This window comes from Hydra vulgaris, chromosome 01 (assembly GCF_038396675.1).
Source record: "Hydra vulgaris chromosome 01, alternate assembly HydraT2T_AEP".
In the NCBI taxonomy this organism is placed as follows: Eukaryota; Metazoa; Cnidaria; class Hydrozoa; order Anthoathecata; family Hydridae; genus Hydra; species Hydra vulgaris.
In genome coordinates this window covers 6,783,004-6,855,092 of record NC_088920.1, presented here as the reverse complement: position 1 = coordinate 6,855,092, position 72,089 = coordinate 6,783,004, and the positions used below count along the sequence as shown (strand labels likewise).

Sequence of the window (72,089 nt, the reverse complement as noted above, 5' to 3'; positions counted from 1 at the left end):
GTCAAATTCTTTCTCTAATTGACCGGGAAAACAAACTACTTCAGTCAAAAACCATTTCAATTGACATTGCCGCAAAAAAAATGAAAGGATTGAAGGCATCCATTCAGAATCTTTGAGATGTTGGGGTGGAAAACATTATCAAAGATGGCACAGAAAAAGCTAACCAGAGCGGAATTGATGGTGGTTTTCCAATCAAGAGGAAGCGCAAAGTGAAGCGGATGGCACTTTATGAAGCTGAAGATGACTCTCATCTTCTCACAGCAGAAACAAAATTAGGATCTCAGTGCAACCTTATGTTTGACGGCATTATTACACAAATTGAGTGGCGGTTTGGGGCTATGTCTGCTGTATCCTCTAATTTTGACTTCCTCAGTGGGTATTCACTCTCTAAAAGTTCAGTGTATGAACTCAAGAAAAAAGCTGCAAATTTATTTCAAATTTACAAGGCGGATTTAGATTCATCCAATATAAATAACTATATGAGGTCAACAATGGCCCTAGAAGACTTGTCTAGTTTGGCTATAATTTCAATTGAAAATGAAGTGACAAACAACATTGATTTTGATGATGTCGTTAGTGAATTTGCCTCAAGAAAAGCCTGGAAAAGTGACATTGAACTAAAGTTTGTGCAACCTTAATGACAAATTTTACTTATAACTTGATGTAATAAATTTTGTAATCATTAAATCATTTTTTTCGTTTAATTTTCTTCTTTTTTTTTGAAGGAGGGGGGCGCAATTTTCTTTTCTTGCCCGAAGCGCAAAATTGGCTTGGTACGGCCCTGCCTCCAAGCAATCAGAAAGTGTTCGTTTCTTATCACGACAAGAATCAATGGTAGTATCATCAGCAAAAAATGCCACCTTGGATGTGAGAATCTCTGGAAGATTGTTGATTTAAATTAAAAAGAGTATAGAACCAAGGATGGAACCTTGAGGAACCCCAAAAGTTACTGAATAAGGGGAAGAGTGCTGTCCATCAAGGACAACTTTTATGCTACGATTGGAAAAGAAGAATTTAATAATCTTAAGGATGTTTCCAGATACACCATAAGAAGTAAGCTTATGGAGAAGACCAGCATGATAAACCTTATTAAAAGTTTTTGGAGTGTCAAGAGCGATGGCCTTAACCTCTCCACCTTTATCTAATGCACAATAAAACTTATCAGTTATTACTGTTAGCAAATCAGCTGTAAAACAAGAAGATCGAAATCCATATTCGTGGTCAGAAAGTAAGTTATTAGATTCAAGATGAGAAATTAAGTGTTTGTTAATTAAAGATTTAAAAACCTTGTTTATGATAGGAAGAAGACTAATGGGACAATAGTTAGACGAATCAGATCACCCTCCAAAATTTTTGAAGATAGGGATAACGGATGCCGCATTCCAGCAGGCTGGAAAACAAAACTCTGATAAACACTTGTTGAATAGTTTTGAGAGTATAGATGACACCTCCGGAGAACACTTTTGCAAGACAATAACAAGTATGTTGTCCGGGCCACAAGCTGTGGAAGAGTATGGGCAGAAAATCACTTTAGATACAGTAGCTGGAGTGATACGAATGTCAAGCAATGGATCAACTTGTTTGTTGGCAATATCAGGTAGAACGCAACTAGTGGAATCAAGAGATGATATTGATGAAAATTTTTTAGCAAACAATTCAGCTTTGTCTTTAGGTAAGGTGGCAAAGCCTGAACCATACAAGAGAGGTGGAATTAAAGATTTGCCCTTATTATTGATACTATTAAAGATTCTCCAGAAGTCACGAGAGCCTAATTTTTGAGATGAGATACAAGATTTCATGACCTGAGAATAGCGGGCTTTGGCGTTAGACAAAACTTTTTTTATCTGGTTTTTAAATGGCTTTCAGCAGTAATAAACAGACGTCTGTTTTCTAGAGAATTTTTTTGCTGATAAATATGGAAGTAACGGTTTCGATTGGCAATCGAAGCAGCACAGTGTTAAGAAAACCATGGAGGAGAGTGAGGCCTGACCTGGAAATGTCGAGAGGGAACATAAAATTCCATGCCAGCCTGAATCCACAAAGTTATGTTAGATGCTCATGTACGATAATAGGGGGATTCAGGTGATGAAGAAGAATGAGATATTAGTTTTAGAGAGATCAAACTGTGATCAGAAGCACCTAAGAGTGAATGTGGAGAAACTGAGCACTGACTAGGATCAGAAACAAGACAGAAGTCGAGTAGAAAAGATAAATGATTCGGGTTGTCAAGAAAGCGATTTGGAAAGTTGACTTTTTGAGTTAGGGATTGAGAATGGCAAAAGTTGTCGACTTAAATGCCAGCAGAATCACTGACACTTGAGCCAAGCCATCCAGAGTGGTGAGCATTAAAGTTACCGGCAACAGCTATATTAGCTGATGGATAAAAAGAGAGGGCTTGATCAATATGATTAGAAATGACATCAAAAGGAGTGCAGTCTTGAGATGAAGGAGAGCGATAAAGAACAAAGAAAAAGGCAATAGAGTGAAGTGGTGCTAAACAAAAGCGCATGAAAGAATAGTCTCTGGATTCAAACCTAGTTCCACGACAAATGGGTGAATTCTTACGAATGTAAATGCACAGGCCAAGCATGTGACTTTTAGAGTCTTTACAAATTAAAAGAAGATAACCATCAACAATAAGATTGCAAGATGAGACAGTTGAAATCAAATTAGTTTCACAAAGAGTAAGTAGGTCTGGTGAACTTTGCAAGAGATAAAACTCAACAGCGGAAAAGTTACTTCGAAGACCACAAATATTAGTGAATGATAGGTTTAGAGAACTTGGTGATGATGATGGATTTTTGTGTTTTATAGTTTTTGGTACTTAATTCATTTTTAAATTTGTTGAAGAATTTGACTCAAAGCATAGATAGTACTCAGAACACTGTTTAATAGCCCAAGCAATTGCCTAATTACTACTAATAAACCCTAAGCCGTAACAAAGGGCTCCAAATGTGGCCTCTGCAATGCACACCAAAAGTACAAATAGGGACACCATCCATGCGCAACATGGCACTGTTAATACTTTGATATTTTTTAGCTGTTTATGAAATCAGCCTTTCTGAGAGCTACCACAGAGTTCGGGAAACCTGATTACCAGTTTTCCTCAGAACCATAACTGAGTTTTAGAGCAGAGCCCTCATTAGGAGATAATAGAATGAGTTGCCTATGCATTTAGTCAAGAAGATCCAGCATTCAATATCCTATATTGGAAACAATGTATTAAAAATACATCTGCGCTAGCCTAATAGATAAAGATTTTCCATTGGTCGTGCTTGAGGCACATTTGGGGGATTGGATTCTTTATCAACGAAATAGACATATTGGTCCATCCAATTTAGAGAATCTTTAGAATAATGAGAACTTGCTAAATCTGGCCAAAATAAATAGTTAAAGTCCCCATGATACTTGTGAGTAAATGTAAGAAGTCGGTTTTCTAAACATTCATTAATATAGATTGATGAATTGATCGCTACAGCTTTGGAAGTGCGAAACAATGGCTCGGACATACCACGGTCAGATATGGCTATCCACAAAAGTAATTTTTTTGAAAATTTCTCTTTTCCTATAAAACGAACACTTTCTGGGCATGTCTTTTTGTTGTTTGTGTAGTATCCAGAATTTACAGGCATGTTGTCCCTTAAAAAACAAAAGTATTTTTCGTCATCGATGACTAGAAGCGATTTTGTGTTATAGAGTTGGTTAACTAGTTTCCTGCTTCTTTTCTTTGCCTTTATTTGTTGTTCTATAGTGTATTTTGGAGTCTTTTCACGTTTTCTATATTTAATATTCATTTTTTTTAACTGACGACCAATTGTCGATTGATTTACACCGAATTTAATACCTATTTTTCTCTGACTGACCCCTTTTCGATTGTTGACAAGTCTCGTTAATTCGGCTTTCTTTTCTCTAGTCCAGGATGTCGGACGACCAGGGTGCTTTCTATCAGAAAACGATTGAACAGTTTCAAGTCTTTTTAGGTTATCATATATTGTACTTTGAGAAAATCCTTCCTTTTCAAAATGATTTACGATTTTTTTATTTTTTTATATTAGGTTTATTTACAAAAAACATTTTTAGTCGCTTTCGAAAAGATTCTCGTTCAGCTGCATTTAACCTCATTTTAAATAATTGTGTTTTAAATAATAATGTTTATATTTTATAGAACGTTTATGCCTACGCATAAAACCACAAAAACTAATTATTATGCTCAAATAACGAAATTAGGATTTGTCCGATAACTTCCGCATCACCCGTTACACAAAAGCAGTCTATTTAAACTATTAGCAGTCTATTCAAAATATTAAACTAATGATCAATAACAACTTAACTATCGATAATAAATTTTTTGCTAATTCATTTAATTATTATTTTTTAAATATATCAGTGAATATTTCCGAAAAAATTGAACCTTCATTAAATAAATTTAACGATTTTCTTAAAATCCCAAACTTTAACTAATTTTTCCTTTTACCTGTAACAAAAGAAATTGAAAGAATTATTTCCGCAATGAATGATAGGAAAAGCATCGTCCCTAATAGTTTTCCGACTTCAAGTCTTAAAATATCTTCAAAAACTATATCTGAATCAATCTCTAAAATGGTTTATAACTCATTTTAAAAAGGAATTTTTCCTGACGTTTTTAAGATTGCAAACATCATTCCAATTCATAAAAATGGGTCAAAGCTTAAACCATCTAATTACCGACCTATTTCTTTGTTATCCAACATCTGAAAAATATTTAAAAAAACTATGCACAAAGACTGTACAATTTTATTGATACCTTTAATTGCTTTAATTTTGATGTAACCATTCTACAACACTTGCACTATTATTTTTACAGAAACTTTAAGAACTATCCTTGATAAAAATAAGTTTGTTTGTGGCGTTTTCATCGAACAGCAAAAAGTATTCGACACAGTAAATCACAATGTTCTTCTTGCCAAATTACAATACTATGGTGTACGTGGAATTCCTCTTAAATGGTTTAAATCCTACTTAAATAACAGACTTCAAAACGTTACAGTTAAGGAAACATCTTCATTAATCAAAACTATAATTTCTTGAGTCCCTGAAGGGTCAATATTAGGGTCTCTGCTTTTCCTTGTATATTCCAACAAACTAAACACTTGCATTAGTGATGTTTTAACATTCCATTTCGCCGATGACACTAACCTGTTAGTTGTTGAAGATTCGTTTGAAAAAATGCAGTTAAAAACGAGACCATATTTTTTCTAATTAATTGGCTAAGAGCAAATAAAATTTCACTAAACGCTACAAAAATTAAAATAGTCTTTAAAACCAAAAACCAAAAAAACAAGGAAAAATGCAGTGTTAACATTAATGAAAAAATATTAACTTCGTCAAAAACTGTAAAGTACCTTTGGCTAAGTAAGTTTGGCTGGATGAGAGTCTTTCTTTTAAGAGCAATTGTCTGAGAAATCTAGGCAAAGTCTGGAAGTGAGATCTTCAAATTGTCCTCATTTTTCAGATATTTTGTATAAGACATTGAAAGTAGGCCACTGGTAAAATTTTTTTCGAAAATTCCTATTTATTTTGAAGATATTGGGTTCCAAATATTGGCCCATTTTGGGAAAATTTTAGGCAAGGAGTGCAATTGCTACTTTGAGGAGCAGTTTTAGCAACATGGTTATGACAGAAATATTTCTTTTTAATTTTTTTGCTAATCTGGGCAGATTTCTATAGTAAAAGTAAAAATTTAACATAGTTACATTTTTGGTTCTTTGGTCCAAAACCAATAAATTTGAAATTTTACTGATAAAAAATCCATGTGCTTGGGTGATAAAAAGCCTACAAAAGTCCTAGAAGTAACCTTATTTTGCCAATTTTTTAACTAAAAAATACCCTAGCAACGGTATAGGTATGCTTAGCAACGGCTACTTTACAGCCTTACTTATTAGTACTGCAATTTTTAAAACGCAACTGTATAAGAGTACTTGATAAAAACTAGTTTTTTAACTTTATCAATAAAAGATCCATTAAACTTCAAGATCAACGTTTTCTCTGTTTAATATTGATGGGAAATACAGTTTTCTAAGAATTACAAAAAAAAATTTAAGAAGTCTTTTAACGGCTAATCTGAATTTCCACGTTGTCAATATCGTCTTTTGAGAGTGAATAATCTTCTCTATGATTAGTTGGTGTTGGTGCATCAATCTTACAAAAAACATCAAGAGACGAATACTTGAGAATATTTCCTTTGGTTGGCTACTTGAAGCAGTTCTCTTCGGGTGCAGCAAAATATTCCATACAAAAAACATAAGTATCATCATCATTGACCTAATGGTTGATGTAAAAATAAAGTAACGTCTAATCATTGCTGCTTCCTAAATATTCCTTGATTTTAGTTAATATGGTTAACAAACCAATAATTTTGTAAAAGATCTCAATACACAAATATACAATATTTTAGTGTTGTAACTTCTTACATTTTGAATTATTGCAGGATACCATTGCATAAAGTACGGAGCAACAATCCAATCACCGATTTGAAAATCAGCAGCTAACTCTTTTGCAATCAACTGAATATTGTTGTTTAAATCATCTTCTTCGTTTTCAGGTGCATTTTTCAAATAAACAGTTTCATCAATCACATCATCAGTTAAGATAAACTCTTCACAAAAAGTGATTACCAACCTTCCTGTTTTTTTTTTATTTACTCCATCTAAAAAATTACACTTGAAGGATAAAGAAAATTGCTTAATAATTATTTCAACTCCCAAGAAAAAAAAAGTCACGTTTTTTATCATACATACTCTGGGAAAATGTAAATATACAAGTTAATTTACTTGCCTACAGAATAATGATCGAATTTGTTGAGTTGTCACATATTCACTTAGCTTTAACATTGCCCTCAGCTGCTGATGAACTTGCTCTGGATTCATTTTCTTCCTTTCCAAGGAAGTAATATTTTTATACTTCCACTTTTCGGAAATAGCAATCAGAGTTTGGGACCCATCCATGTCAGCTGCCATGACATCATCAAGACCAGCCAAAGCTTTCCTTTGAGAAGGTTTTATTCCACAAAGAATTCTCCATAAAGGGGTATCTGACATAGGAAGATAATTAGTTTCTTGACAAATTTCTTTATAAAATGTGATTTTATGGCTAAACTTCATCATTAAAATGGCATTAGCCACTTTATGTTCCTCTCCATTGTCAAACATTATTTTATTTACATCATAAGCTACATCTTGCAGCAAACCTCGACAAAACATAAATTGTTCAAACAAAAATGTTCTATTTTTTCCTGTGGCATTACTTGTTATGGTTAATAACTGAAAGCAAAAGAATTTTTCTTAAAGAATCACTTTCTTGAAACATCTTAACTGGTACAACAAGGTCTTCTGGAACCAGTTGAGTTGAACCATCTTCATCCTAATTGTGTAACACTTAAGAAATTAGTGCCTCTGATTGACCAGGTGTAATTGCTTCAGCAAATATCTTTTCAAGCTGCATTTTAAATTTTTCAAATTTCTTTTTAACTATCTGTTTGGTTCCTGGCGTAAAGTCTTCTATTCGCTTTTGCTTTATCTGAAAGGACAGTGGAATTGCTACAAATGCTTCACACAGAGCGTGCTGCTTTTTTTGATTCTTTGATAGTTTCATCTGAAATTGTTATATCTGGAACATATATGTCACCAGCAGGAAAGCAAGACTTTATTGGTGTTGGAGTTGGTTCTAACATGTCAATATTATTATATGTAGAAATACTTTTAAGGTGGCTGAAGCAAAATACGGCTCCAACAGGAAGTGGTGAATTTTTTTCATTATAAGCAGCAAGGGTGTTTATAGGAATGGATCTAATTTTTGGCGCTTTTTTACCAAGTTAAAATTCATGTTTTGGGTATTGAAAACTGTTTGGCTGCTTCCAGTCAATACCCAGAGAAAAACGAAGGTACGCATATAATGAGTCATAGCATGAAAGATAACCTTGTAATCGGCTTTCAATCAGGGTTTTTTCGTTCCACTGGTTTGTCGGTGGTAGCTATAAAACAGTAATGTTAGATTTTTCACCTATATTGTTCTAACCTGATAAATTCTATCATTATTTTAACATAATCTTTAATTGTAAACTACTTAACTTTATATATCTGTATAAAAATTTTCATGTAATAAAGAACAAAAAAAATATTTTTAGCCCTTAAAATAAATACAAATAGAAAATATTTATGTATAATTTTTATTTGTATTTATTTTTACGGGCTATATGTATTTTTTCAAGTGCTCTTGTACAGTTCCACTATAAAAAAGTATTATACTAAAATTTTTAATTAAAGTACTAATTATTAAAACTGTAAAGTAGCGGTTGCTAAGCATATCTATATCGTTGCAAGGGTATTTTTTAGTTTAAAAATTGGCAAAATAAGGTTACTTCAAGGACTTCTGTAGGCTTTTTATCACCCAAGCATATGGATTTTTTTTCAGGTATTGGAAGATGCATGTTTAAGGAAACTAAATAACTTATACTGTTTATGGCAGACCTAAGGCCACGGTTGTTATGGGTAATCTATCAATGCGCGTTGAACGCAAAAAGTGATTTTTGGCAGGTTATTTCTTCCCAGGTCCTTGTATTCACATAATTTTTGTTTCATAAAATCAGGGTATGTCTTAGTGTCTTTCAAAAGCACCTTAGAAAATTACGTGCAAGTATTGGCCTTAAGAAATATAAGAGCTCAAAGTTAGGGTAAAATTTCAAATCTACTGGTTTCGGACCATGATTTCTAAAGAACCAAAAATGTAACTATGTTAAATTTTTACTTTTACTATAGAGATCTACCCAGATTAGCAAAAATATTAAAAAGAAATGTTTCTGTCATATTCATGTTGCTAAAACTGCTCTTCAAAGTAGCAATTGCACTCCATGCGCAAAATTTTCTCAAAATGGGCCAATATTTGGGATCCAACATCTTCAAAATAAATAAGAATTTTCAAACAATGGGACAATAAAATTTGGCAGCGAATCAATTAAACATTAGTGTACCAATGCTTAGAACAATCTTCCTCATTCTTTTAAAACTGAAAACTCAATTTCTCGATATTTTTTTCTCAATAAATTAAAAAAACACTATTTGAATAGATACTAGAATAATAACATCAATAAAAGCAATATATCACTGTTAATAGTCTTATTAAAAATACTCTCTCTTGTATATTTTATTTATTTTAAACTTTTTTTTTTTTTTTAAGAATCTTTACATTTATGTACAGCTTTTTTGTCGTTCTTGTACAATGATTGAATATGTATGTGAGCATGCATGTGTAGGTATATGTATGCGTATGTGTGTAATTGTGTGTTTATATGTGTATGTATATGTGTTGTGTGGTAATATGTGTGTATGTGTATGTATATGTATGTATGTATGTATACGTGTAAATGCGGATGTGTGTATATATATATATATATATATATATATATATATATATATATATATATATATATATATATATATATATATATATATAAATATATATATATATATATATAAATACGCTTATATATATGTATATATAAGCGTATGTGTGACATATATGTACGTATTTATGTATGCATGTATGTATGTATGTATGTATGTATGTATGTATGTATGTATGTATGTATGTATGTATGTATGTATGTATGTATGTATGTATGTATGTATGTATGTATGTATGTATGTATGTATGTATGTATGTATGTATGTATGTATGTATGTATGTATGCATGTATTTATTTATGTATTTATTTATGTATGTATGTGTGAGGGTATAAGTATAGATATATTAATATATACCATTGTTATTATTATCATTGTTATTATTGTTATTACCTTTATTTTTATTAATATCATTATTATTTAATAATACCATTATTTTTAATAATACCATTATTTTTATTAATACCATTATTTTTATTATTACCATTTTTATTATTATAGTTAATATTAATGTTATGATTATTAACGTTATGATATTTAGAGTTACTAATATTTAATCCTTATGTTATTAGTCATTATTATTAGGTGTTAACGCATCATTAGTAATTATACTATTTGTAAACATCCTTGAATAGTAAAATCTTGTAATTCAGAATATATTGAAAATTGATTGATTGAGGTTGTAGAATAGGTTCATTTTTGGAAATAACATTGCTTGTTGATGTTGTAAAGTTAGGTAAAATGCTTAAGTTATTTTTGTCAGTTAATGACAAAAATTTGCTCGCAGAATCTTCATTTTGGGGAAAAACTTTTTTTTTTTTGAAGTGCTTTTTCTTTTTTTAAAAACTCTTGAGGCACCAATTTTTCTTCCACTACTCAACAATTAGCAGTTAACAGTTATTGTATAACAATTAACAAATTAGCAGTTTACAATTATTGTTAACTAGCAGTTAACAGTTCTGCGTAGTACAGGAAAAATGAACAATATTTTTGATTATAACCTTATTGATTCACAGAGAGTAAGCTAAAATTAAGAGACTTAAAAATGTTGAAGCTTTATTGATTAAAGACATTAAAACTTAAAATAAAGAAAAGCTTAAAATAAAGATAGTTTGAGGGGTCAGAATAATATCAAAAACTTTTCATGAGTGAAACCACAGATGTCGTTTTTCAACAGCCAAGAAAACAAGATTCAATCAAACGCTTATTAAAAAGTTTAGAACAAAACTAATAAAGTTCTAGAGAGCACTTTTGAATGTTATCTGAACAACAAGCCGTATATAAGTTTATTTGATTTTAGAAATGGTCTCCGGATTAATCTGGATAACTAACAATGGGCTAACCTGATTAATTGGAATAGCAAGAACAGTAAAACAATTAAATTCAAGGTTCCAATTAGTGGAAAAGTTCATTATTATTAGTTTTGCTTTGTCCTTAAGAAAAGTGACAAGTTAAGACCCATGGATTAAAGATGAAATGCTGGACTTATCTTTGTTAACAATACTGTTAAAGTTATTCCAAAGTAACAGGAGTCCAGCATTAGTGAAAAGACACAAAATTTAGTAAACTGAGACAAGTAAAGCTTTGCCTTAGGTTGTCATCATTTTAAGTTTATTTAAGAATAAATATTTTTTACTCAAAAATTTGTACTTTTTAAAACGATAAAACAAAGTAATACAACTGAACATAACAGATGCACATGTAGTATGAAGTAGGATGGACATAGCTATTAGAAGGTTAAGTAGGTGACGCATTTGTAAGTGGAGAGAGAAAAGATATCACCCCGAAGACCGTCAATTAGGGAAGTCACTAAAAGAATCAAAGTCAGCATAAGAGTAGTAGTAAGTTAAAGTGATAAAGTTAAAGTAAAAGTTAAATAAGTTATCCAAATATTATCCAAAGAATAAGTATGACAAAATGTAGTTTGCAAAATTTTAAACCTTTAAATTTGACCCTGGAAAAAATAATACAAAAAACGAAATAGAACTAGAAATGTAACTTAGTTCAACCCCATAAATGTTTTAACTAACATATGAAAATTATTTTTAAAATTGATTGATAAGCATTTCCTACCCTCTATTGACTAACATAAAATTTTTAATCGAAGTACAGTTAAAGTTAGCTACAGTTGCACAAAAATATGGAAAAAAATTGTTATTATCTCCAATTTTTGTTCAATAATGTTTAGAAAAAACAACAAAGCAAACCTGTGGGTTTAACTACTAAAACAAAAAGAGGTTTTTATGCGTTTTAAATTCAGAACAACTAGAAAAAAATTTCTCTATGTGTTTTTTGCTCCTACTTTTGTACAAACAAGGTCAAAAAAACGCACTCTTTTTGCAGACACAGTACACACAGATGTGATGTCTAACAACCATAGAATCCCATATTCACTAGTCACCTCATATTTTTACTAGATTAGTTATTTAATGTAACTTTGAATCTTTAAAAGACATAAAAACCACAAAAAACTGCTACATTTTGGCCGCTTTTTCAAAGGCGAGGTTTCTACTTTAAGAGCTATATCTTGCTCCTATTTTTTTGGCCTAAAAGATACATGCCAAGGCCTCATTCTATTAAATTTTGAAACTTCCATAGTCAATAATAAGGTTATAATAAAAACGTTAATCATCCGTTGTCTCTTTTTGAAGAGGTTTTAGTGTTATACTCTATACTTTAGGTCCCTGTACACAAACCACAAGTGTTAAAGAGCTGATTTTTTGTCAGATTATAGCCAATCACATATATGTAAAGAGTTTTTGATATTTTTTAAAAACTCCATAACCCAAAAATGAAAAAAAAAAACAAAATAGATTTACAACGGAGCTCCAAGTGCAATCAGTAGCGCAAAGAGCTATAAAACTTTAAATGTGTTTTTCTCCTTAGGCTATAAAGATTAGATTTTAATTTTTACATCTGGTGATACAAGAGACCTTGCAGATTAATGTCCAATAGGTCGTTTTTTTGGTCCTCAAAATTGAGGTTGGGACCATTTTCGGATAGGTGTGTGCTAGATAACAATAATTGTAAACTGCTAATTTGTTGATTGTTATACAATAACAGTTAACTGCTAATTGTTGAGTAGTGGCTAAACAATTTTATTGTACATTAGATGGCGGCAAAAGGTTAATGCTATTAATATATATTTCTTTATTTCTTAGAAATGAAGAAGAATGACCTCAGAGTATGACTATTATACTGCGGTTGGAAAAAAATGATTTAATAATTTAAAAATTTTTCCCAGAATCACTATATACATAAGGTCATGAAAACGACCAGCATGCGATACTTTATTAAAAACTTAAAACATATTAAGAGCATTAACCTTTGCTTCCCTGTCTCAATCTAATGCTCAATAGAACCGTCCAGCCACTTAGCCACAAATTTCAAGGAAACATCAAGGCTCTCTCTGAGGTCCTGTATTGTTTACCTACATTAATGATTTTCATGACGATCTTTTATCTAAAGTTGCTCTATTTGCTGACAACTCAATTTTATGCTCTTGTTGTTGCAAAACGGTTTTTACCTTTTTGATCACTTAGAAATATTTCAAATTCATAACCGCTTCTCTTTCTTAAAATAAATTTAACTTTTCTTTTCAGTATATAACAATTTTATTGGAATATTTACAGAATTTTTGTTGTATTTAAATAAATAAAAGATTAAATGCAAATTTTAAAAGTATTTCTGTCTTTTAAGAGAAGTCTGGATGTTAAATAAGGCCTTTGAGTTACTTATATTGTTTTATAAAAAAATTCTCTTCAAGTGAAAAAACGTGAAAACAATTAATCCGCTGTAAAATCGCCGATTTTAAACCCTCCCCTCTCCTACTACACACTTTTTGTACTTTTTAATTAACCCCTGCACCAATGCATACGTTTGAATAATAAAGCAAAAGTGAAACCTCCCCCTTAAAGCTCAAAACTTTTAAACTCAGCTAATTCATTGAATATTTTTGTATTTATTTAAAAAGGAATAATTAAAAAGGTAAAAATGAAAAAAAGGTAAATTGGTTTTTTAAAAAAATCACAAAAAAAAAGTTCCGCTTGCGCACTTTTAGACAAAGTTTAGACTAGCCCTTTCCTCCCCCTTACCCTTAATAACTTGCGAAATATGTTTTTTTTTATATATTTAAAGATCTTAACTACCGGTGTACCATTTTTAATTTACTGCCGTTAAATTTTTACTGCCAGTAAAATTACAACGTTGGAATTTTACTGCTATAGTTATTATTTTACTGACTTTTTTTATTATACAGTTTTTTGCATTTATTATTTTTTTTTATTATTTTAAAAACTTTAACATTTAAAACATTTTTTTGGTTCTACAAACAAGCTTTTGTTTCTCGTAGGTGATTGTGGTAATATATCGAAAAGAGCAACTAAACATAGTTAAAGAAGTTCATGACGGTCTAGGAACTTCAGAGAAAGCTGTTGCATTAGCCAGTCACATTGGCATTAATGCTGTTAGAAAGCAAATATCTTTAAGATTTTTTTGGCATTCAATAGTGGGGGATATCACAAAGCATATAAACCAATGTGATCGATATCAGAAAACCTCCAACAGAAATCTTAAAGTCTCTTCTTCTTTAAAATCTGTCAAAGTGTAACAAAAAGTAATGAAGCGAGTTGGTGTGCGTTTAATTCAATTACCTGAATCGAATAGATTCAAATTTGTGATTGTTCTTATTGATTATTTTTCTAAATAGACTGAAGCTAAACCTCTAAGCAATAAAACAGCACTATCAGTAGCATCCTTTCTCTATTAGATTTTATGCAGACATGGTTGTTTTAAAATACAAATCAATGACCATGGTTGGGAATTTGTAAACTCTGTATCCATTGCCTTACATGATATGTAATTTATGGCCTTCAGTTATTGGTCAACTTATTTGATATATATTCCTAAATGTAAAATCTTCTGATGCTAAGATATAGGAAAATGCATAACTTTACATAAAAAAGTGAATCAAAATCTTGCCTGGAAAGTAAACTATCATTTAATGTATGCATTAAATAATAAAAGTTTTATAGGCAGGTAAATTAAAGTGCCCTTAATTATATAAAACATGTATATTTTTACCCGCCCCTCCCACAAACTTTAACATTTCTTCTTTACTTGATGACAGTAAAAAAATAACAAGCGCAGTAAACTTTTAACGTTGTAATTTTACTGCGCAGTAAATTTTAAACGTTAAAATTTTACTGCGCAGTAAAAATACTATGTTAAATATTTACTGCGCAGTAAAATTTTAACGGAGTAAAATATCAACATGACACCGGCAGTTGTGAGGCTAATTTGTTTATTGGCAACCATATCGAATACTTGCGAAAAACGCAAAACCTTTAAAAAAAACTTTTTAATTACTTATTTAATCACTTATTTAAAAAGTAGTTTTGTTAGTATTCAATAAGGCTTTCACGAAAAATCTCATCTATGTATTTATATATCGTTTATTTTCCTAGAGTACATATAAATTTTACTCAAAAATTTTATAATTTCAATTTTTAGAAAAATTATTAATAATTTGGAATTTATATGAAATATTGATTCTATGATAAATACATCTAATAATTCAAGAAAGACATCTATTCTGTAATTATTAATAATCTGAAAAAATACCTATCCAACTATTTTGAATTTGTTATAAACATCTACTAATGCAATTGAGAGTTCTGTAATATGAAGTTGGTTTTCTTTAATATATTTAGTTAAACAAATCCGAACCTTCAAGAATGCTGGATAACTGGTTGTTGGAAAGAAATTTTGGAGATAATATTTATTAATTCAGTATCAACATTAAGTAGTTTAAAAAAACTAAGAACATTATGTTGCAAATGATATATACTATACATCAGTTAACACAGTTCTGAAAAGTGTATAAATTTAATTACATAATGTCTCGGTTAAGAATGATTATTTTCTTAAAAAAATATCTCTATGATTAAATAATAAAAACTTTAGTTATTGATTCTGCTACTAACGCCTAAACAATACATTCATTATCTAATCAAAAAGATTACAAAAAAAAAAAAAAAACAGCAACAGAAAAACAATCAGCTTCAAGCAAGAACAATTAACAATTATAATAATAGACACAAATAACATTTATGTAGTATACAATTTAAATTTAGCGACACACTAAGTGTATTGTTTTTCAATTTTATTAGGTGTTGTACTTTTACTCTGTGTGTAAAGCTAAATAATATTTTTGTTTGATAAAGAAATTCTCAATGCAATAATTAAATACTCATCACAAGAAAATATGCATGTTAGAATACAGTTTTAAGATTAATTTTTTTCAAATTTTCATGCCTGAATATTACAGAACAATGTCATTAAAAACAAACAAAATAAAAAAGTCAAGGAAAATTTAGTCATCTATGGAAAACGCTAAACTCATTTTATGATGCTGTCAAATCTATATTAGTGGCTTTTATTTTTAACAAAATGTATTTAAACTCCAAAGAGCGCTGGATACCATCATAGAATTTTTTTGGTTTTATATTATCACAAAGAAGCAAAGTAAATGCAAGAGATGTAAACCATTCAACAGAAAGTTCAATTTACCATCTTCAGTTTTTAATCTTTTATTCTTCATTAAAAATTTACAAGAGTTCAAGATATTATAGAAAAATGTAAGGAGAATAATTAGTTTAAAACAACTTTTTTTTACTAAATTCATTTATTTGTTTATTTATATATTATTTTCAAAATGCTTTTGAATTTAAATGAAAAGTGATATAATTCATCGTAGCAAACAATTTCTTTTAAAAATCATGTGATTCTAAAGTTTTTAAAGGTATAAACTTTAACTTAGGCTTCTGGTTGTATTGACTTATACAATGACCATTTAACTTGGTAAGTCAATGCTTGAATCTTGACTCATCAATTTAATAGAGTAGCTTCTGATTTTAAAATAAATAAATTTTTTTTTAATAAATCATTTTTTTTTTAAATAAAGTTGCGTTGCATTTAAAATTCAAACCAGTTGCTACTTTTTATTAACATTTTCACCTTGGTTATTTGCTTTATAACTTAATGCAAGTAATGTTTCTAATTTTTAATTTTAATCAGATTCTTCTGATTTCAATAGGATTTTGTTTATTTTAATCTGATTTTTTATAATTTTTCTCTGTTTTTTTGATTTGATTTTATTCAAATTTTATATATTTTAATCTTAATAAAATTCAAAACATAACAATTCTTTATTAGGGTTCAAAAATATTATGTATAAAAATTTAGCATTAACACTTCAAAAAATATAATAGTTTGTTACTATCTATATTCCTCCCTGACATTAAACTCATGGGACTCATATTTAAAACCAAATCTTCAATTATATAAATTCAGCAAAAGTTCTGGTCTTTTTTCAGATTTCAGATTGACATTGTGAAGTTTCAAAGACTCCTCATTACAATTTTACAGTTACTGTAACAAATTGGAAAAATTTTTGTATAAAATAACATCTATCATAATTAGTCTCATACATCATAATTAGTTATAATTAAAGACATTTTTAAGTCTTTTATGTTCACTTCCCTCACGATCAATCAATTTTCTCTTTATGTTCTTTTTCGCTTTGTTTCTGACCTTGACTTTTTGCTTATTGAGTTTTAAGAAATAAATCTTAACAAAACTCTATAAATCTTATATGTACTACTTTGAAAATACTTTTTCATTTATGTTGGTTTTCAAACACTTCTGTAGTTTAGTTAATTTTCAACAGTTTAACTAATTATATTTGTTTTTTTATTAAAGAATATAGTTCATTGGTAGTAAGTAATCAAATATAAATCTAATATGAGCTACTTTGAAAATACTTCCCACAACTGTTTCAACTCCAGAGTTCTTTATTCTTTAAGTTTTGGGTTAAATAACAAAAATAATAATAAACAATGATTATTGAATAGCAAATATAAATCTAATATGTGCTACTTAAAAAAAAAAAAAAAAAATCAAGATTTATTAAAAAAATAAAACAGAATAACCATGGTTTTGTGTAAATTCTAATTTTTTAAAAGAAGCTGTGTTTAGTTATCCCTTTCAATAAAAAATAAGCATTCCTTATTTAACTTGAGTTAAACCTTCTCTAACCTTAACAAAACACTTTACAGTGTCAAACTTTTTCAACACCTATCTTCTTTCTTAACTTTAAAGGAACGAGTCGACAAGTTCTTTTGATTCCTGTACTACATGAGATTTCTTCAATTCCTGCACAAGAACAAATTTTCTGATTCCTGCACAAGGTGTTGGTACATTTAACAATCCTTCAATGTCTGTTGCAATGTTACAATCCAAAGATTTAAACTAAAATATTGTTGGTAACAAATTTTTGAATTCTTTATCTGCAAAATTCACTGCAGCTTTATTTTCATTTTTAAACAAATAAGATTTGAATTATCTAAGATATAGTCTGTTTGTAAGAAGATAAGTGTTTCTGACAGTCTGAAAATATCTTGTTTTTTTTTTTAATCTTATATAAAATACAAATATTGTTTATAAAGTGTCACTTATTTTTGTTTATATCTTTTAGCAACTTATCTAAAATTACTGCAATTGGTTGTATTATTTTCAATAACTCTTCTGTTTTCCATTTTATCTGTATCGCCCTTACTTTCAAAAATTGTGGGATCTAAGTCTCTATTTTTATATTTGTAAATACAATACTGAGTTCCTGTTTTTACACTTTTATAAATTTAAATCAAGATTTTTCAAAATGGTTTACACTATGGTTTAAATAACCTTTCAATCAATGTATGTAAAAAAATTTGCTTGCATTTAATTTATAACATTTATTAACTGAATTGTTTGAGAATAAGCACAGTAAGTGAATATATGTCGACTTTTTAATTAACCCATATTATATCATTTATTAGAAATTGGGGGTAAACAAACTAAAAAATCAGTTGTGGTTTGTTGAATTAATTTTTTTTTAAAATGCTCAAAAGTTTTTCTGGTGTTGGTTAAGGCCAAAGTTTGACACAATAGCTGTGTCAAACTTTGGCGGAACAATGATTTTTTGATACATAAGACAGCTTATGGGCATGTGTAAAACTTTGTATATTCATACTAGTGTCAGTTAAGGGTCTCAATGATTTTAAAAAGAATTTTGGGTAATTAAATTTTGCTAACGAAAATACCCCAAATTTAAAGATTTTATGAAGACCCATATTATACTTTCGTGAAGGATCTTTAAGGTCAATTCAGATTAGAATTGACCAGGTTCAGATTTTTTTTTTTTCAGATTGATTTCAGATTCAGGTTAAGGGCTATCCACAAAGTAAGTCACCATTATTTAGGCAATATTTTGACTTCTTCCCCTCCATTGTCACCGGTTGCCCTATTTTCTATCCCCCATTAAAAAGGATGATACGAATTGCACAATTGAAAAATTATATTATGTTAGTCTATATATTAAATGTGAACATGGAAACTTGCTTCACTCTTCGTCCATCCAAGAATTTTTGAAATGATTGTTAATTAATATGATTAAAATAGAGCAGTCTGAATTGTCTTAAATGGTCACATCATTTGGAATATGGAGGCTCTCTGTTTTGATTTTGTCCTCATTGAGCTATTCAGCAAAGGCTGCATTCTCTTCTGCCACATTTGTAGCCATCAATCTTTGTTCTTGGAGACAATGTAAACAGGTCTGACTTTGCGAAGAGATAACAGCTATTTGGTTAAAAACATTGGAATAAGTAGAGCTGACACACTTTTTAAGAATGACTTGAGAAGTAAAAAACAAGTTGCAATGCTTACAGATCTGAGACAAACCTAATTGTACAGAGGGGCAAAATAGATCATAAAGAGGGACTTTGAATGATTTTAATGATCAAGGAATGGTGCACTGAATATTAGAAATGATAAGGGAAATGATTTTTTCCTGCAATGTCTGAAACGGCTACAGCTTTTAAGCCATCTTCTGACAGGCAAATTAGAATGGGTGAAGAAAAAAAGTGACCAGGAATAACATGGAAATAAGAGCTCCTTGTCGAAGAGCTACATTCGGGATATTCGCATTTTACGATCTGCATGAAATATGACTGGTGTGAACACGAGAGGCAAATCAGTCTTATTCTATTGTATAGATATGATGCGAATCAAGCTCTGTCATGTTGCCAGGATTGATATACTCAGCCACCATTAGGAACTGATCAATCATTGAACTTGAAAAAATCAGCAAATTCAAAATACTGTTTCTTTAACAAAGATAGACTGCTCTGCCTTAAATATGAGTCAAGAATTTCTTGAAAAAAGATTTTTTTCAAGAAGTTCTTGAATTCTTGATTTCTCTATTTCTTAAACCTTTAACGTTGTCAAGTCCTAATATAGTAGCTTGCAAAGAAATAGGCTTTATATATGTATAAATAATATTTTTTTGTTAACAAAAAATATGTTAATAATTAGCTGCAGGACTATTTCTATTTTTTTATTTCTTTAAAAAGTTTATCAAGAATTTTGTGGCGAGACTGTAGCGATAACTTATTAAATTATAGTAAATCTTGATTTGAAAAAAATTTAAATCAAAAGAACAATAATGTAACAATAACTTCATAAAATCACACGTTCACATGTGTTTTTATGAAGCTCGTTATGAAAAGCATGTTCAAGGTTATTAAGATTAACATAGAAAATAAAAAAAATCTTTTAGGTGACTTCCTTTTCTGATAAACTCTTCCCTCTCTCTTGCTCTTTTTTGTCCTTTTGTCTCGACCCCCTACTCCCTTTAACCATGATTTCCTTTATAGATGGCCCCTTAATTGCTAATTTCACAGAGTGTAAAGAAGGAGTTTGTGTCAAACTAATGGATTGGCAGGTTGGAGTACATTTTTTTTAGTTTTATATATTTTTTCATTTGGTGGTGCCAAAAGAGGTTGAATAGAGATTTTTTTAAAAAAATATTTTTTTATTTATTGTGATAAAAAATATTTATTAGTGATTTGTTAAAAAAAAAATTCATAGTGATTTCCTTTTTCTATCAGCAAGTTCTTTCTCAATATAACTGGGTGAAACCATTATATGAATTTCACATGGTGTGAAGGAAGAGTTTGAGTCAAAACGATTGATTAGCAGGTAGGACTACATTTAGTTAATTTTGTTGTTAATTTTTTATTTTTATGATGCCAAAAAATATTGAATAGTTTTTTTTTAAAAAAATTTAATAGTGATTTTCTTTTTCAATCAGAAATTCTCTCTTAAAATGGCTGGAGAGAACCATCTTGGAAATTTCACAGGTTGTTAAAGAAAAGTTTGTGTCAAAACAATAGGTTTGCAGGTCAGACTACATTTTGTTAATTTTGTTCTATTTATGGTGAATTTTAAAAATTCTGTTACATTGTTAAAAAAATGTTTCATTTCAAATTATAATGGCAATTGAGTTGAAGGGAAAAACACTTTCTCGTACCTAGTACTTAGTCTTATCCAGCAGATTGATAGTTAGGCTTTACGGCACCCTTTAAAAGAATGACCTCATATGATAAAGGGGGCTATAACCTCTGGAACTCTAGCCACCTTGTGCTAGTGTTCGTCACCAAGAAATATTTTTTCTTATATAAATTTGTTATTAATTAAATGCTAGATTTCAATTTATACCAATTAAACCTTTTTGTAGTAGTTTTTTCTAGTAGTTTTTATTTTTGCCTCTACATTTTTTACAATAATTTTAACAATAGATATATATATTTGTATATATATATTTGTCTGTTAATTACTTTGATTTTCCTGTTTTTTTATAGATTTTCTTTATATTCCCATTACGGAGTTTATTATTACATACTGTGTTAAAGTATTATGTAATAAAAATATATAAAATGGAAAAGTTATTTTTACACGAACTCTTTCTCTTATCAATTTTATTTTAAACTCAATAGTTTAAAGTTCTTGTTGTTTTTAATTTAAATTTATTTTAGGAGTTGAACAAATTGCTAAGACCTATAAAGATTGATTTTGCAATATCATCACAAATGCGCTAACAACCTTAACAATGATGCACGATTTGGGATATAAACAACAATATATTGTATATGTTTGAGATTGTAAATATGAAATAGAGTAGTTAAAATATATGATTCATTTTTCAATTTTCACAACAAAGATTTTTTTTGGAAATTTCTGACACAAAAATAAAATTTAAATTTGAACAAAGTATTTCTCCTCTATGGTAGCAATTAAAAGTTGACAATAACTATAGTGCTCTGCTACTCTTTGCTACAATTATTCTTTGCACTAGAGTTTTGCAACTTGGTTATAAACTTTCTGTTTATATCCGCTCATTTTCACAAGTTTCATCAAATTTATCTTCAAATGTATATGTGTTAAAGAATAACATAAATATTTTTAATTATTTAAATATGTACTACTATTCAACAATGGCTTTTTGTTATAAAAAATTTTAAATCTTTTTATCAGTGGCATAACTACAAATTGTGCTCTTCCATCTCCTCCTTGCATGATTTTTTCTTGGGATCCCTTTTAATGAATAAGTCTCTTAATGAATAAGAACTAGATCTCTCGATTATTAAAAATTAAAAGAAAAATAATAAAAAAACTCCTTAAAACCTTCACTGTATTTCTTTAGCTATGGTCTCCCCTACCCATGCCTTGCTGGGGTGTGATCCCCCATTTATCTATTTACACAACTGCTTTTTTACTTTTTTATTTTTAAAGAATTTTACTTTTATATTTTTAAATTTTTTTTTGTTATCTTGTAAATGATTTTATAGTTTTTATTTATGGAATTTATGTATTGAGATAAATGTAAAAGTTTATACTTTTTTTTTTAAAGAACTTTTTTTTTTGTTATTTAATATTTCATGTTTTTTTTTGTTATTTAATATTTCATTTAATATTTTTTTTTGTTATTTAATATTTCTGTGAATTCCATGTTAATTTTTAAGTAGATAGGAGATAAAAGTTTTTAATGATATCATATGTAGGGGTTGTTCATAAATTGTCACACCAAGTTTAAATTTAAAGTATGAAGTAGAAGATCATCAACTCTTTTACACAGAGGTTATAAAGAACTATAGCAAAAGACCGATTTATCTCCTACCGCCATTTAAAAGTGTAATTTTTAGCATGACATTAGATATTCTTAGCTAGTTACGACCCAAATGTAACATTTTATAAAATGTTTAATAAAAGGTTTATAAAGTAGAAAATCACAACCAAGTTTTTTGTGTTGGGCGTGAAAAATTAAAAAGTATAGTAAAATTTAAGAAAAATATTATAAAAGATTGTGAAAGTTTGAGTTTTATTGTAGTTCTCCTTTAATAATAATATTAAATTCTATTTTATTCTCTTTTTTTATTCCCTTGTTCTCTTTTATTGTCTTGTTCTCTTTTATTATTATAAGTAATATATATATTTGGTACAATATATACAATATTATAAGTAATATATATTTCGTATTTGAGTTGCAAGATTAGAGTTTTTATTCATGTTTACAACAATGCTAAAAATTGTATTTTTCTAATGAAAAGTTGTTTTTCACTAATTGAATTATTTTATATTTTCAATTATTAAACCAAAAAAATAAAATTTAACAGTTGTTTTATTTTAAAGGATAATATTAAAGACTTTACTCAAAGTAAATCGGTAGAAGAGGTTGAGGAGGTAAAATTTTTATACTATAATTATAAAATTTTTACTTTAAACATCTGGTATAAAAAATTGATCTAAAAAAACCTAAAAGAAAACTTTCATTTTTAGAAAATAAACAGATATTTCTTAAACAAATTTAAAAAATTTTTTATATCATTTAGTTATTATTTTAAAATTTTATAATTTCGTTTAATTTGCCGCACAGGTTGACATACTTGTAAGGATTTGTTTTTTGATAATATTAAAGACCCTTCAAATATTCAAGGTTCTTGGTTTACCACTAAGTATAGTTTTTAAAGCTCTTTTATAAATCCAGTGTCATTTTGCTATATATGAGGTGAATTTCTCACATGAAAAGGTAAGTCTTAGAAATTGTTTAGAAGTTGTTGATACAAATGCAAAGAGTTAGGAATAAGATACATATCAAAACAAAAATCAGCTTGATAGCATCATTATTGGAAGTTCTACAAAACTTTTAATGGAGGAGATTTGAAAATAAAATAAAATTAAAATGTGTAACTTTCACATAATGATTAAACTGCTAGAAATAACAAAGTCAGCTTAAAATTTTTTAAAGATCATACGATATATATATATATATATATATATATATATATATATATATATATATATATATAGACATATATATATATATATATATACTATATATATATATGTATATATATATATATATATATATATATATATATATATATATATATATATATATATATATAGGCATCGGCGGGAAGCAAGAGCTTAGCTCTCACTCTCGCCCACACTCCCCTAAAACAGTTTACGGGAGCAATTTACAGCTCTCGCAAAAGTATTTTTTTTTCTCTCAAAAGTTTAATTATCATTGTAACTAAAATGAAAAACGCGAAGTCAAAAAAATTTAATTCATTGGATAATAAACAGGCACGGTTTTTGCAAAGTCAAAAAAATAACTCTTGTTATGTGTTTATTATTGTAACATTAACGTTACAAACATATGCTAGTAACAAGTATAAAACTAAATTTTGTATTTAATAAGCAATTTTTATATAAATAAACAGATAGCTTGTGCAAAAACCAAAAACTTTTGTAAAATGCAGTTTAGAAATGCAGCTCACAAGGCTCGCCATGTTGGTTTTAGGAGAGCTTTTCTCTGCTCTTGCACTCATTTACTGCCGTTGAGGCCTGTATATTTATATATATATATATATATATATATATATATATATATATATATATATATATATATATATATATATATATATATATATATATATATATATATATATATATATATATATATATATATATATATATATAAATATATAAATAAGATAGAATTGTTGATTGTAAGTTTCCAAAATTTCTTAATATAGTAAAAATATTTTTACATTTTTTGTTTCAAACTCTAAAAACATTTTTATTTTTATTTAGCAAATGAAAAGCTGAAAAGTGTTTGAAAATTTAATACAAGCTAACAATGTTGAAAATATTACCATTATGCTTATTCAAATTTTTTCATACTTTATGTTTTACAATTTTTAACATTTGAACATTTTTTATTTAATAGTATTTTGGTTAGCATAAGATAAAGAAATCTTTATTACAATAAATCAATAGAAAATGTACTAGTTACCTAATTCTAAAACTTTTCAATTTTTTAGAACTTCTCAAGTTTTAGAAGTTCTTCAAGTTATAAAATTAGTTACCTAATTCCAAAACTTAAAAATGAAAAATGACTACAAAACCTAAAAGTTGAAGTTACTTTCAACAGATATACCAGTTACTGATGTATATTCATGTCATTATTTATCATCATCGAATTTAGAAGATATTAAAAAAGTAGAGTTAAAGGTTGGTAATTTTTTTACTTTATCATTTTACAAACTTTTATAGTTTTATACTTTATAATTTTTTGAATTATTATAATTTTATTTTAACATTTTAATTCACACATCAATGATTGATGACATCATTAATGACATTGGATAAATGATTAGCATAATAATTTTATTCAACATTTATTAGATGGGAGTCACAATAAAGTTGAAAGGATTAGCTGTTTAAATCAGCACGGACACTAGTATATCAAAGTTAAAGGTACTAATTTTGTTGAAGAGCAATATATGAGCATATACTGCTCTTCAACAAAATTAATCCCAACAAATACTCAGTATATGTTGTTACTTTTACTTATCAAGTTATTGCCGATTGGTTTACAAGATGCAGACTAGCAAACAAATAAAAACACAAGAAATAATAGTGGTAAAAAATTTTAAATCCTGTAAGTCAAAATTATTTTTTTTAATATTTATTAAAAATATTAAAAAAACTTTCAACATTTTTAGGATATAAAAATGATAAAGAACTACCGCCCCAACAGCTTGAAGTATATGCAGGTTTTTAAATCAGAAAAACTGAAAAAGAGAGGCTTCCTTCAGCAAATATAAAAGTTTGTATAATGATTTTATACAAATTTTATTAGAATGATGGTATTTCTTTTTTTAAGCAAGCCGTTATTTATTTAAATATTTACTTTATAGTGTTAGAAGAGGAATGAGACATGCTACCTGTGGAGTTAGTAACTTATAAAAGTAACGCAAACAATGTTGAAGCATCTTATCTGTCTTCCGACAAATATATTTAAAAAAAAAACAAAAAAAAAAACTTGTAGGTTGAACCAAAAATTGATGAATTTAAAAAACAATAGCAATTAGATCAGGACAGATTATAGAAAGTAAAGCATTATCAAAAGATTGGAGATACTAAAAGATCTCTAATCTCCAAAGCGCTCAGAAACCGTTGGCAGCAAGAAAACCTGCTGCAAAGAAAGCGAAAGTGACTTCTAAAAATAAGTAAAGTTTTTAAATAACTGATGTTTTAAATAAAAGCAATTTTAAATTACTTAAACATTAAACGATCTTTAAACAAAGTTTTTTATTAAGGTATTTTATATAGTATATTATATATATATATATTATATTATATATATATATATATATATATATATATATATATATATATATATATATATTATATTATATATATATTATATTATATATATATATATATATATATATATATATATATATATATATATATATATATATATATATATATATATATATATATATATATATAGTATATTATATATATATTAATAGTATTACAGTTAAACTTTTTTATTTTCATAAAGATGTTTTCTTTTGTATATTTTAAAAATTTTTATTTTATAATTTTAAATTATGAATTTATTATTTAAAGTAATTGTTAATAAGTATAAATTATGTAAGTTTTAAACAACTTCATTATGTTTTAAACTGCATTAAATAATTTTGACATCAAGCATCATCTGGAACAAAAAAAAACAATTTAAAATGATACCTCGTGTAAAAACAGTTGGCTCACACAAAAAGCTGTTTAGGCGAGAAGCTTGCTTGGCATGCCATGTCTGTTTTAAATAAACTTTTCACAGCTCATTGCGCTCATTTATTCCTGTCAAGAGTTGCATTAATCTTACTCACAAAAATTAGACTAACAGTTTATTATAATGAATTAAAAAGTTGATATTAACATATCTTTTGTGAATGTAAAGTTTGTTTATAATAGCGATGATATAATAACATTATAAACTATAATCTTGCATTTTTAAATCTTGAATTTATATGCTTACTATCCACTATTTACATTTTTATATAAATTTATTTAAATGAGAAGGAGTGAATGATTTTTATACTTTAGAAACAAATATCGAATAAGTGTTGCAGTGGAAAACAGAAATATGAAACATTTTAAAAAAATGGCTTCGTTGGAAAACCTGTTTATAGATCAGAACCAAGAGATCATGATCCAGACAGATTTTAGAAAGTTGCGGATTTAAAAATCACTAAAAAACTCTTTTCTAAAAAATGCTTTATAATATAAAAAGTAAATGAATTATATTATTAATATAAAAAGTTGGTCTGAAATTAGCTTCATAGTTGTCGGTCTGAAATTGGCTACATAGAAAGACCATAACTTTAGTGGAACAGAAATAATAAGCGATTTGGTAAGGAAAGAAAATAAAACGTTTTGTTTTTTGGTGATGTAATATCCCTAGACCTGCTTAAAAAGTCTCATTGACATCCTATTAATACTTTTAACACCTATTAATCCAAACAAGGAATGTAACTTCATGGGTAATTAAGATCTACTTATTTTCTTTTCTTTTTAGAAAAAAATACTTTCACTTACTTTTTTCTTAATGTTTTTATTATAAATGCACATTATTTATGCAGTTGATTATTTTGTATTTTAAAGGGAATAACAGTAAAATAACTATTTTGTGTAAAGATTTGTAAAAATGTTGTGTTAAATTGTAAGTTTTATTTTTACAAAATGTTGCATAATTCAAATTGTAATTTGCAATTCTATTTTAGCAATTTTTATTTATGAATACAATGATAAACTTTAATCTTAAATTTGCATATATAAATAAGAATTTGTTTATATGTAAACTATCCATTTTAAATACATTAAATGAGTAGGCATAAAATGTTTGGTAAGTTTTTAAATTCCATTTGAATTTTCAGATGGAAATTAGAAATTTACTAAACATACTGACCTACATACAGGAATTGTGATAGAAATCTCTCAATTAACTGGATTTAAATATGTTGTCAAGAATGGATTTCACAAAAGAATAATTTTTATAATTACTTAAAAAAATATCTGGTGGTAAAATATTAGTTGTGTATCTCAGGACCTTCAGCACTTTGATTTAACAATTTTATTAAGAAAATTATGTACACAGGAAAAAACTTAAAAAATATTTTCCAGAGAATTATATGTTGGATAAATTGTTGGAAAGATATATGTATTTTTTTTTTCTTATTCACCTCCTCAAGGCCAAGATCGTCACTACAGATGAGGAGGCTATTTAATAGTGGTTATAACCCTTCTCTCTTTGTGTGGTGAAACTATTCCCTATCATTTTGAATTAGTTTTATAATAATGAAACTATTATAAATTGTAAAGAATTTGATGCAGGTAGAATTGCTATTGAAACCCTAGCTGAATGCTTGCAAAATATTGTCAAACTAGTTCTAATTGCAATTATACAAGTGGTAATGAGCTTATAAGGCCAATGCTACGAATAGTTGTTTAATTTTACATTGTCCGCTTGCAGAGGTGGAAGGTCAGTCTTGTGCAATGAGAGCTGCACAAAGTATTGGTGAAAGAGCTGTGAAAGAACTATTTTTGACGCCTCTAAGCTCACAGGCGTTATCTGCAGCCCTTTGGGCAACTTTAAAACAAAGAGGATACCAGATTTTAGGTCCTGCTATGCAAGAAACAGTTCTTAGGTAAAAGAGAAACTAAATCTTTGTTTTTTTCATAAATTTGTCATACTTTATAATAATTATATTTAATTTAATTATGCTATCATTATAAACATAATATAAATAAAGTTATATAAATACATAATATAAATAAAATTATTTAACTTTACATAATATAAATAAAATTATTTAACTTTACATCACTTCATTTTAAGTTTCAGTATAACTTTAAAAATAGTTAAAGTTAATAAATATTATATTTTGCTGTTATGTGTTTAGATTGATACTTTTATCATTAGAGGGTGAAATTACTCTATCACGAAAAGATTTAGTTTTGTTTGTAGTTCAACGTTTAGAAAAAAACTTCTAAAACAAGTATTGGACATGTTGTACAGTTGCTTTACAGAGCTACTTGTTTTAAGGTGGAAGTTTTTATTTGAGGAAGAATTAAAAATTATTTTTAGCCCAACTATATAAGCTGTTTAACTGGAAAATAAAAATATTTTTATTGGATTTTATAAATTTATTTTATTTTTTTAAACCGTTTTTCACACCATAATAATGTCAGGTGACAAAGAGAGATCGTGATTCATCATTACTACAACTTCATGAAAAGGTGTTTTTCTTTAATCTTTATTGAATATTTGTTGAAAAATCATTTTGGCTTTAAGTGCTAACGCTTACTGTTTGTTATTTGTTTTTTATATTCAGTATCAAACATATTCAGCACTGAGAAAAGAACACAATGCAGAAATTGTTCAAATTGCAAACAAAATCAAAGTTAAAATATCCCCAGAACAATTGTCAGCTTTCTTATATGGTGATGATGATCATAAATCACATATGCAGTTAATCATTGACAAGGTGCGTGATTAAAGGGAAAACCTTTTTTTTATAGAATGAAAAAAAAGTATTTAAAAAAACAAAATATTTATACTTTGTTAATAATTATAGCTGCAAACTTCTGCTACATTTTCATCAAGTCTACAAGAACTTTTTATTGAGTTTCAAAGGACATATGATCCAGAAAACTTAGAAAAGCAATTTCCTCACTTTGAAAAACTAGCTAGCATTGATCCTAATCCCGAAGGTGAACCACTATTATGGAAAGATATAGGAGAATGCATGACATCTCTTCTTGTAATTGTGTCAAGATATAGAATTTTTGCTAAAGTATGTTCTTTTACTTAATGACAATTTGTTAGTAAGTGTTATAAATTTTTACAATTAATTATTATTCTTAAACCACTACATAGATCACATGTTTTGTTTTATAGGCTTATGCTAATAAAAATAAAGGAAATATATATAAGGAACTCAAGTAAGTAATATCAAATTTAATAACTTATCCATATTTTTCATTTTTTTTCAATTAATTAAAATTTAGCTTGGTTTTGTGTGTAGATGATCAATAAAAAATACAGATCAAAACTGTGTCTGGTTCTCTCAACCATTTTAATTATTAATTTTTAACAGTTTATTTTCTCATTAATGCAAGCCCCTTTTATGTTTTTTTTAAGTTGTTATACATTTGTATCTACCTTTTTTTTTCCAGAAATATCTAATTTTCTGTATGCTTATGTTCTACATTTACAAGTCACCTTGAACTAGATTTAAGTCTCCTCTGTCCCACCTCCTCATCTCTCCATATATTCTAAATATTAAAAACATGCATAATCAAACATACATATCGAAAAATACAAACACCATAATCAAAATTTTTCCTTTCATTACTAATAATCCCAAAACTGTGTAACAAGAATCAGTATAATTTAAAAGTTACGATAATCATTTTAAGTTTTATTTAAACTTGCAAAATTTAAGATATCGAAAATGCAGAAATGTTCCAGCTGGACATAATTCACCAGATTCTTGTGAAAATAATCTAAAAAAAGTCAAATTATACTTTTTTGGAATGAATGGTAAGATTAATTTAAATCAAAGTTCTCCAAATTGATCAAAATCTCAGCAAGGTAAAGTTATTTTTGTTTTCAATATATTTTAACAATATTTTAGTGGTTTATTGCTAGATAAATCTTTTAATTTTTGGTTTAAATTCAGCTCAATATAGAACACAAGTAACTAGTAATAATGCACCAAATGGGTCACCATTTAGTCCAATTTGTTCAACTTCAAAGATTGATGAAGGTAACTTTATTATTGTTTTTTTTTTTTTAATTGTAAAAAAAATTATTATTTTTGTTGATAATTGTTAAACCAAAACATTTTTTATTGTTGTGACACAACCGCCAAAGCCAATAATTTGACTAATTCATTTTTTTCCAAAAACCATCAAAAAATTACTCGTAATGTTGGTTCATTAATTCACAATATATATATATATAGGGGTGAAATAGATGCTAGACACTAAGGGTCATTGGACTATTTTTGGAAATTATCCGAGGGGCTAACCAACCACTGTTAATTTTTGGTGACATAATGAACAGTGGTTGGTTGCCCACCTTTTGGGCATCTTGGGATGATCTGAGAGGCACCAATGTCAGACACCTATTTCGACCCTTGTATTTATGTTTGGTAACTATGTAAAAAAAAAGTTTTTTTCATAAACTTAAACTTAATTGTAAGGTTTTTTTGTAAAATTAAAACTTTATTGTGTTTTTTTTTCATAAAATTGCCAGCAACTATTTTTCCCCATTGTTTTTGTTTTTCTAACAAATTTTATTCTGTTACAAACCTGTGTACCAGGGCTTAATATGAAAAAATTATGTTTGCATTTTTTTGGGGTGGTTGTAAAAGCCAATTACGTTGTCAACAAGCATGATTAATGTTCTCAATACCAATATTTAGCATTTGTGGTCAGGAATGGTGTGTGATTTTGCTCGCAATCCTGTACATATTGTAAAATTAGTATCACATGCATTCAATTGCATGTGTTCACCTTATTTAGATTTTTACACACCTAAAAACTTATTAATGCATGTTTTAACATATTATTAACTAGTTATTGTTTTAACATTTTAAAAGCAGTATCAATAAGTAACTGAATAAAATTTATAAAAAAATTTATGTGAAGAATTTGCAGCAAAATACATGCATGTTAAATAACATTTAATAAGCAACATATTTTTTAAAACATAATTACTTTGTTTTGAAAAGTTTTAAGAAAATTGTTTTTTAATTGTTTGCATAAGAGATCTATTATGTAAATAAAAGTTTTAAGAGTTGAGGCCTACCAGTTCCAGGTAGGCCTCAACTCTTTCTCCGATTAGTGACTTTGTTTGTCAAGACTTATATTTTAGAGTTTAACAGTTGAGAGAGACAACAATTAAAAATGTATGTTAGTTAGTAGCCCCCTCAGTCTTGTGGAAGTAAATACAATTAAAAAAAATAGCATCATTGCACAAAGAGCAAATATTTGGGCAGGTGAGGCTCTATAGCCATGGTGATGGTAACTTAAGTTTTAGAGCTTGGTTTTTTTTAAGTTACAGTTAAACAACTTTTTAGAAAAGAGACTCTTATTCTGTTTTCATGTTTATTGTAAACTGGCGGCAACAGTCTTTGGCAATTTAGAAATGGGCTTTTCATTACGATTAGTAAAATTTATATGAAGCTGAAACTTGCATCGAGTAAGTGAACAGGCTCAAACAGCAATGTGACTAATAAAGCTTAAAGTGTTGTTGCAATTTATAATGAAAGAAATCATTCAACATTGAAAACTGTTACCAATCAATAAAAGATCAAAATATTATAGATCTGTGCTTAAGTGCATAAATAATTTAGAAAGCTTTTAATGAAAATTCTTGAAACACATTTAATAGAAGTCAGTTGCATTCATAAATAATAAACGTGTAAACAAGTACCAGTGTTAAAAAACCACAAGAGAAACTAATATTAAATGTTAAGTAGCAAGATTACATTGCAAAAATAGTTGCGTTGAGAAACAATTTGTGAACGCCTGAACGTGTTTTTTGAAATCGATTTATGATTCGAATCTCTACACCAATCTCAAAGCTTGGCTTTTTTAATTGCTTATCTAATTAAGTTCGTTATATATAAGAAAGTTTAAATTGTTGAATTTTTTGTACTTGGTCTTTAATGTTGCAGGTCAAAAGTAATTAGCTTTTAACTTATATGATTAACTAAATAATATAGGATAATCTATTATTGGTTCGAAACATGGGCTGATTCTTTATAGTGTTTGAGATAAAAAGCTAAACTTTCAGACATAAAACAAACTCAAAAGCATTTATATGTGTATAGTTAAGTCAAATAAGGATATGACAATAGTTTGTCGCTGGATAGCTCAATTGATTTGAGCGTCAAACGAAATGTTAACACTCGGACTGTTGTGCGATACGGGTTCGAATCCTGCTACCACTATCTTAGCGCTTGAGTAGTAAAATTGTTGGTCGATAACGGACGCTGTTTTGGATTAGTCTTAATAACTGTTTGTGACTGTTCCTATGCTAAGCCAATAATTCTTTGGATATAACATTGTATGGCAAAATATAGCATGAAAATAAAAAAAAATAAAAAATAAAGGCTTTGCTAAAAATTGCGATAATGTAATAAATAAATTGGAGTCTCGGAACAAAATTTCCCCTTTCTGCTCCAAACGTTAGAGCAAAACACAGTGGACCCGAATTGCCAATTTTGAGACAAAATTAATAGCTATTTTTTTATTTATGCTATAGTCAGTAAAATAGGCATGAATTAAAGGTTTGAGCTTATTATCAAGGTTTATTTGGTTGCTATGAATACCTAAATTTTTGTTTAGCAGCAACCTACTTTTTGTAGTCGTTTGGTTGCTAGTTAGACACCATTTGAAGTTGTTAAGTTGGAGACTTTTACAAATTGAGACACCATTTGAAGTTGTTTTAGTTACTGACTTTTACATTTACTGCAAATAAAATTGAAAAAAAATGAATCTTTCAAAGTATCAAAATATTTCTGTGTTATCAAAATAATCTCAGATGTGTTCAATTTGATTTTAAAACTTTAAAAATGCGCTTTATGTAAATGTCTGAAACTAAATGTATTTATTATATACATGCGGTTGCGTTATTCTGGACTCATTAAAATAACCTTTATCTAGTTGAACAAAATTTTTAAAAATTGCGACTGCTATCTTCTTATTGTGACAAATTATAAACAATTCAATTCAAAATTCTACAAGTGTAAAATTTCTTTACACTTGTTTATGTATATTTTATATATATATATATATATATATATATATACAGTACCTACTCATATTATTAGACTCAAGCTCAATTTTTAGCTTTTTGTCTTTTTTGTGTGTCTAAAATGCAATACAAGCAATCGCAACTTAATTTTTTTGTTATATAATCTATATATTATTACATACAAAGCATATTAAGAAACTTAATACTTGGTTGTGAGCCCTTTTGACTCTATAAGAGCTTTGACACGCCTTGGCATACTATTTATGCACTTTGAGGTCAATGCTTTAACTTCTGGATCTCGAACCCATACATCAATCAGTTGTTCTGTAAGCTTCTGTTTACTCGTTATTATTTCCGCACTGATTTTACGTTTTACTAGCTCCCACAGATTTTCAATAGGATTCATATCTGGAGAATTTCCAGGCCAATCAAGAAGCTCAATACTCTCATTAGCAAGAAATGTCTTTATGGATTTTGCAGTATGGCAAGGAGCACCATCTTGCATAAAAACTATTTTTTCACCATTAGGAAACCACTCTCGTATCTGTGGAATCAGGGTGGTCTGTAGGACAGTCTTGTACTGATCTTGCTTCATTGTCCCTTGTACAATGTAAAGTTGACCGGTACCCCTGCTTGATATGCATGACCAAACCATTATGGATGCTGGGTGCTTTACCTTGTTTACGATACATTCTGGCTTGTGTTGTTCTCGTGGTCTGCGGCGGACAAATGTGGCTTTGTCTTCTAAAGTTTGAAAGGTAGATTCATCGCTGAATACAACCTGAATATAGCAATAATTATTGATGTTTAATAATATTTAAAGTATTAGTAAAATCAATTGGGGTAAGATATTAATGCAAAAGCGTCTTTTGAAAACTTGTAATAATAAAATATTGTTTGTTAAAGTTTCAGGAGAGAATAAATAGAAAATCTACCTTATTCCAGTCATCCTGAGAAAAAGAAGAGTGTTTTTTAGCCCAAGCAAGACGTTTTTTAATCATCGCAGTGGTAAGTTTTGGTTTCTTCAGTGGCTTTCTGCACTTGAATCCTAACTCGTAACTTCGCCTTCTTAAAGATCCAAGTGAAATGTTGATTCCTTGGTCTTTCAAAACGCTTTTCAGTTTTATTGCTGGCATCTTACGATTTTGCTCAATAACTTTTTTGATCTTTCTATCATCTCTAGCACTTGTTATTCTTTTTCGGCCACAGCAGCCTGTTCGCTGTGCTTCTAATTTGACCCCCATTTTGAGTTTAGAATTTATTCTTCTAACTGTAGCCTGTGAGACTTTGACAATTTTGGCAATATTTCTTTGACTGTGATTTGTTTCTTGCAGAAGAACAGCTACTTTAGCTAATTTACGTGGGGAAACATCACTAGCTCTACCCATTATTAATCTTAAAACCACAACAACATTTAATAAGTTATTATATGACAGGGATTCTTTAAAAAAACACTTAAAAACAACTGAAATTTCATTATTTGAGTTTTTAAGACAGTCGACAATAATTTAGACATATAATTTGAACATATAAAGACATATAATTTGAGTTATGAAAGATAAAAATAACTGAATGTTTTTAATTTTATATTTTTTAAATTTACCATACCTTTTATAAAGTTGAAAATATTGTTAAAAAGTGTATATATTTCATAAATGTTTTTAATCTAAAACAAAAAATGAATGACAGGAAGTTATATTACATATAAATAATAAAAAGTAAACAGCAATAACCCCTACCTAACAAAGAAAATCCAAAAAAGTAACAAAATTTTGAATTTTTTTTTTGAGTCTAATAATTTGAGTAGGTACTGTATATATATATATATATATATATATATATATATATATATATATATATATATATATATATATATATATATTTTATATATATATATATATATATATATATATATATATATATATATATATATATATATATATATATATATATAAAATATATATATATATAAAATATATATTCTATTATATTTTTAAACGAGCAACTTATATCAAGATATGTTATTGTAGATACGGGTTAAAGGCAAAAATGCGTAAGTTTTTAATGTTCAAAATGTTAGGAAAAATATGCGTTAATTTTCTCTTAACCCATATGCTTACCGGTGCCCCAACCAAAATATAAGTTCATTTTGTTGCTTTGCGCAAAATAGATTTAACCAAGGTTTTATCAGTTTTTAAATAAGCCCAAATAGACACTGTATATTTATGGTGTGGTCCAATAAACACTTTACATAACTTGAGAGCCATTTTTCCATCAATAAATGTGAATGCCTTTTTGCATACCAAAAATTTGTAAGGACTTTGAAAAAACAGTTCGAAATGTGTGGATCACTTAGCGTTACATAAAACAATGACTCGTAAATTACACATTTTAGTAGAGCATTATAGGGATTAACTTAATATAACTTTTTTATTTTGATACCCATTTATTCCGAAATATCTTAATTTTAACATAAGTCTGTTTTGAGGTAGAGAATCAACGCTTTGGCAAAATCGAGATTACATTTATAAATCGGTGAAATGCTATAAGAGATGAAATAATATTAAAAGGCTCTATTAGATTAGTCACACATAGTTTATGGCGAAGAAAGCCATATAGAGAGCATTTTATTATCGTTAATTCATTTATATATATATTTGTCGATGTTAACAAGTCCATTCTTAGTCTTTAATAAAGTGTAGCAAGATATCAATGGATTAAAAAAATATTAGTCAAAACTTTTTTAAACAAAGATATGAAGCTACAAAATTGGTTGATCTTTCGCTATTTTTTAACTATCCGTATAGCGATATTGTTGACCTATATTTCTACAACAAATTAAGTAACTTTATAAACTCATTGTAAGTATATACTTCATCTAATCAATTTTATTATGTAGAGTGCGCTGCAATATATGAAGTTTGCTTTTATCGAAGAATGAATAGAGATTTAAAAATTTTTATATTTTATGTTTATGTTTTATGATTTTTATATTAAGTTATTTCTTGTGTAATGTCTCTCAATATACTTTCCGTGAGTATTCAGGTGTTAAGAAACTAAATAAATTTACTATCGACACCGTGCTCTCTGCATATACGAAGATTGATTAACCGCGATTCAAAAAAGTGTTATTAATAGGCAAATAATTCATAAGAATTTTAAAAGTACACGTCTTGAAGTTTTTAAAATAAAACAAACATATTATGAAATTTAATTCAAAAAAGAAAACATTCGTTATAAGTAGACCTGCAGGATGACCGTCATCAGGTAGTATATAATTAATGACTGGTTATCTGCAATAACACCCAATTAGAGTCAAATAAATTTCAACTTAACCCGGGGGTTAAGTTGAAATTTATTTGATCAGAAAACCAGTCGTGGCATCTTAAAACTATACGAGAGTGAGTTTGTTTGCTTGTGATCTAATTAAGAAGTCACAACTATTTTTTGGTGTAATTATAACAAAATAAAATAGAACATTATACTTAATGTTTTTATTACAAAAAAATTTAAAATTTTATAATTATTATAAAAATTGTATTTTAATTAATGGTAAATTTAGCTGCTAAGCATAAAAGGTCCGTTGCAGTGCTAAACATTACGAAAATAAATCGTAAAGAATGTTTAAATTGGCAAAAGAAACACATAAAAACTAATAACTATCGTGTCTAATAGATTTAGCAAACTAAGTATGAAGGAAGTATTTATATTCTTTGAGAATAAATAGGAAAATGATTCTAAAGTTTAACTTTTTCATTATTCTATATCGGAATTTTTTTAAAAATGAGTCATAAAATTTTAGATATGGTTACTTTGTTTGATTGTAAGTGTACTAATCATTTGAAGTAATTATTTTATTAATCTATCTTAATAATTAGGCATGAGTGCGGATGTTGTATATGTATAAGGACGCATTATTTTATTTGTTTTTATCGTATTACAATATTTAGAAATATAAACTAGTATATATTGCTCTATCTTTTTAAGGTTAAGGATTTATTTCCGACAAAAGACTTATGTTAATCGACAAGATTACAATGAGGGAAATATTTCCGAGGAATAGAAAAAATGCTTTATTTTATCGAGCATTGCTCCGAAGAACAATTGCTGTGTATTGGGTAAGAGTTTACGTGTATATTATATATTATTATATAATACATTATATAATATTTGTCAATAAATTAAAAAAAGTTTGTATATTATATTGAGCATAATTTTATTCCTCAGAGTTACTTAACATTTTTATTAAAGTTAAATTAAAAAAATACATTATTATGGCAAAACTTTAGGATTTTTTATTCTATGTTATGTTTGACTCGTTGCTGAATCCGCCTCTGGGTCTTGAAAATTAAACTTTTCACTAAATAACCTATAAAAAATTTTTTCTTGCAGAATCAAGAGGAAACCTCTAATAAAGGTAATTTTTTTTGTTTACATTATTTTCATTTACATGGTAACTGTGGTTTTTTTTTTCGTTTAAGTATTTTGAATATTTATTAAATAATAGACTGGTTTTATTATATAGAGAAAAAGAAAAAGAAGAAAAGAACTCCGAAGAATAGACCAATAGCCTTTATAATAATAAATTTTTTATACAATTTTTAATCATACTTTGAAACAACATTTAAAAGTCATTATTATTTTTGTTTTTTGTTAGAATATTAGTATTTATAAAGCCATTTATAAAAGTTTTTTTTATTTGGGCTTATAATGGAGCACTGCATATTTCTCTGTTTGTTTGTTACTAAATAAGCTCATTGCTTATTAAGTAACACACACAAGTCAAATGAAAAAGCTGTTTAACGGGTGATGCGAAAGTTATCGGACAAATTCTAATTTCATTCTTTGAGCATAATAATTAGTTTTTGTGGTTTTATCTGTAGGCATAAACGTTCTATAAAGTATAAACTTTATTATTTGAAACACAATTATTTGAAATGAGGTTAAATGCAGCTGAACGAGAATCTTTTCGAAAGCGACTAAAAATGTTTTTTGTAAATAAACCTAATATAAAAATAAAAAAAAATCGTAAATCAATTTGAAAAGGAAGGATTTGCTCGAAGTACAATATATGATAACCTAAAAAGACTGGAAACTGTTCAATCGTTTTCTGATAGAAAGCACCCTGGTCGTCCGATATCCTGGACTAGAGAAAAGAAAGCCGAATTAACGAGACTTGTCAACAATCAAAAAGGCGTCAGTCAGAGAAAAATAGGTATTAAATTGGGTGTAAATCAATCGACAACTGGTCGTCAGTTAAAAAAAGTGAATATTAAATATAGAAAACGTGAAAAGACTCCAAAATACACTGTAGAACAACAAATAAAGGCAAAGAAAAGAAGCAGGAAACTAGTTAACCAACTCTATAACACCAAATCGGTTCTAGTCATCGATGACGAAAAATACTTTTGTTTTGCAGGGGACAACATGCCTGGAATTTCCGGATACTACACAAACAACAAAAAGACATGCCTCGTTTTATAGGAAAAGAGAAATTTCCAAAAAAATTATTAATGTGGATAGCCATATCTGACCGTGGTATGTCCGAACCATTGTTTCGCACTTCCAAAGCTGTAGCGATCAATTCATCAATCTATATTAATGAGTGTTTAGAAAAACGACTTCTTCCATTTATTCGCAAGTATCATGGAAACTTGAACTATTTATTTTGGCCAGATTTAGCAAGTTCTCATTATTCTAAAGATTCTCTAAATTGGATGGACCAATAAGTCTATTACGTTGATAAAGAATTCAATCCCCCAAATGTGTCTCAAGCACGACCAATTGAAAATTTTTGGGGACATTTGGCACAGAAGGTTTACGAGGGAAATTGGCAAGCTTCAACAGAGCAAGTTTTGATTGATCGCATTAAACTAAAACTACAAGAAATTGATTTAAACTTTTTACAGTCGCATATGAAAGGCGTCAGAGCAAAATTGAGATCAATTGCAGATGGTGGTATTTTTTCAAATAAAAAATAATTTATTTTTATTAAAAGATAAATGCTTTATTTAAAAAAAATATAATAGGAGTTTGTTTTTTTATTTATAAAAAAACAAACTCCTATTATATTTTTTTTAAATAAAGCATTTATAAAAAATTTATAAAGTTATTGACGTTTTTATTTTGTCCGATAACTTCCGCATCACCCGTTACTATGGAGGCACTTTTACTTATTTTGATGTAAAAACGCGAATTACTTTTAAGCGTAAATTACTTTACATAAGTCATATAAAATTTTATAATTTACATACATTTAAAAGTAATTCGTTTCTTTTTTTACATAACTTATATAACATTTTAAAACAAGAATGTAATTACTTAAGTTAAGTTTTTTAAATAAGTTAAGTAGAATATAAGTTATATTATCTACTTTCTCAAAGAACAGACATTTCATGTTGATTTAACATAAATTTGGAGATAGGTAGCGTATTCAAATCCATTGCCTTTTTGAGGGCACTACTTGGTAATCTTGATGTATGTGGGCAGTGTTTGTGGTGGGGCATCGAGAAAGGATTTTTTTAACGTATATGATAAAGGGTAGTTCTATTATAATTAGGGGCAAATATAGTCAACATACCCGTATACCAGTGGTTTGCCCTGCCGCATTAGTGCTAATAGGGGCTGCTAAATAATCATTGATCTTTTATTTCTTTTTTTGTTGAGCAGAAATAGGTTAGTAGCCATAATATAACTTTGGCAGGGGAGAGAGGGAAATAAGGGGCATAATTTCTAAGGTATTTAAGTCAATTTTCGTTAGAGCGCGCTATTTCTCCAGTTTCTTTTTGGTTTGTTTTTTATTGCTATATCAATCAAGTATTTTGTTATGGTTAAATGACGCAATATGATATTTATGGTATCCGCAAGGACATCGGCTGCTAAAACAGTTTTCAAAGAATTATAGCGGAAGGTTGCGTAAAGCGTGTACACGAAATAAATGTGAAAGTAGAAAAACAACGAAAAAAAAGTACTCCTCAATTTTTATTTCGAACCAAGTAGTAATTTTAATAGAATAATATAAGAAGATCAAACATTAAAAAAAAATTAATTATTTCTGTGAGAATCTAAAAAAATTTCGAGCTTTTGCTTTAGTGGTACCCATAAGCTTGCGCACAGTATAAGAATCAAAACTATTTGATGTTTTTTTCTCTCAATTCTGGACAGTTTGATGGATTTTCAGTTTTAGGCGCAAATTTCACATTATTCTTTTTATACCATTCCATAGCTAGTTTACAATAATGAATTGAAGCTAAATCAGGCCAGAACACAGGTCTGTTATTATGTGATTTAATGAGAGGTAAAAGGCGTTTTTGTAAACATTCTTCAGCATATATTTGACCAGAAAGTGTGGACAGAGTAATATAAGGTGCTCATTTTTTGCCACAACTGCAAATAACTTTCCAAATCAAAGCTTTTTTTGCGAACTTGTCATGCTTTGTGTATTTAAATTTCTTTTCCGCTTTTTCTTTATATTTGGCAATATAATAAACAGCACCAGGAATTTGTTGATGATCGTATTTGATATAAGTTTCATTGTCTTCAATAATACAGAAGTTTTTAGAAATTAAAATTGTCGTACAACTTTCTACCGCCAGAAAAATCCATATAATTTTGCGCGTTCCCTAAGTGAAAGGCTTATTCTTAAAACTGATAACTAGTTTCCTAACTAGTTTTATATCTTTAAAACCTTCCTTTCTTCCACCACCAGATTTGCGTTAGATCGATTTTGTTTGAGAAAAACGTTGAATAACACGACTAACGGTGTATGGATGTATTTGCAACGATTTTGCTATCGAATTGTAGCTACTGTTAGGATTTAGTAAATATTTGTGCATAATATTTTCTCTTACGTCTTTTTCTTTTGTCATTTTTAAAACTAATTTCAAGTTTATTCCAAAAACTAACATATTTTTTTGAAACTAAAAAAAGTTGTAAACAAAATACAAAACAATTGAAAAGATGTTAATACAACCTCTAAAAAAAAATGACATTTATTTCGTGAACAGGCTTAATGTTGAGCATGTTAAAAGTGCATTGTTTTGTTGCAGCCGAAATATTAAAATAATTATATTTATTTTTGCAGATAATCATAGTGTAATCTTTTTTCTTAAAGAATATAAATAAATTGTTCATTTAAAAAATATTTTTTTATACCAAAAGTTGCGTTATTTTCAGCACACACAATCATCTCATCTTAGGTAACCAGTTTCCTAAGATGAGCTTTTTTTAATGAAACTCAAAATAACAAAAAAATAATCACACAAAAAAATAAAATAAAAATGTATCTTTAAGGACTATACTTAAGTAAAAAGAAATTATCTTCACCATAGAAAAGTGACGCCAACTGTGTTTATTTTAGATCACAATGATTAAAACTCACGTTTATAAATATTTTGATAAATGGCATGAACTTCCAATTAAATGCTCATCCGCGGTTCTATGTGATAAGACCGTAAGGGGTTGACCATAAAGTACGTACGCCAAATATATTGAAATTTCCCCCCCCCCCTCCCTTTGTTGCCATGCTTTGTCACCCCCCTCCCCTCCTTAAAAATGTACGTACGTCTCTCAAATACCCCCCTCTCCCTCACCTTTTTTTTCTTAATAAAAAAGTTTATTTAAAAAAAAAAGGTGGTGGGTACCTTAGATACTTTATACGACCCCAAAGCCCTTTGTTTGCGCATTTTAAAAACGTCTTTTATATTATATATGCAAATTTAATAATAATAATTTAAACTCTACCCTAACTCAAACCCTAACTTTTTTCATCTGCGGCATGGTAAGAGCAAGACGTGTTTATCAAAAAAAAATTTACAATATGGAAGTTACAATGATAAATATTGAAAAACTAATAACCACCAAACTGGAAGAACAAAAAAAAGTATTCTTAGTGAAACTATCAACCTTTTAAAAAAACAGGAAAAGATATTTAGCGATATCATAAGTGCTAATCTAAAAATAATAACAGATCGGCTCGACAAATTTGAAAACGAGTTCAATAAAAGCAAATCGAAGGTTATGATAATTGAAAAAGACATCAATGAAATAAAGGAAAGTATCAACTTTCAGGAAGAAAATTTCTTAAAAAAAATTTCGGAAACTAACAGTTTCATGGCCATGGAAAATAACAATCTAAAAAAAAAAATATTGACCTTGAAAATCGTTCACGCCGTAATAATCTAAGGATTGATGGTTTAACTGAGCTGCCCATGGAATCTTGGAATGACTGTACAAAGAAAGTTAAAGATCTATTTAGAAACGAACTGGGAATCTCTGAAGACGTAATCATTGAAAGAGCTCACCGCATTGGGTGAGCTCTTTCAATGAAAACTAATGAAGATAAATCTCCAAGAACTATAATTATTAAACTACTAGACTTTCAAAACAAAAATAAAATCTTAACGCTGTCAAAAAAACTCAAAGGAACCGGAATATTCATTAATGAAGAATATGCGAACGAAACGATGGAAATAAGAAAAAAGCTTTGGGAAGATGTAAAAAGATTTCGAAAGGAAGGTAAATTTGCTATTATCAAATATGATAAAATATTCGTCAGAGATTTTCGTAAATAATTTTCATTTTCAACTAAGTTGAGATATGTGAAATAGTTCTGTACATTTTTTATTATGCTAGCACGTTTTAATTTACCGCACTTTACACAATGACCAAGGAAAACAAAAACAAAACAAAAGATTTTGAAACGCTGCGTTGCAACGTCTTCGAAACTGCTAATAATATTTACTAAGTGATTTTTACGACTCTGATGCGCAAATTTTTCACAAAAATAATTTTAATTCGAAATACTTTGAAATAGAAACTTTTAAAACTGAAATCGAAACTTTAAAAAATAATTTTACTGCAATACACATAAATATAAGAAGTATAAATAAAAATTTTGATAAACTAAAACACTTTCTAATAGATTGCAACTACTCATTCAGTATGATTTGCATAACTGAAACGTGGTGTTCTGATGAATCATTTCAAACGAACACAAATTTTTTAATTCCAATTTATAAACTAATATCTTTTTAAAGAAAAACAAACAAAAGGGGAGGAGGGATCGCAACGTATATCCGAGATAATCAAGTGTTTAAAGGAAGACCAGACCTCTCCATCTCAGACACTGATAGCGAAGTCTTTACTATTGAGATAACGGGTAATAAATCAAAAAATATTATAATTTCCATTTGCTATAGACCTCCTGAAGGTGATATAACTAAATTTTCAAATTTTTTAAATGAAATCTTTCTTAAAATAAATGACAAGGGAAAAAATATTTTCTTTATAGGAGATTTAAATATTAATAGTCTAAACTACAAAGAAAACGCGGTTACTAAACTCTTTTTTGATAATCTGTTTCAATTATGTATCCTTCCAATCATCAACAAACCTACTCGGATAACCCCAACCTCCGTCTCTGCAATAGACAATATATTAACAAATACATTTCTCGAAACTTCCTTAAAAACAGGAATTATCAAAACCGATTTATCAGACCATTTTCCTATTTATTTATCATTATTTCAAGATTTAAGAACATATAACAATCCTAAAACTAAAGTATATAAAAGAAAAACCAATCAGTTCTCTATTAAAAATTTTAAAGACTCGCTATCGGTAGTAAATTGGGATGAAGTGTATCAAGAATGTAACCTTGGACACACAAACCCCGCATACAATTTATTTGTAAATATTTTTCTAGATCACTACAATAAACATTTTCCTGTTGAAGAGAAAGAAATAAAGCTAAAGTATTTAAACTGCCCATGGATAACTAAGGGGATTAGAAAATCATCAAAAACAAAGCAAAAACTCTATATCAAATATTTAAAAAACTGAAACGAAACTAACTTAACTACATACAAGGAATACAAAAATCTGTTTGAAAAAATTAGAAAAAATTCAAAAGAAGTATATTATTCAAAACAACTACAAAAAAGCAAAAGTGATATTAAAAAACCTGGAAAATATAGAAAGAAATAATAGGTAAAAACTATACTAAATCAAATAATTTACCTGATAAAATTATCGTTAACGAAACTGAATATATCGACAAAACTTCTATCGCTGAAAACTTCATTAGCTTTTTTGAAAACATTGGCCCTAATATGGTTTCAAAAATTCAATGCCCTGATATCTCCTTCGAAACCTATATCACAAACCAATATTTCTGTTTAAATATTTTCTCTGAACTAAACCATGAAGAACTAAAAATTGCAAAAATCTCGCTTAAGACGTATAAGGCCCCTGGGATAGACGACATTTGTAGCTATATAGTTGTAAATGTGTTTCCGGAGATAAAACAACCAATCTATGAAATTTTTAAATCTTCAATTATTACAGGATCCGTAGCGAATAAATTAAAAATAGCTAAGGTAATACCAATATTAAAAACCGGTGATGCATTTACACTAAATAACTACAGACCTATCTCAGTGCTACCTGTATTTTCAAAACTTTTGGAGAGAGTAATATACAATAAACTGTATAAATATCTAACAAATAACAAAATCCTAATTAAAAAACAGTTTGGCTTCCAAAAGCAACATTCAACCGAACACGTAATTCTTGATCTTATAAATAATATAAATGACTCCTTCGAAAACAAAAAATACGTCCTTGGAGTCTTTGTTAATTTATCTAAGGCCTTTGACACGGTAGATCACGCTATCTTAATTAGGAAAATGGAAAAATATGGGATAAAAGGTGTTGCACTAAACTGGTTCAAAAATTTTTTACTAGACAGAAAACAATGCGTTATTGCTCATGGAAAAAAATTTTCAAAATTGCTCAAAATAAAATGCGGTGTCCCCCAAGGTTCCATTCTTGCACCTCTTTTGTTTTTAATATACATAAACGATCTTCCTAAAGCCTCAAGTAAATTAGATTTCATAATGTTCGCGGACAACACCAATTTATTTTATGATCCTCATCAATTACAGAACTTTATGAAACTGCAAACACAGAACTTGAAAAAATAAACAGTTGGTTAAAATCTAACAAATTATCGTTAAACACAGAAAAAACCAAATACATTCTTTTTCATTCTAACCTTAAAAAAATACCACCCGATTTACCTTCGCTAAATATAGATACTATAGAAATAGAGAGAACCCAAGCAACTAAATTTCTTGCGATACTTATTGATGAGAACATCTCATGGAAATCACATATAGATATATTAAATACCAAAATATCAAAAAACATTGGTATCCTCTACAAAGCTAGTTCTATACTGTCTCCTAATAATTTAAAGTTTCTATACTTCTCGTTTATACAAAGCTACTACATATACGCTAATGTTGCATGGGCGAGCACTCATAGATCCAAGCTAACCACACTATATCGAAAACAAAAACATGCTGCAAGAATAGTTTTTAATAAGGATTGACTCTCGCATGCTGAGCCACTTTTAAAAAATTTGAAAGCATTAAATGTATATCAAATCAATATATTCCAAAATTTGTTATTTATGCTCAAATATAAACTTGGACTTGTTCCTTCTTACTTTTCAAAGAATTTTTTGCAAAATAGCAACAATAGATACCATACCAGAGGAACGGGAAACTTCAACGTACTTTTTAAAAAAACAAATCTCTCGCACTTTTCCATTTCGTACCGTGGTCCTTATCAATATAATAAATTAATATCAAAAAATACTCAACTGGAAAAATCGAATAACTTAAGTACCCTGAAAACGTTATTAAAAGGTCTCATTTTAAACACTAACAACTTTATGAACTTTTATTAACCCAAAAACATTTAAAACTATGTATAAAATGAACTTTGTTCCGAAACTAATGTAAACTCTAATAACTCAAAAAACTCTAAATAACTCAAAAACAACAGCAATAACAAAAACACAAAAGCAAATAATAGGCTTATTTATCAACACTCGAACGACTATATATTACCTATTTAGCAATTTACCTATTTAGAAAATCGTGTACCTACTTATATTAATGTGTATTGAAATAAAATTAAAAACTTCTTTTTGTCTGCATTCTTTGTTTTTTGCATTTTGGATTTTTATTCTCATTCTGCCGAAAACCGATAACATTTTTTTGTTTTTTTAAAAAAAAAAAATATATAAACTTGTTTTAAATAAAAGCATCCAAAAAAATTAGTAACGCATAGCGGTTTCTTGATGACAAGACCGTCGGTCTTCTGCAAGTTTTCCGCGTTCTTTGAAGTAATTTCTAATACTTTACAGTTTTTAATTTATATATTTTTTGTACAACGTAACTTTGTAAATTTTTTTTTTTTTATAAATTTTACTTACTCTATAAAGATTCTATTATACACGGTGCATAGGAACATACTCTAAGACCTTGCAACACATCCCCAGAGATTTTATTTTTGATTATCATTAGAAAACATTTCCTCATTCAAAAAATGTAAACGACAACTTTTTTTAGTGGGGGCCTGGGGAGAAAACACACATTTTAGCGCAGTGCCCAGGAATTTTGTTGTTCAAGATAGGTAGCTAATAAGCATGGGGCATACTAAAATTTTTAGTATGTTGATACTGGTAGCAAATGAGGATGACTAGCAAAAAATTAAGGTAATTGAAGCTAAACCAACCCCGCCCCGATCCCTAACTGCCCCCTTCCTAGAACTACGTCTCCTTTAATCGTAATTTTTTTTTTTGTTCTATCATAAAGTAGATCAAAATTCATCGACAGATTTCAAATTTCATCAAAAAATCTCTTTTCGTTTAAGATTTATAACAATGCAAAGCCTAAAATTACCCCCTGAAATAACCTTAAATCGTCTCAACTTTTAAACGAAAAATTTTTTTTTGATGTAATTTGAAATCTGTCGATGAACTTTGATCTAGTTTAATATAAAACGAGCAAAAAGTTGAAAAGTGTTTTTTGGAACCATACTCTAGGGGGATTTGGGGAATCTTCTCGAACACCACAAAATCATGCCCATGCCCCATATTTAGATTTTCAGAAATATTTGTGATAGATTTATCAATTTTATTTTTTAAAGTTTTTAAAAATTTTTGTTTAACATTAAAATTTACAGACGGATAAGTAATTTTTATTACTTTCTATTTACATTTTTATTGAAATAAAAACAAAGCAAAGCAACCTTTAATTATTAACAATTAGTAAAAGTTAGCAGTTGCTAATTGTTAACAGTTGCATAATAACTCTTTGCACGCGTTGATATACGAACTGAAAGCATGTTTTTAGCCATTATATTGACATGTATTTATAGGCATTATATTGACATTTGATTGATATAACCAATATATCATGCCAATATTATCAATCCATATCAGAAGTTTTTATTTGAAGCATTCATTTAAAATGCCTAAACATGCAAAGAACATAGTGATTTTGTAAAAAAATTTTGCATTTGCTGCTTCAGGAAAGGCACGGATTTAAGACCAATAAATAACCCTGAAACAACTTATTTAAATCTAAATAAAAAGAAAAATGACTACTCAAACCTTATCAAAACTATATTCTGGAAAGATTATTCGGCGGATAATCCTGACCTTCCTACCATGCTTTGCTCAAAATGTAGAAAAAAGCTTGCAGGGACTGATCCTTACTTCATTATGCGGCCGTGTTATGAAGTTAATTATAACTATATTGATGTTTAATTTACTTCATTTAAAATTTAGTTTCGCTATTTTAGTTATTATAGTTGTCATACAAGTGCTAAAAAATTTAGACCTGAATACCAGAGTTATTAGAGGGAAAAAATGTGAATGTTTTATTTGTGAAAATGGGCGCAAATCAAAAATGGAAAAAATATTGGCCCCAATGGTTGATTGTGTTTCGGGAAAGCTTGATTATCAAGGCGCTGAAGATGTTTCAAATAAACCTGCAGAAAGACTAGTTTGTCAACATTGTTATGCCCTAGTGGGACAGGGAATTCCACATCCCTGTACGAAATTAGAAAGACAAAAGAATTTGACTGCCATAGTAAAATCAACATCCCCAACAACGCAAGGAAAAGTTCTGTCCAGCTCTATCAAAGATTTCAGCACAAATGACTCAGAAGACACCTTAGTTTTGAAAACCTTTGCTCCGAAGCAACTCACTGTCTCTTTCGGAAAGACTGAGGTTAAGAAACCTTTCTTTTCTTTAGATAAATTGAACAAACTTCAATTAAAACTACATTCCAGGTAAATTTTTGTTGCTTAAAAATACTTTTAAAAATAGATTTGTTATGAGTTTAAAGCCAATTTTTGTAATAACTTTATTATGATTTATAAGTAATCGCAACATGATTGAAGTTGCACAATTTCTGAGAAGTGAGGCAAGACGAAAAAGTGTGGAATCCGGTTTCAATATTAAACTGATTGAGAACAACGAAATAATTGGAAATTTATTCAATTGTGATAAACTCCCATTGCTATTAAAATTAAAAGAAAGCGAAGAGGTAAGTAAACTATTTCCAAAAAAATTATTTTATAGCTAGATTGCAATTTGTATTATTCATTTTGATTTTTTATGAATGTATAGTTGGTAGAAAAGGTACTCCTATTGTGTATTGCAATGACATTGAAGAACTCGTAACAATGGTACTTCATCACAGAAGTCAAGAAACAAATGATGTTGATATCAAATTAGGTGTAGATGGAGGGCAGGGATTCCTAAAAGTTACACTGTCAATAACCCTAAAACCAGAGTTAAAAAATAATAAAATTCCAGAAAAACTGAGCAAGAGTGACGGATATGCGTGCAAAGATTTTAAAGATTCAAGCGTCCACAAAACTATTATATTGGCCATTTTGCCTTCATTGAACGAAAAATACCATAACTTGCGGTTAATATTGGATAAGCTAAACATTTCAGCCTTAGATTACACAGTATCTGAAGATCTAAAGATTTTGCTTCAAATGGTTGGAAAACAAACTGCAACATCAAAGCATCCTTGTCCGTATTGCATGACGTCATCTCCTGACTTTCAAAAAGCTGATCATTATACTCTAGAGTCTTTGTGTACATTGTACGACCAATGGATGGCTGATGGTGCAAATTTAAAAAAAGCTAAAAAATACACTAATGTTGTTAACTCCCCTTTATTAACAGGCAACAAAAACAAAAAAATACTAGAACTTGTAAATATTCCTGGACTACATATACTGCTAGGTGTTGTAGACAAAATTATAAAAGAGATTGAAAAAAATTTATTTGAAAACAAGGAGTGTGGGTTACAGTTTGTTAATCAATATCTGTCTAAAATAAACATCTGCAGAGTGTCCTGCCAAGAGCAGCATTGTTTGGAAGGCAATGCTTGTCATAAATTGCTTAAAAACATCGACAGCTTTGAACTGTTTTTTCAAGAGTTTAGTCTTGGAGTTTCCGCTGCCAATTATATTAAGGTACTTAGAGATTTTGAAAAAATAGTCCATGGTTGTTTTGGAAAATCATTAAGCTCCACGTATGTTAAAGATCTAGAGGAGTTCTCTACGAGCTATAGAAATCTAAGGGCTACAATTCCTTTGAAGGTACACATAATTGAGCAACATGTTATTAAATTTATCAACATGAAAGGTGGAGTTTTGGTATGATAAATAACTTTTAAATTTGATTAAAAATAATTTATAATCTTAGTAATTAAATATTCTATTTCAACAGTTGAATCGTAAAATTTGCATAATTTACGACGAATATTTATTAAATAAATTTGCATTTCTTTTGTACTTCTACTGTTCTATAGGCTTAGGTTACTGGACTGAACAAGCTCTCGAATCCATTCATCAGGATTTCAATCAGTTTTGGCGAATGAGAAAAGTTGGAGAGCACAGCCCAAACTATATAGAGGCGCTGAAAAACGCGGTTGTTGCTTACAACTACAAGCACTTTTAAAGTAGCTTTCTATTTGCAGGAATGTAGTTTGTAAAAAGTAAAGTGTTAAATCTCCTATGAACAAACGTTTAGTATGACTTTGAAATGTAAAATATCAATCATAATGTAACCATAAAAATCAGAGTTTTTTTTTTTACTGTAATAAATAATTGTAGCAAACCCTTCTCGACCCATTATAGCCCTCCCCAGGGTATGGTTCCAAAAAACACTTTTCAACTTTTTGCTCGTTTTATATTAAACTAGATCAAAGTTCATCGACAGATTTCAAATTACATCAAAAAAAAATTTTTCGTTTAAAAGTTGAGACGATTTAAGGTTATTTCAGGGGGTAATTTTAGGCTTTGCATTGTTATAAATCTTAAACGAAAAGAGATTTTTTGATGAAATTTGAAATCTGTCGATGAATTTTGATCTACTTTATGATAGAACAAAAAAAAAATTTACGATTAAAGGAGACGTAGTTCTAGGAAGGGGGCAGTTAGGGATCGGGGCGGGGTTGGTTTAGCTTCAATTACCTTAATTTTTTGCAAGTCATCCTCATTTGCTACCAGTATCAACATACTAAAAATTTTAGTATGCCCCATGCTTATTAGCTACCTATCTTGAACAACAAAATTCCTGGGCACTGCGCTAAAATGTGTGTTTTCTCCCCAGGCCCCCACTAAAAAAAGTTGTCGTTTACATTTTTTGAATGAGGAAATGTTTTCTAATGATAATCAAAAATAAAATCTCTGGGGATGTGTTGCAAGGTCTTAGAGTATGTTCCTATGCACCGTGTATATTTTACGAATTTGTAAGGATTAAAGAACAAAAAAAAATTGAATAAAAAATAAAAAAAAAAAATAAAAAAAAAAAACCCTGACCCAAGTTCGATTCCCGGAGAAATCATATGAACTATTTTTTTGTTTTAATAACCAATCAAATAAAAATAAATTATACTTAAGGCGGACGTTTTTTTCAGGCACCCCTTTAGTAAGTAAAAAACGAGTGCTACGCGAGATCAGTAATATTGAAAAAAAAGGCTAAAACCTAGTGCCGAGGGTAGACTACCCGTACCCCTTAATTGGAGGGGAGGAAGGGGGATACAGCAAAATTTGTACCCTTTTTGCTAATTTAAGAAGCTTTTTATTTTAGCAAAACCTAGCGGTCAAATCTGGAAGATTTTGAGACACTAATGACACGTTTTTTTTTGGGGGGGGACTCCAACCCATCAAGCACGGCCCTGCTAAAACCTGTTTTTGTTAACTCAAAAAAAAGGCCTTACTCAAGGACAGTATATAAGGGGTGGCATGTGTGCATGGGCCTCCGCAGGATATTTTGATGTTCCAGATAGAACACTTTCACACATCGTGCATACTCCAAATTTAAGTTTGTTTATATGCCAAATAAGGTGGCCTGGCAAAAAATTAGGATGGCGGAGGCCTGGGAACAAAAAGCCCTAAAATGTTTGCCTCCCCCTTCTCTACCAAAACGTGAGTAAAATATGTTTCAAAATTTTCAACTTTACTATCTTAAACTAAATTTAAATTTTTCGACAGATTTTAATTTTTGTAGAAAAATATTACATTTTACAAAAGTTATGGCTATGCAAAATTTACACCCCTCTCATTTTGGGGATCAGAAAGTTTACATGGTCATAAGTTTTGTAATTTACAATATTATTCTACAAAAACGAAAATCTGTCAATAAATTTAAATTTAGTTTTAGATGGTAAAGTTGAAAATTTTACTACATTAATGCCCTCACGTATGGGCAGGAAAGGGCAAGCGTTTCAGGGCTTTTTGTTCACAGGTCTCTGTCATCCCGATATTTTGCAAGGTCTTTTCATTTGGTATAGGTTCAAACAAACGTAAGTAAGGAATTTTTACTTTCGTACGCTTTTTGAAGAACTCCCCCCTCGCCCTTACGAGCGTACGTACTTTATGGACGACCCCTAAGGACTTCTCGGTACACCTAAAAATAAGTTACAAAAAATGAACCTCCTCCTCGGAGTAACCAAAGCCCTTGCACAGTAATGTTGAAACATTTTTCACTTGTGTCACTTTAAATATAAAAAAACAATCAATAGCAAAGTTAAGTAAATTTTCAAAAGGTTCATTTAATCTTCCTCAGCTTAAATAACTAATTAAAGATCCATAAATAAAACCAACATAACTTGTTATAATTTGTACTAAAAAGATAGAAGCAATGAAAAAAGAGAAGTGGCGTAGCGTTATATATAGACAATGAAGTAGATTTGTATTTACTTAAAGGTGTTTGTTTTACAGTAAGATTGAACAAGTTTATACAATAATATTGATATGCATATCCAAATATTTAGTTGGATGTATATACAGGCCAATTTATATAGTAGATATTATTAATTAAAGTAATATATTTAAAAATGCTAAGGCTTATCTCGGAAAATTCGGTATTAAGGAATAATGGGAGACTTTGATGTCCCAAATATTAAATGGTCTAATGGTTAATTTTATCAACTAGAAGTAGCATTGAATTCCTATTTCAAGAAAATAATTTTGAGCAATTTTTGATTCAACAGTGGGTATGCCAACATTTCAATTAAATAAAAATAACTCATACATCTTTAATAGATCTAATTTTAACATAGCATATTGATAATATTACTGAGCTTGAATCAAAATTTATCTTAGGCAACGTAGTTAAAGGTCATTTGTTACTTAGTTTTAAATTTATCATTTTTGAAAATGTAAGCCTGCAGCAACCTATTTATAAAATGGATTATAAAAGAGGTAACTTCGCTAATAAGTTATGTAAATAGTATGAATAAACTTGGGAAGAAAATTTTTTGTTTCATCGTTTTTTTGTCTGGATGGAAAGATGTAGTTAAAATTAGTACAAAATAATATGTAAAGTAGTAAAAAATGAAATGTTATTGGTTAAAATGAAGTTTTTTATTGTTTAGGAAATTATATAAACAAGAATTTGTTAAAAAATTAAAAAAAAAATCCAACACTATTATATAAATATGTGAATTCTCAAAAACCGGATAATACATATAACACCCAAGGTATTGATGATAGTATCGTTGAATCACTAACAAAATTAAATCTATTAAATCTTATAAATCTTGCGGTCCAGTCCTTGTTCAACCAACAATTTTTAAAAGTTATTCTACGGCATAACCAATAATTTTATTTTTCAAAATTTTAATTGAAACTTTTTACTTGCCATAAAAATTGAGATCCGCTAATGTACAAAAATGGTGGTATATTATCCGCCTGTAACTACAGGCCATTATCGCTACTCAGCCAGCACAAATACTCATATAAAAAACATCGCGAACGATGGCTGTTTTTTCCAATGCACAAACAATGTTGATCAAATGACAGTTGTTTAGCAATGATAACAATCATAAGCCTAATACCAACGCAACTGCATGGGTCTTATATAAACGAGACCCTTATATAGACCAGATATTTCTTAATAAATAAATATAAGAGAAAACTTTGCATAGTAACAAACTTTTGATAGTTATTAAATTTTTGTTTTTAAACCAGGTTTTGTCATTGTGGTCATATAGGTTAGAGTTCTGGCACAGAATCCAGAAGTCCGTGGTTTGACTAGCCTAACAAGCGACATTGGTACGGAAAAAGCGTAAACTTCTAGTTAAATGCTCTCCAACCATGCTTTGTGATAAGACTATAAAGGAGCACCTAAGATACTATAAAAAAAAAAAATTAAAAAGAAATGATTATAAGTGTGAACTTTTTATTATTACTGAAGCGCAGAATACTGACAAATTTAATGAACAACTTCAGAAACCAATACCGCTTGGTAAAAAATAAATCATGCACAACTAGTTAATTAGTAACTTCGGACATTATTTTTCATTTTTTTTCCACAATTTTCTGCCAATTGACATAGTGTGTTTAGATTTTATTAAGAATTTTGATGCGTGATTTCCAATATCATAACAACATTTCAATAAAGACAAAAAAGTAGGGATTTGATTCAGATGTTCAAAGTTTTTAAAGATTTTATCTGTGTTAATTTTAAAGATTTTATCAGTATAATTGACTAGTTTTTAAATCTAATGTCACGACAAGTGGTTACAGAATGAATTGTTCAAGAGAAATATGTAAATATGTATGAACCCCGAAATAAATTTATTACGAGTAGAGCAGCGAACGATTGGAACAAATTACTTCGGAAATGGGTGTCATAGTGTTAATGAAAACACAGCAAATACTATATTGATATTTTCAGAGTTTTCTGTTTTGCACAAAATTGAATTTAAACCTAAATTCTATACTATTCCTTGTTTGCATTTAGCAATTGCTCCGGTACAATTTTCACACAAGAACATATTAAATATCAAGTTCCAAGTTATGACTTGGAAACGCTGCACTTTGGTTACAACAGTTTCATCTAGGTTATAAATTTGGGATTATGTGAAATTGCTTCGTGTAGTATGATCATGAATTTTTTTAGATAGTCTGCTACTGTTATTCTATTGTAACTGGTCATTCCGGAGAGACTCGTAGCGTAAGGTGATTGTATTGATAGACTAGGTTGACGTTTCATAAATAAAATGAACCAACCAGGTCCTGCAGACTTTGATACTTTCTATTTTTGTTCATATTTTATAAAATTTCTCTCGGCATATTTAAAGGCAATTATTTTCAGTCGTTTCTTTTGTATTATTTCAAATGCTGTATATCCAAGTATTGCTAATAAAAAAACACTTTATACCCATTTTAATTTATTTCCTTAATAAATACTGTGTTATGTATTCTAGGATCTACTTGCAAAACACGGATTTTCTTATATTTATCATATTGTTTTTATAATATTGTTATTTGATATTATTTAATTTAAATAATTATTTAAAATTTTTTTTAAAACAACTCAAATAGGTAACTATAAAAGCATATAAAATGGTTGTTTATGGTTCTTCTAATAAACTAACTTTTTTGATTTAATAAAAAAAAATTAATTGAAACAGAAAAAACAGTTTACGCTGGAAAAAAACGTCTATTTAATATTTATACATCAAATAATGCACACTAAAAGAATTCACAGCTAAAAAAATAAATGAAGTTATGAACTGTCTTCTTCACTAAAGTTAGTTTCATCTTCAGTGGCGTTACAGAGTAGTGTTTTATACATGGCAAGTATTCAGTCTTCTACTCCTACAAGACAAAGGAGACGAAAAACATCTTTTTTTGTAATTTAACACAGTTTTTTAATTCCAAATATTTTGGTCAGAAATTGTTCCATTTCTTCCTTTTTTTAAGGAGACTGTGTGATTTGGCCTCAGAATGGTAACTGCATGAATTCACTTATAGCTTGTCAGAACAAATAAGGATTTTTTTGGCTTCGCTGATTTTATTATTATTAATTACTCAGTTTTAATTTATCGGTTAAACGTATCGTGGTAAGTTGAGCTTTTGCATTATCGAATTGACAAATTGGTGTAGAAGAGATTATTGAAAAAGTTAACTCTAACTTGTCCAAACTTATGCATTTTTTTCCAGTTAATTCCCATTAGAACAGAGTCTCCACTTATTACGATTGTTCCTACTGGCCATTTATAATTGTCAGTTTGGTTATCTTTATCAGCATTGCTTGTTTTTTTTGTTATCGTAATGATAAACTTGAACAACATTGCTTTCTTGTTCTTTTTGAATTTTTTAATACTTATTTGTTCCCTTTTTTTTTTTCTTTTTTTTCGCAATAGGATTTTTTAATTTATAAAAATCGTAAGGCATTTTTTTTAATATTTTTAAACTTATGATTTCATTGAAAACTTATTTCATTATTAATAGAAGTTGTTGGTTCAGCTGGGTCAAAATACTAAACTTAGATTAGAAGTAAAAATATTCTTTCATAAAACGTTGAAATTAATTTGAACACATTTCAAAAAATCTAAATTTAGTTAAAGCTAACCGTGCAGTAACCGAGGTAACGCTTCTCAAACTGTGTTCAATGTATAAAATAAACTACTCTATCAACTTAAAAAAACATTTTACAAAAATTGTACCATTCATTAAGCTTGAGTTCTACCTCAAATTGAATTTTTAATTATTATATAAAAAATTATTAATTGGCAGTTGATATTAGAATAGTAAATAATTAAACAAATCCTCCAATTAAGACAAAAAAACATTTAAAAAGTTTTCAATTTCTGAACGACAAATTGGATATTTTTTTGTTTCTGTCATTTCAAAATGTCACAACAAATTAGACATCTTTTGTTTCTGTCATTTGCAAGGATATCTGAACACTGAAGACACATACAAAAGTGTCTACACGGCAGTACAACTTGCACAATGTCTCCGCAGGCCTGGTCTTTTATTGATAATCCTGAACATTCTCTTGTGGATTTTCGTCCTAAAATTAAATTTCAAAAATGTAATTAGATAAAAACATTCTAATACTACCTTACAATATAAAAATGTACTATAATAATATAGTACTATTATAGTACAGCTTTAATAATTATAGCTGTACTATAATAATAATGTATCCTAGTTGCCTTATCCGAGGTATTAAAGTATTTAACTGAAACGTTTACTACACCAAATTATTTCATTTTCATTCAGAATTATCTAAAAAAATCAATAAAAAAATCTTTCGACGCATTTAATAATAAGAAATTTAATTCAAGAAAATAAAGATTGAAAATGTAAATGCAATAAAGATTACCATCAAAATGTTATTAAGGGCAGATATGAGCAAATTGTCACATATAAATCAAATACTAATGTTAGTATGAATTTAAATAGTGTGGTTGTGAAATTAGGATAGCTAATTTATAAAAAAAGCTGAAAAAGAAGCTGGGGTTTGTATTTTCATTCAATACTTCTCAAAGTAATACACAAACTTTCTCATTTTTTCTCGAGTTTCAATGTTTTCAAATTGACTCATCTCTGTTTTGAGTAAATCTACTTCTACTCTGATAAGAACATCAGGCAAGATACACATGGCACCTCTTAATTGTAGGGTTATGGATGTACTCAGATTGAAGACCAATGGCTTTGATTTTTCTCAAAATTGCTTGGCCGTAATGAAACCGGCAACCAGTCAATCTTACTTTAGCGAAGAGAACCTTCATTCAGCCTATTGCTGCTTCATAGTCAATCATAGAAATTTGTGGTTAAAAGTCACTTGAAAATTCCTTAATTTTTCTAAATTTGGCAAAGTAAATACCTTTTTTTCTCCCAGTCATTAGTACATGAAACACTTGAAGGACAATGCCACAATGCACAATGGAGATATTTAGTAGTTGACCTCCTTTGAAGATACTAGGAACAACGTGAAATGTTGCATCAATAAAAATAATTGAAGAGCATAAAAAAAATGAATAATTTTGTAACAGTACTGAAAAATATTACATAAATATTTACATTTGAACCTAAGTTTTAAGTCGCGAAATCTAAAAAATTCAAAAGACGCTGCAATAAATATTGAGACAATGGTAGGTGCTATAAAACTTAAACTTTCAGTATTTACTTGTTATATATTAAAGAACTCATTGAAGCAAAATTATAAAGTTAGCTTAAAGCACCAAGGAGATACAGTACATAATTAAATCAATATTCATAGATTTATCATCAGTATTCGTCAGATTATCAAAATAATTTTGTAACTTGTTAATTTTTTTGTCCGTAACACAGTCGGCCCGCTATGGACAAAAGTCAAAATTTTGACATTATTTAATCTGTGTAAAAATCATATACAATGTTATATATATATATATATATATATATATATATATATATATATACATATATATATATATATATATATATATATATATATATATATATATATATATATATATATATATATATATATATATAATTAAAGTTCTGGATTTATTTTATTTGTTGTTAAATAATTCTTAATCATCTTCCGAAACAGCTTTATAAAAATTCGGTGAAAAGTTGACAATTTCTTTCATGATTTTGTTTACATTGTTGCATAGTTTTATTTAATTATTTATGCATACCGTTATGCATACTCCTTACGTATTGATTGCTGTTTTATTACAATTTGATATTTATAAGGTAATACATAGCCACAGTTATAGATGCTGATGTCATTTTAAGGTGTAATAAATGAATGTTAAAATAGGTACAACGCAAAAGTTTAAATTTAATGCTTAAATGTGCCAAATTAAATGCATCTTTTTTGGGGTGGGTTAGAGCAGCAAACGAATGGTCATAAACTGTTCTTTAACATGTAAGGAAGCACTTGATTTTACGGACGTAAACAGACGTATTCGAGCTACAAATTGAGTACAATTTGGTTGCTATGGTACCAAATTTTACATAGCAACTTATTTTTACATTAACGTTATTTTAACAGTTTTTTAATCGTGCTATGTACACTATATTGAATACGTGTATTAAAAAAGATTCACATTTCTTATGGAAGTCATAATTTTATTTGGTTACTATAAATACCTAATTTTTTAATTATTTTTGCATAACAACAGTATTGATTGCCATTTCATCTTAACATTTAAAAGGTAATTCTTAGCCACAGTTTTGGATGCTAATTTCATTTTAAACTGGAATAAATAAATAATAGAATTGACATAACATAAAAATTTTATTTCATTATTTAAACTTAAATCAAAAAAAAAAAAAAAAAAAAAAGTGCCAAATTTAAAGTATTGTGGTGAAGTTTTAAAGCTGAATACAGCTTTAAAACTTCAATACATCCATGGATGTACTACTACTGGAAAAGTTACATGTCATCTCGGCCACATTGTCATCAGCTCTGCCAATTAATGCAGATGCATTTTAGAAGTACTGCTTTGAAGTAAGTTTATTTTTTAAAATTATTTCTATACTGAGCTGAGGATTAGTTAGCTTTTGAAATTACACGATTGATTGCCTTTTTTAGGTGAATCATTTAATTGTACAGAGCTACCCATGGTATTACATGCCACAAAGTTTGCTCAAGATATTATTACACGGACACAAAAATGTGAGGTGAATGGTCTTTTTTATTAGCATGCTCTCTGAAGAGGCACAGGGAAGCATGAAACAAAGATTTCAAATGTTTCCGTGAAAACTACGCACGCAAATGCAGTCGTTTGAAAACTAACAACGATGTCTTATGCCAACTTTTGTAAATATAGTACTCATAAAAAATCTGCAGCTATCAAAATAGGTTGTTGCTATGTAAATAACGATCCATAAAACTAGGAAACCATAGCAACAAAATAATAAATATCCCCTCTTAAGAATATCATATTAATGGAAACCTCATATTAATGCACAAAACAATTTTAAAGTACATAACACACATAAAGCATATGCAACTACCAAAAATAGGTTGATGCTAGCAAAATTAGGTATCTATAGCAACCAAATGTAAACATATCACTTTCATAAGAAGCGCAGCCCTCATATTAGTATTATTGCCAAATTTAGTAAATAAAGACCTAATATTTAATAAGTTATCCATTTTATCCATTAAAAGTGAATCCTGGCCAACTGTGCGTAAGACGACCAACACCCTCCTAGTTTTTTACCATCACTTAATAAGCTATTATTAGTTGCTTTTAATTTTCTTAGTCTTGCTCCAACTCTTTTTTGAATATGACCTACACATTCAAGCTTGGTTATTTCTTTTTCATCATATGGATTTTGTTTTTGAATGTCTGAAAATGCTTTAAAGTCACCATTTTCAAGATAATTCATGTACCTTAGTTTTCTCTCTAAAACAGAGGCATTAAAACACTCAACAAGTCCTGCTGCTTCCATAGATCCAGCAAATCCAATATGATTAAGGTGACAGTCATTTTTATATTTTTGAATAAATTCTCCATTTACATCAAAGTTAAACTTATCCTCCTAGAGTTCACAAGCTTTACATTTTTTTATGCGAACACTTTAGTCTAGGCATTTTCCTGTATCAACTGCAATAACAGTTACTGAACCATTTAAGGAGTTATGTTCTCGTTTCTGCCATCTACCGTCATAAAAAACAGTAATATATTAAACTCCGGTATCACCTCTCATTTTAAACTCAAGAGCAGCATTAATCATTGATTGCGTTGCAATATATTTATATGACAGCAATATTTTATTTTGATCATCATTAAATGTGGCTTTTTGAACCGGAGGTGGTAAGATTAAAAACCACATAGTTTTTATTATTTTATAAAAGAAAGAACGTTTAATTTATTTAAAGCATCCAGAAATAAAATTAGTAATTTATTAACAATAAGTAAAAAAAACTTTTATTCAAATTTCTTTCAAAACAATATGAAAAATACATGGAAAGGAATTAGTAAATAATTAGTATTAACAACAGTTTTACACAAAAGCAGTCTATTTAAACTATTAGCAGTCTATTTAAAATATTAAACTAATGTAACTAAACCTGTAACAAAAGAAGAAATTGAAACAATTATTTCCGCAATGAATGATGGGAAAAGCATCGGCCCTAATAGTCTTCCGACTTCAAATCTGAGACTATATTCAAAAACTACATCTGAATCAATCTCTAAAATGGTTTATAACTAACATGGTTAAAATAACATTTTTATGAATTGGAATGGTTGCTAACATCATTCCAATTCATAAAAATGGGTCAAAGCTTAAACCATTTAATTACCGACCTATTTCTTTGTTATCCAACATCGGAAAAATATTTGAAAAAACAATGCACAAAGACTATACAACTTTTTTGATACCTTTAATTGCTTTCATAAATTACAATACGGATTTAGATGTAACCATTCTATTACACATGCACTAATTGATTTTACAGAAACTTTAAGAACAGCCCTTGATAAAAATAAGTCTGTTTGTGGTGTTTCATTGACCTGCAAAAAGCATTCGACACAGTAAATCAAAATGTTCTTTTTGCCAAATTACAATACTATGGTATACGTGAAATTCCACTTAAATGGTTAAATCCTACTTAAATAACAGACTTCAATACGTGACAGTTAAGGAAACATCTTCATTAATCAAAACAATAATTTCTTGAGTCCCTCAAGGATCAATATTAGGGTCTCTGCTTTTCCTTGTATACTCCAACAAACTTAAACACCTGCATTAATAATGTTTTAACATATCATTTCGCCGATGACACTAACCTGTTAATTGTTGAAGGTTCGCTTGAAAAAATACAGTTAAAAACTAACGAGACCATACTTTTTGTTATTAATTGGCTTAGAGCAAATAAAATTTCACTAAACGCTACAAAAACTAAAATAGTTGTCTTTAAAACCAAAACCCAAAAAAACAAGGAACAATGCACTTTAACATTAATGAAAAATATTAACTTCGTCAAAAACTGTGAAGTACCTTGGAGTTTGGCTGGATGAGTCTTTCTTTTAAGAGCTATTGTCTGAGAAATCTTGGCAAAGTCTGGAAGTGATATCTTCAAATTGTCCTCATTTTTAGATATTTTGTAGAAGACAATGAAAATTGGCCACTGGTAAATTTTTTTCGAAAATTCCTATTTATTTTGAAGATATTGGGTCCCAAATATTGGGCCATTTTGAGAAAATTTTGCGCATGGAGTGCAATTGCAACTTTGAGGAGCAGTTTTAGCAACATGAAAATGACAGAAACATTTCTTTTTAATTATTTTACTAATCTGGGTAGATTTCTACAGTAAAAATAAAAATTTAACATGGTTACATTTTGGGTTCTCTAGAAATCATGGTCCGAAACCACAAAATTTGAAATTTTACCCTAACTTTGAGCTCTTATATCTCTTAAGGCCAATACTTGCACGTAGTTTTCTCAGGTGTTTTTAAAATACACTAAGACATACACTGATTTTATGAAACAAAAATTATGTGAATACAAGAACTTGGGAAGGAGTAACTTGCTAAAAATTACTTTTTGCGTTTAACGCGCTTTGATAGATTACCCATAACAATCGTGGCCTTAGGTCTGCCATGAACAGTGTAAGTTATTTAGTTTCCTTAAATATGCATCTTCCAATATCTGAAAAAAATCCATGTGCTCGGGTGATAAAAAGTCTACAGAAGTCCAAGAAGTAACCTTATTTTGCTAATTTTTTAATTAAAAAATACCCTAGCAACGGTATATATATGCTTAGCAACGGCTACTTTACAGCTTTAATAATTAGTACTGCAATTAAAAAATTTAATATATATTTTTTAAAAACGGAACTGTACAAGAGTACTTGATAAAAACTAGTTTTTTAACTTTATCAATGAAAAAACCATTAAACTTCAAGATCAACGTTTTCTCTTTCCGTTTAAAATTGATGGGAAATACAGTTTTCTAAGAATTACAAAAAAAAATATAAGAAGTTTATTAATGGCTAATCTGAATTTCCACGTTGTCAATATTGACTTTTGAGAGTGAATAATCTTCTCTATGATTAGTTAGTGTTGGTGCATCAATCTTACAAAAGACATCAAGAGACGAATATTGGAGAACATTTTCTTTGGTTGGCCACTTGAAGCAGTTCTCTCCGGGTGCAACAGAATATTCCATACAAGAAACATAAATATCATCATCATTGACCTAATGGTTGATATAAGTTAAAGTAACGTCTAATCATTGCTGGTTTCAAATATTCCTTGAAATTAGTTAATATGGTTAACAAACCAATAATTTTGTAAAAGATCTCAATAAACAAAATACAATATTTTAGTGTTATAAATTCTTACATTTTGAATTATTGCAAGATACCATTGCATAAAGTATGGAACAACAATCCAATCACCGATTTGAAAATCAGCTCTTTTGTAATCAACTAAATATCGTTGTTTAAATCATCTTCTTCGTTTTCAGGTGCATCTTTCAAATCACCAGTTTCATCAATCAAATCATCAGTTAAGTTAAACTCTTCACAAAAAGTGGTTACCAACCTTCCTGTTTTTTTTTGTTTACTCCATCTAAAAAATTACACTTGAAGGATAAAGGAAATTGCTTAATATTTATCTCAAGTCCCAAGAAAAAAAAAAGTCACGTTTTTTATCATACATACTTTGGGAATTTGTAAATATACAAGTTAATTTACTTGCCTACAGAATAATGATCAAATTTGTTGAGTTGTCACATATTTACTTAGCTTTAACATTCCCCTCAGCTGCTGATGAACTTGCTCTGGATTCATTTTCTTCCTTTTCAAGGAACTTATTAATATTTTTATACTTCCACTTTTCAGAAATAGCAATCAAAGTTTGGAACCCATCCATGCCAACTGCTCTGACATCATCAAGACCAGCCAAAGCTTTCCTTTGAGAAGGTTTTATTCTACGAAGAATTCTCCATAAATAGGTTTCTGACATAAGGAGATAATTAGTTTCTTGGCAAATTTCTTTATAAAATGTAATTGTATGGCTAAACTTCATCATTAAAATGGCATTAGCCACTTTTTGTTCCTCTCCATTGTCAAACTTTATTTTTCATTGTCAAACTTTATTTTATATTTCAGCTTCTTTATAAAAAGAAGCTTCACAAGTTTTGTCATTTTGGCCATCTAATTGTGGTAAAAAAAGGTCTCAACTTTTCGTTGTTATGGCGTTGCTAAGGCAAATAAACAAACTAGCTAATAAAATATGTTATTTTAAACCCTTTTAGTTTAATCAAACTTAAACAAGTCATATATCAGCAGATAGAGGATAGATTTTTACATTAATACAATATATTACCTATTATTTCAATTTTTGATAAAAAATCTTTATTTTTCTTAGGCCTAACACCTAGGATTTTTGCAAAAAAAAGGATTTTTACAAAAAAAGGTTTGTTTAATTTGCTGAGCACCCCAAATTAAGTGGCGTGCGGGAGCCTAATTACGGCTCCGACTATATTAAATAATGACCTGAAAATTTGTTCGTCCTTTTTAAAAAAAAAAAATAAAACATGATTTTTTTACTAATGTAAATGAATTTTTTTCTTTTTAATGTCTCTTTTATTTATTTAAAATTTTCTTTAGTCTGTCATATAAACGAAAAAAATGATAACCTTAACTGTACTTGTCTATATTTTTTATATGAAACACAGTAGTTTTAGTCTTTCACATTTTGATAATTGACCCAATAAGTGACACTTTACAATGGAAGCATCTTTCAACTTAGGGGGCATAGTGATAAGACACATGAACGGGTTAGTACAAAAACACCATATGTCACTTTTGTAAAAAAAATTCAAGTACCGAATTATGTTATCTGAGGTTAAATACTAGTTCTCTTGAAAAATCACAAATACACCTTTCAGCATGCGCTGGACTGCAAGCTTGAATTACAGTTGATTTTAGAAACACCATAAGAATCTGATTTGTGGTGTTTTTTTATGGAATAAACAAATGTTAGTTATTTTGAAATGTTTCGTTTTTAAAATGACTCAAATTTTCCTTTTTTTTTTTTTTTTGTCATAGTCATATAATTATTATTTATATTAGACAAAATTATATTAAATTTTTATTACCCAAAAGCTAAAAATTTATCTCCTTTAAAATATTGGAGGGGTGGGGCTGTTCCCCAACACCTGCATTTGTTGCTAATGCATACTGTTTATTTATTTTATTTAAACTTAGGTACCCAAGAAGTCCTTACTTTTCACGGAGCACTACGCAAGAGCATCTAACGAAAAGTTCACTACTCTTTTCTTTCTGATGTACCAAAACTTACTTGGGTATAATGCTATAGGAAATTTCAAACTAGGTTTCTTACTAGATTCACGTATAATGTTCTAAATTTTGTCCATATAATTAAATCTTTGTCTAATAAATCATGATATAACTTTGATAATTTTTTTGATAAAACTAAATTAAGATTAAAAAAAAAGTACACAAGTAAAATTTGTGACAAGTAAGTTGTATAGAAATTTCTTGGCAAAGAAAAATAAAACTGTTCATTTTTGGAAAAAAACTTTTTTTTTTAATATGTTTATTTCGCCTTCTACAATAAATACAACTTTCGTATATATATACAATAAAATAATTCTGTCTTATCACTGAGCCCCATTTTTATAAAATCGTGGTTTATAAGTACCATAATAAATTGATGTAAATATACAAAGTAGTTGAGTAATTCCATGTCAAAACAACCAGACCATGCAACCCTATGTCCTTGGATTTTCTTTATATTTCTACCATAGTTAGTACATTATAAAATAAGATAAATCCCAAAATTTCAAGGTCTAACTCCCAACGGTTCGTGAGTAATGGTTGTTTAAATTTTGGCTACTATTATTGTTTTGGTCATTTTCCGCCATTTTTAAATTTACATTTCTCCTTATAAAACCAAGTCTTTAAACATGTGAATTCTAAAAATGAGTGACTTAGTTAATCTCAAGGTGAGGAATTTGAATATACAAATAAAAAACTCATTTTATAATTAAAAAGTGCCTAAATATCAATTATAAATGTTTAAACAATGGACACCTGCCCCAGTAAAATTTTTAGGCGTGCGGTAAATTTTTTAAGCTTAAAATTTCAAGTTAGATCATTGTATGCTTGAAGAACATTGCGTGAAAAAATCATTTCTGCCAAATACATAGTTTTGTTAATATTTTACTTTTGTAGTATAAATGTATATATATTGCCATAGTACTTTAGGAAAAATGATAATTCCTATCTAAATCGAAGTGTTTCTTAAGTTATGAAAGTTTTTTTAATGTATTTTTTTATTTCCTTTTTGTTTCCTTGTCTTTCCCAATTATCAAAGTTTAATTGCTGAATTCAGACATATTCATCTGACTTAAATGTTGTAATTAATCCTACATAAATAATGTAACTATTACTTGTGCATTTTTAAATTTGCAAGAATGACATTTTTAAATTCATTATTAAAATGATTTCATGTGATATTGGTAAAGTTTTGAAGTCAGAATGCCATAAAACGTCATATTCTAGAAATAAAGAGATTTTTTTACTACATAACCTAGACACTGATACTCGTCAAAACATTTTATGGAGATCTGAGTTGCGTGCTTGTGAAAAACTATTCAGCGTTTGTAATCACCATTTTCACTACTTTCAAAAAAGATTTGAAAAGAAAAATGGCGATTGTTGTAATGTTTATAAAGTGCATAAAAAAAAAATAATAGGTAATTTGATTTCAAATATATGAATACTATCTGTAAAAGTATACAACACGTATCTTAAATATCCTTTTTATTTTAGGTAAATATACAATATCTTTAATGTTGGCTAGACACTTTGAGTCATTAGGATTAAGAGTTTTACCTGGGTGGAAGTTATGTACTAGCTGTAAGTCAAAGGCAGTTTTATCAGTAGAACACCCTAGTGAAAATGAAGTAGATGAAATATCAATAGAAGAAGATGAACCATTTACTCATATTAATTTATCCCTGGAAATTTTAGGAGAATCTCCTATTAATTTACATTCTGTTGCTTTACATCAACGTGTTGCGTCTGCAATGAAAAAATATAAAAAATCAATAAAAAAGATTGGTGAAGATTTAGCAGCCCATTATGGAATAAGTAATTCGCATTTTATAGATAATTCTACTGCGTCTTATTCAAAAACAGATCAAAATAAAGCATCTGATCTGGATAAACTGACACTATTGATGAAAGAAAAGATAAATGCTTCTGACTATAAAAATAAATTAAAAATTCTTACTTTAACTCCTGAATCTTGGTCTAGAGACTATGCTTCTAACTACTTTGAAGTTAGTGTGAATGCTATTCGAACAGCACGTCGTATGAAACAGGAGAGTGGCATACTTTCATTCCCATTGAACAAAGTTGGAAAAAGTGTTCCACTTAATGTTGTCTCCATTGTTCAAAGTTTTTATGAAGATGATGAATACTCACGAACAATTTCTGGTAAAAAAGACTATGTAAGTGTTGGAAAAGGAAAAAATAACAGAATACAAGTACAAAAACGATTGCTATTGTGTAACCTGAAAGAATTGTACAGCCAATTTAAAGTTATAAATCCAGGGATTAATCTTGGAATTTCTAAATTTTGCAGTCTGCGTCCTAAGTGGTGTGTAAGTGTTGGAGCCTCAGGTGCTCACTCAGTTTGTGTATGTGTTTATCATCAAAATGCAGTTCTTCTTTTATATGCAATAAAATGGGATTTAACTTATAAACATTTAATGAAAAAGGTTCGTTTTCAGTTATAAGTGTGTTTAATGTACGTTATAAGTTAGGAAATCTAAAAAATGATATCAGTTTATACGGAAATTAAATTTGATATTACTTTTACTTTTAATTATTATTATCATGATTTTAGTAATTATTATAACTATTTAATGATTATAATAGAAAATTTAACAGTAAATTATGATAAAGAAACTTGTTTTTTAGGTGGTTTGTGATATTTCAAAAAATGAGTGTATGGTTCATAGATGTTTGAGTTGCCCAGGAACAGATGCCTTACAGCTATTTCTTCTTAAAGAGCTTGAAGAACTTGATTTTGATGACGAGTTAAGTTTTAATCAATGGCAAGGTACTGACAGGACCCAACTCGTCACACAAACTGAAACTGTTGAAACTTATATAGAGTTAGTAGTGAAGTGTATTGATGAACTAACAGCTCACTCGTATATTTCTAAATGTCAAACAAAGTTTCTTAAAGATTTAAAACTCAAATTGAATGAAAAAGAGTGTATCGTGATTTGTGACTTTTCAGAAAATTATGAATTTGTTGTGCAAGATGAGATCCAAAGTTATCATTGGTGTAAATCTGGATGCACCCTTCACCCAGTTGTTTTATACTATAAGGTAGATGGCATTATTTTACACGAATCATTTTGTTTTATGTCTGACGATACGATACATGATACCTGTTTTGTCTATCAAATTCAGACTATTTTATGTAATTATATCAAAGAAACTCTTCCTTTAATTTTCAAATTGTATTACTTTTCTGATGGATGTGGAGGACAGTATAAAAATTATAAAAATTTTCTAAATCTATGCCATCACTCAGAAGATTTTTTATTGGAAGCTGAATGGATATTTTTTGCTACCAGTCACGGCAAATCTTCTTGCGATGCAATAGGCGGTACAGTAAAACGAACAATAGCAAGAGAAAGTTTGCAACGTCCAAAGAAAAATCAAATACTAACAATCGATGCAATGTTTGAATTTTGCACTCAAAAAATGCTCACAATAAAGTTCTTTAAAATTGATAAAGAAACTATGGTTAATGTTAGAGCTATGCAAAATAAACGATTTGAGAAGGGAAAAACAATACCAGGAACTCGAGGGTTTCACCATTGCATACCAGTTTCGAAAACATCTATGTTATTCAAAAAAACATAGTAACGATATAAATCCAAAATCTATTAATATAACTAAAAAATCAAGTTACCAAAATTTAAGTTTAATAAATTTTGAGCTAATGCAGAAGTACGAATATTACGCATGTACATATGACTCGTTTTGGTGGATTGCAGTCGTCGAAGAAAAAGATGAAGAATATAATGAAATAAAAATGAAGTTTATGCATCCACACGGTCCATCTGAACAGTTTTTCTGGCTGAAAAGGGATGATTATCGTTGGATACCAATCACCAATGTAATAACATTAATAAGTGCACCAACAATAATATCAGACAAATACGAACTTTCAAAAAAAGATTTTAACAAAATTAATAAGTATATATTTGTAAATCAATCAATTTTTTAAAGGATATATTATAAAAAATTGTATATCAATTCAAGTATGCATCATTTTTAATTTTTTTGAATACTACGATAAGCGAAATATACTATATTTGGGTTTTTTTTATTTAATTTTTAAACTATGTATTTGGCAGAAATGATTTTTTCACGCAATATTCTTCAAACATACAATGATCTAACTTGAAATTTTAAGCTTAAAAAATTTACCGCACACCTAAAAATTTTACTGGGGCAGGTGTCCATTGTTTTAACATTTACAATTGATATTTAGGTACTTTTTAATAATAAAACGAGTTTTTTATTTGTATATTCAAATTCCTCACCTTGAGATTAACTAAGTTACTTATTTTTAGAATTCACATGTTTAAAGACTTGGTTTTATAAGGAGAAATGTAAATTTGAAAATGGCGGAAAATGACCGATTCAATAAAAGTAGCCAAAATTAAAGCAACCATTACTCACGAACCGTTGGGAGTTAGACCTTGAAATTTTAGAATTTATCTTATTTTATAATGTACTAACTATGGTAAAAATATAAAGAAAATCCAAGAACATTGGGTTGCATTAAAAAAAAAATTTGGTTGTTTTGACGTGAAATTACTCAGTTATTAGTAATTGCTAAAATGCTTACATTATCTGCAGTTGCAAAAAGGAAAAGAAAGCAGCTGCAGTTGCAAAAAAATGAATATATGCTTGTAATAAAATAAAAAAAAAGGAAATATATACATATATATATATATATATATATATATATATATATATATATATATATATATATATATATATATATATATATATATATATATATATATATATATATATAGATATATATACCTATATATATATATATATATATATATATATATATATATATATATATATATATATATATATATACATATATATACATATATATATATATATACATATATATATATATATATATATATATATATATATATATATATATATATATATATATATATATATATATATATATATATATAAAGGAAAAAGATATATATATATATATATATATATATATATATTTATATATATATATTTATATAGAGAGAGTAATATTACTAATAAACTTTGTTATGGTGGATTGTGATAATAACATTCTTTTAAAATAATTTTTTTTTTAATTATCTTGATTTTTTATTAGAGCTTTACTTTATTTAAAAAATCTAGCATTGTGAGATCTATAAATAAGAACAACCGTTTGGATTCTTTTTTAAATTGCTCAAGAGTGGTTTTCAGTTTTATTCAATTTTGGGAATAAAATAACAAAATAAATTTATCAGCATTCAGAGAAAGTTTGTTACTCACTATCCACTCATTAGCTTTATCTAATTGATCATTAACATGTTTAAAAAGTATTTTAATATCTTTTTGTGAATAAAAAAAATTATAGTCATCTTTAGTTTATAAGATTTGACGATAAATAAAGATTAGAAACAAAAATAGTACTGGAATCGAGCTCTGCGGAACCCCACAAGTTATTGAGTGCTTAACTGTTTCTTTTGAATCGTACCATATGAATTGTTTTCTGTTTGTTAAATAATCTTTAAACCAAAGTAAATTTATATTATTAACGCCATAGTGTTCAAGTTTACTTAGCAGTATATCATGGTTTACTGTACCAAAGGCTTTGGCCAGTTTAATGAAAACTCTTAATGTAAATTAATCGTTGTTTAGAGCGTCTGATATCTCGTTTACAAGGTCGGCAACTGCGTGTCAGTTGAATGCTTTTTTTTGAACCGGAACTGTTTTTTTTACAACATGTTGTTTTTGTCAGATAATCATAGAGCCTGTTGTACATTATACGCTTAAGTATCTTTGAGAAACAAGGCAAGATAGAAATTGGTTTTTAGTTTTAAATGTTGGGGCATCTCCACTCTTAAAAATTGGTGTGATTCGGGCAATTTTCAACTTATCCGGCACGAAGCCTGATTTTAAAGGAAGTTTAAAGATATGTAATAAAGGTATTTCAATGTCATCAAGTACAGATATTACAACATTGGCGCTAATTTTAATAAAGTCTGCGGGTTTTTTTTTTTTTTTTTAAGGCTATTAAGAGCAATTCGCAAACTTTAAGATTAGATTTGTCCATATGGGTACTATATCTTTTTAAATAAAAATCAAAACTTGTTGAGCTCAGCGGAATTGTTTTAGCTAAGTTCGGCCCTATATTTTCAAAGAAGCTGACAAGATTCTCAGCAATAAAAGACTTTTTATAAACTAGCTTTTTATTAATCAGAAGTTTTTTTGGTAGAATATTTTATATTTTTTTAATTTTTTTAGTTTTTTTTTTGTTATTTAGGTGCCCCAAGAAGACCTAATGGTCTTGTCACAGAGCACCGCGGATGTGCATTTAACCAGGAAGTTCACGCCTCCTTCCTTACCGTGACGCGAAAATATGTCCAAAGCTCGTTTCGAACCTGGATCTCTTGCTTCTAAAGCAAGCGCTCGGCCGCACTATATACTTATTTTAGCTTATTGTGCTTATAATATAGTGCGCCACGGCCGCACTATTTACTTATACTTTGTGTTTTTTCCAATTATATAATTAATAACGTGTTTTTTTAGTGTTTTCATTTTTTTTTTCTTATAATTTTTTCTTAATAAACTTTTTTAGAGTGTTTTTTCAAATAGATTTCTATAATTTTAAGAATTTATAATAAAATTTTTGTTTAATTTTTGAGGACTTAAATAGGCCTATGGACATCCAAGGAGTTAAATAAGACTTGCTATTCATGACACATTTTTTTTAAGAAAATGCTTTGTTGTACTGTTTGCAAAACTACTTAAGAAATAAATCGTACGCATTATTTACATCATATGATATGTCTACTTTCATGCAAAAAACTAGAGGTGTACCAGATATTTTTACTGAATATAGCGGATATTGAAATTTTCTTAAGTTCTATAACACGGCTATTTCGATATTAAAGAAAGGTGCTACGTTTAGATACGCATGCGTTAATAGTTTATAAAAATTTCCAAACTTTAAAACGGCTGTGGTCCTTAACCTGTTTGCTGCCAACTATGAGAATACTCGTAGTAAGTTGTTGTCATTTATTTGCCAACTACGAGAATACTCGAAGTAAGCTTGCATTGTGAGTTTGCCAACTACGAGTTTATTCGTAGATGTTTACG

The 72,089-nt window shown here is 28.5% G+C and overlaps 1 protein-coding gene and 1 long non-coding RNA gene across 6 annotated transcripts; both read left to right on the top strand.

The window, feature by feature from the left end:
* Positions 1-20,318: 20,318 nt before the first annotated feature.
* On the top strand, positions 20,319-21,479 carry LOC136074762 (uncharacterized). Its single transcript, XR_010635405.1, has 3 exons — positions 20,319-20,516; positions 20,629-20,718; positions 21,353-21,479. It is a non-coding gene; the product is annotated as an uncharacterized LOC136074762 (long non-coding RNA).
* A 3,225-nt stretch (positions 21,480-24,704) lies between these two features.
* LOC136075069 (roquin-2-like) lies at positions 24,705-38,142 on the top strand. 5 transcript variants are annotated; one of them, XM_065787306.1, is made up of 14 exons: positions 24,705-24,893; positions 25,068-25,304; positions 25,388-25,491; positions 25,583-25,894; positions 26,781-28,779; positions 28,926-28,973; positions 29,069-29,221; positions 29,312-29,530; positions 29,635-29,678; positions 30,182-30,279; positions 30,419-30,505; positions 37,492-37,622; positions 37,897-37,921; positions 38,030-38,142. In XM_065787306.1, exons 7-12 carry the CDS (start codon positions 29,201-29,203, stop codon positions 37,494-37,496), a joined length of 474 nt encoding a protein of 157 aa, XP_065643378.1. In that variant the 5' UTR covers positions 24,705-24,893; positions 25,068-25,304; positions 25,388-25,491; positions 25,583-25,894; positions 26,781-28,779; positions 28,926-28,973; positions 29,069-29,200; the 3' UTR covers positions 37,497-37,622; positions 37,897-37,921; positions 38,030-38,142. The 5 variants fall into 5 exon arrangements, with proteins under 5 accessions (XP_065643378.1, XP_065643380.1, XP_065643377.1 ...); XM_065787308.1 differs by having other exon boundaries at positions 25,241-25,304; positions 26,781-28,973; XM_065787305.1 differs by having other exon boundaries at positions 26,781-28,973.
* The last annotated feature ends 33,947 nt before the right edge of the window (positions 38,143-72,089 follow it).

Excerpts from the sequence above, each read along its gene's own strand:
- LOC136075069 (XM_065787309.1), top strand. The coding sequence starts at position 29,201 with ATGCAGTTAATCATTGACAAG. Across the intron at positions 29,531-29,634 it reads GATATAGAATTTTTGCTAAA|GCTTATGCTAATAAAAATAA; the intron begins GTATGTTCTTTT and ends TTTGTTTTATAG. Across the intron at positions 29,679-30,181 it reads AATATATATAAGGAACTCAA|ATATCGAAAATGCAGAAATG; the intron begins GTAAGTAATATC and ends GCAAAATTTAAG.